The sequence below is a fragment of the Homarus americanus genome, unplaced genomic scaffold (assembly GCF_018991925.1).
Source record: "Homarus americanus isolate GMGI-L3 unplaced genomic scaffold, GMGI_Hamer_2.0 scaffold19244, whole genome shotgun sequence".
Taxonomy (NCBI): Eukaryota; Metazoa; Arthropoda; class Malacostraca; order Decapoda; family Nephropidae; genus Homarus; species Homarus americanus.
In genome coordinates, this window is record NW_024742923.1 from 170,986 (window position 1) to 243,074 (window position 72,089).

Here is a 72,089-nt window from a genome sequence, read left to right on the forward strand (position 1 = left end):
TTATCGTGGGTTTCATAGGAGTGAGTCAGGCATAAGAACATGCTATACACCCCTCTCTCTCTCTCTCTCTCTCTCTGTATCTCATTCATTCTTTCTTTTTTATTTTCTCTGTATCATTCTTTCTCTTTTATATTCTCTTTATATAATTATCTCTCTTTCTAAGGAGAGAGAGAGAGAGAGAAAGAGAGAGAGAGAGAGAGAGAGAGAGAGAGAGAGAGAGAGAGAGAGAGAGAGAGACAAAGAGACAGGAACAGAAACAACGAAAGAAAAAAGGCAACCACAGAGAGAGAGAGAGAGAGAGAGAGAGAGAGAGAGAGAGAGAGAGAACCCCCAGAAATTATGCCTCGTAGCTGTTAACATGAGATTCGCTTTAAGGTAAAGGTAAGGCCACGTCCTTAAGCTAACAACACTCAGCCAAAGCAAGAGATGGCCAAGTTAAATCCGGCCACTCATATGCTAAAAGTGGTCATGTACAGCACAAAAGGGGCCATGTTAAATTTACCTGCTCATAAACTAACAAATGAGAACTAAGGTTAATTTTGCCATTCGGTGAGTTAAAAATGGCCATCTAGATATAGCCCCCTAAATGGCCCAAGTTAATTATGGCCATATAATGAATAAACAATGGCCACATCAACAATATTAACCCACGCAACTTACCATGGCCATTCGATAAAGAGTCAATAGCCACATACAACAAAATTAACCCCACCGAACTAAAATTTAGGCTATTTTATTCCCGTGGTGGCCGAGGGTAATTTTTTTTTCAAGGGCCAAAATTTGTTGCGGATGGAAGAATGGCCGCGCATGTGGCCTTTTAATTCCGTGGCCAACCTGACAAAGAGGAAATTTAAAGTCAATATTCAGCTTTTTGGCAGAGAACGTGACGACGCGAAGTGATGAAGGAGAAGGATCCTCGTTCTCAAAGGCCCCAGCTAGGAATGAGGGAGGGGAAGGGGTGGGGGCTTGGGGAGGTGGGGGAAGTTGAGGAGCTCATGACGATAGGGAGAGGGGAGGGTTTGGGTGGTGGTGGGGGGGTGTGAGAAGGAGGTTATGACGATGGTGGTGGGGGGTGGGAGCCTGCATGGTAGGGGAGGGAGGCGGAGGGAAGGAGCAGAGGAGAGGGAAGGAGGAGGAGGTGATTAGGCAATGCGGATTTGAATTGCTGAAAGAGATTAGATTTAAATGGACAGTTAATCATGTATTTTAAGGCGTCAATAGTTAATTTTTTCGTTATCTATGGACACTTTGCGTCATTATTTCTATTACCTTACAAATTCTTCTTTCCCTTTACTCTTCACTAATAAATGATGTGTATGTGAGAGAGAGAGAGAGCAGAGAGAGAGAGAGAGAGAGAGAGAGAGAGAGAGAGAGAGAGAGAGAGAGTGTCCCGCTATTACGTCGAAACGAACATAATAAAACAAATTACTGCCTGAGAAACCCACTCTATATTTGCGTGTGAAAATAGGCCCTGGCAGTATCCAATTATTTTCGGTGGGAGATAGAATACTCGCATCCACGATTTCACCGCCCAATTTTCTCCAAATTTTGTTACCAATTTCCAACACTCCCCTCCGTTTCCTCCCTGTTTCTTCCCCCACCCCCTTTTTTTTTGTCTCTCCAAATTTCGACCCAATTTATTCCAAGATTTCAAACCAATTTCACGACAATTTCTTTCCTATTCCCTGCCAATTTTTTCTTAATATCTTTTCAACATTTCTTCGGATTTCTTCCCCAATTACTACCCAGTGTTCTTCTCAAATATTACTGTTCAGATATTATTTTTTCTTCCAATTTATTACCTCAATTTTTTTTTATTAAATTCCTTTCCTATTTTTATTCATATTTCTCTCTATAATTGATTATGCAATTTATTCTCTATTTCCTTCATAATTTTCCTCCCAATTTCGTATCAAATAAAAAGATTAAACACACACACACACACACACACACACACACACACACATACACACACACACACACACACACACACACACAGAGCTCAAATAATATCCATAAAACAAAATATACATATATGAATAAATATATCCATGTACAGGCGATAAAAATAAAATAAATTATATATATATATTTAACACGTAACCAGCATTCCGTTTGTCCTGTGTTAAAAAAATATTGCACCACAAATACTGATATATGTGTGCGTGTGTGTGTGTGTGTGTGTGTGTGTGTGTGTGTGTGTGTGTGTGTGTGTGTGTCTGTGTGTACGTTGTCTTTTTAATATTTCACTTTTCCTCTCGTCTCTCTTCTGCCCCTTTCTCTCCTTTTGTGAGCTCTATTTCTTCCTCTCCCTCTCCCTCCACCATCCACCCCCACTCACCCCTCCACCTCCCACTCACCCTTACCTCGGTTCCCAGATGTAAATAAATAAATGTAAAAAAAAAATAATAATAGATAATAATAATAATAATAATAATAATAATAATAATAATAATAATAATAATAATAATTCATCCTGATGATTAATATTTTCCTTTGAATTTCACAATAAAATAAATTATACAGACAAACACTAGACATAGACCTCACAGACATATTCAGACATAGCAGATGACTCACAGACAGACAGACAAACAGACAGTGTGTGTGTGCATGTGTGTGTGTGTGTGTATGGAGAGAGAGAGAGAGAGAGAGAGAGAGAGAGAGAGAGAGAGAGAGAGAGAGAGGTGTCAGGTTTCAGTAATATATGACTAGGTGGAATTGTAAGTGAAATGTGGGTTGCGCTGACCGTAGAGTTTCTCGTTATTATTATTATTATTATTAATATTATTATTATTATTATTATTATTATTATTATTATTATTATTATTAATATTAATATTATTATTATTATTAATATTGTTAATATTACTAATATTATTATCATTATTATTATTATTATTATCACTATTATCATTATTATTATCACCTATACTTATCTACATAGTCTAATTAACTAACCTCAATAACTTCCTTTAAAAATGCTAACCTAACCTAACCTAACATTTAAAGATGCGTTATTCGGATGGGGATAATTAGAAAGATGGGAAGCTGAGGGGGAAGGATAGTGGGAGGGGAGAGGAGTTGGGGAGGGGAGCGTGTAGGGGAAGAGGCTACTGAGATGGTTGGGGATGGAGGAGGGGAAGGTGAAGGGGAGGGACAGTGGGAGGGAGGGGGAGGAAGGATTCTTAAGGAAAGCGGTTGGGGTGTGAAGGAGTGCCAGTTATCAAAGTCCCAGTTATGTGAGTGCCAAGAATCACCAATTAACAGAGTGCCAAATATCAGAGTGCCAGTTATAACAGAGTGCCAGTAACCCAATAAGAGAACAATCGTGCCGTTTACCAACACACTTCAGCATCATAGTGTAAGAAACAGGTTAATAGAGACGCACATATTACGTACCAGCTGGCCTTCTGCTGCCTATTAGAGCTAACGACCACACTTAGTCGGCACGGACTACCCCTCTAATGACCCGCCATCGGTGTTTAACGACGCTTAACGAGACTATAATGAGCAGTTGGTGACGTGAGACATGGTGGTAGTAGGGTGACTCTTGTGGGTTATGACCTACTACTACTACTACTACTACTACTACTATTATACTACTAATACTACTAGTATTACTACTACTACTACTACTACTGCTACTACTAACAATAATAATAATAAATAATAACAGCAGCAAAAAAAAAAACAGCATCAATGGTCTCAAGTGTCAACACACCAAGAACATGAATTGAGAAAGAAGAACGCGATGCAAGGAGGTGTTGAAGCATGAAGTTAGACTGGGGAGGAAAGACCGTGTATGTTGATGGAAGGAGGGAGGGGTGGAGGGAAGGAGGGGAGTGAGGGAAGGAGGGGAAAGGTGGAGAGGGTGAAAGGAAGGAGGAGGAAGAAAGGATGAAGGGGAGTGAGGGAAGGAGGAAGGAAATGATGGAGAGGGTGAGGGAGGGAAGGAGGAAGGGATGGAGGGAGTGAGGGAAGGAGGAAGAAAGGGGTGGAGAGGGTGAAGGAAGGAAGAAGAAAGGGAAGGAGGGTGGGAAGGAGGGGGGAAAGGATGAATTGAGGGGGGAGAGGATGTTAGATGATGGAATGAAAAGGTAGGCTGAGGAACTTACATGGAAGGAAGGAAGGAAGGAAGAAAGGAAGGAAGGAAGGAAGAAAGGAAAGAAGGAAGGAAGGAAGAAATAGCTGGATGGATGGATGAAGGGAAATAGGACAGAAGGGAATGTGGATAGACGTGGATCAATAACAGCTAAGTAGACTTATAACAGTGATTTAACTCTACAAAAATGACAAGACTAAAAAAAAAGCAAAATAAATCGCACTTTTTTTGTTACATTTCACTTAAAAGCTTAACAAATACGTAACTTTATTTTGACTGGTGTTGTAGTGACGATGTAACAGCTTTTAGCAAACGATTTTCTCAAGCTTTTAATGCAGCTTAGTATATTGCAGAGGAGTATTTTACCTCTTAGTGTAGTAAAGCTGTTAAGTGAGCAGTTAGTGAGCTTTATGTCTTTCATACCCTGTTATCTTGGGTCATACTACCGTGTACTACTATTACTATCACATAACTATCACCATTAACACCACTACCATCATCCGTATTTCCATCACTATCACCACAACCACAATACACCACCATCCACCACCATTACCTCCACCTTCGTTATCATTACCAACATCATCACTATCACCACTACCATCATCACTTTTATCACCATAACTATCACTACTACCACAACCACCATCACTATCACCACTACCATCATCACTTTTATCACCATAACTATCACTACCACCACCACCACCACCATTACTATCACCACTACCATCATCACTTTTATCACCATAACTATCACCACCACCACCACCCTCTCCACCACTATCCCCCAACCACCAATATTACCATCTAAACTTAATGGGTTTCACTTTGGTCAGGCAGTTACATATTTCACCTGAATTCCTTGATGCGCTGCTGTCACACACACACACACACACACACACACACACACACACACACACACACACACACACACACACACACACACACACACACCGTACATATTACACATTATTAGACAACAACACTTTCATTTGCAGTAAAGACTTAAAAAAACACCATTGCTTCTTAATTCTTTCCCTAGCTTACTCCCCCGCGCATTATCCCGTCGTGTCTGATAGGTAAAAACAAAACACGTTAAATGCGTTTTAGTGCAAATATATCAAATGGTCTCTATTGAGGGTTTTTTTAATTTTCGTTGATAAATGTTATACAGGATTAGATTAATTTGGAATGTAGGTAGGTCGGCATAACACACGAAAATGGTGCAATAGAATTGGTGGTAGTCTTCATTGACATCGAACAGAGATTGGGATTGGGATGGAGTTAGGTTAGTTGAAGTTAATGCCTATGTTTGTGACTTTATACACACAAGGTCATCGAAGGCATTGACCAGACTTCAGGTGATTACATGTCAAAATCTATTTATTCTTTTATAGTGACGATGTAAACCGATTTATTTTAGGTAATTATATAAAAAAGAAACAAATCTGGTTATTCCTTTACGATTACTTTATATCTACACACCTTTACCACACACTATATATATATAAACTAACCCCCCCAAAAAAAACCATTAAATTATTCACACAGAAATTGGGTAGAAAATCCCCCTCCAAAAAAAAAAAAAAAAATCAGCTGAGAATTCTTTTTTATTTTTTTCCTTTCATCGTAGATCAGAATTTCTAAACAGGCTGAGAAGAAGAAGTTACTTTACTCAGCCAAATGTTTGTCTCAGATGTGTCCAGATGATTTAAGTCAAACCAAGAACACGCCACAAGAAACTCTTTGATAAAATTATTAGAATTAGGTTGTGAAAAATTTGCATAAAATTTCTGAATTTTCTCAGAGCTCTGGCTAAGGTTGTGTGTGTATCTGTAGAGTAGGTGGGGGGTGGGGGTGGAGATGGGGGTATTATGGGGGTGGGTGGGGGTATGGGGGGTGGGGGAATTGAATTTAGGGGTATGGAGGGTAAGTGTGAGAAGGGATGTGTGGTATAGATGTCTGGACGTGGAGGGGGGGGTGCAAATTATGTGAGTCTATATGTATATATATGTGGGGGCGGTGATGTGTGTTTGTGAGACTGTCTGTCTGTCTGTCTGTCTGTCTGTGTCTCAGTCAGTCTGTATACTCCAGCCATATATCCAAAACTAAACCAGATAGAGACCAAGAACTTTACACATATATTACACTAGCAGAATCGCGCTCATCCGCTAGGCCACGGTAGGACGCCGCCCTCCGGGAGGCTCCACATTGTCTCACTGTTCAGTCCCCAAAACTTCTTCTTCCACCAATAGTTCATTAACGGTGTATGTAAGTTCCACCATGTTTTTCACTACAGCGGTACAAAGTATATATTTTTTTAGCATTAAACTGTTATTATTTTATTGTCTAATCATCACTACATATGACACCACCCATCTTCACTACATATAACATCATCCATCATCACTACATATACATAACACCATCCATCATCACTACATATAACACCATCCATCATCATCACTACATATAACACCATCCATCATCACTACATATAACACTATCCATCATCATCACTACATATAACACCATCCATCATCATCACTACATATAACACCATCCATCATCATCACTACATATAACACCATCCATCATCACTACATATAACACCATCCATCATCACTATATATAAAACAACACCCATCATCACCATATAACACTATCCATCATCATCACTACATATAACACCATCCATCATCATCACTACATATAACACCATCCATCATCATCACCATATAACACCATCCGTCATCACCACTTTCTTACCATCCATCATCACTACATATAACACCATCCATCATCACTACATATAACACCATCCATCATCTATATATAACAACACCATCATCTACATATAACTATCCATCATCATTTGCCATATAACACCATCCATCGTATCACTACATATAACACCATCCATCATCATCACTACATATAACCATCCATCATCACTACAGATCGGTAAATTAGTTTCCGAGATTCTCGTGCGGACACAAACACACACACACACACATACACACACACACACACACACACACAGACATACTTCTTTGTTTTATATATAGACAGATGGGTCCCGAGGGTCTACAACTTCTTATTACTTTAGACCACTGACCCAGGGTAGTCTGTCTGTGAGTGTCTGAGTCTGTCTGTGAGTGTCTGAGTCTGTCTGTTCCATCCATAGCTCTAAAACGGAAGGAGATAAACACGTGGAATTTTGCACCTCTCACGGAAAGCTTTAAACGTGTCTGTGGATCACTCTGTTTGCTACTAATAGAGGTGTTATGACTGGTGTTCCTGATGTATTAGTGGACGTGCATTAGAAAACTGAACCATCTCTCTCTCTCTCTCTCTCTGGAAGAAACTGTCAGGGTCTTAGTGCGGTGGTATGTCCAGAAATCGTCGTTATAGAAAAGACTCCTAACAATACAAACAGGATTCGCAAACGGTATTATCTACACACACACACACACACACACACACACACACACACACACACACACACACTGGTACATCTTGTTCTAATCTGTCTATTTTATTAGGCTATCTATCTCCTGTCTATTATAAGACTTACTCTTTTTTCTATACCGGGAGTCAAGTTATAATGAATAAAGAAACGTATTTTGAAAAACTGGGCGACGGTAGATTTGTTATTGAGCTGATGAGGAACCCCAATGCTTTACCTTTTGTTCACGTGAAGGTGGAGCAGTCAGGCGACACACTCCCCTTTATGGTAGACTCTGGGGCAGAAAATTCCTTTATCCGTCTATAGGATGTTCAGAAACTCCAACTGTCGGATAAAATTAACATAAAAATACTGAAAACTATGAGGGATACTCTCGGGAATATTATACCACTTTATGGGAGAATTTGTCTGAGGTTAAGGTTCCCTCAGGATGTGTCACTAATCGTAAACTTTGTCGTCCACTCGGGAACCGATGATATTCTGGGTATAGATTTTTTGTCGGCCTACGGTGCCGTTGGCTAATTCACGATTACCCAAGATCTATTATTCCTCTCAGAGACAAGGAAAGAGGAACTTGAGGACACTAAACCAATTTTGATGCAGTGTACAATTTTTGGGAAAGACGCACCAATACTTTTGGATTCCGGAGCCAACGCCAACATACTAAATACCAGAATTCTAAACAAGGAGGAGCTGGCCCACGTGAAGCACATAACCTAAGAAGTAAATTTCAGGACGTAGGCCGGGAACTACCTGGAGAAGATAGCTATACTCCTCTCTCACAATGTCGACTTCTGCGGGAGGGAGTTATGGGCTGAGAAAAGTCTTATTCTCTCTGATTGCAGGGGTAACCTCATTTTTGGCGTCTCTTTTATGCGTGATAATAATGTATTGCTCGATTATCGGACGAACAGCTGCCGGGTGACTCCTTACCCGACCAGGATCAGGAGACGAAGGTGATCGATATGCCAGGGACAGAAGGTGAAGTGGTAGTGAGGAAGGAGTACTTGTACTACAAAGTTACTTGGCAAAATTTTTTTCTTGTTTTTAAAGTGATCTCTCTCTCTAGTTTTCTCCATTTCTTCAAACATCAGCATTTTATTTTTATTCAATTTTTCTTATTCTAATTTCGCAAGATGCTGGATGACCACGACCCATCGTCCAGGAAACTGGAAGTGTGTGTGTGTGTGTGTGTGTGTGTGTGAGTCTACGGCAAATTCCTGTTTTCATTTCTTTCTTTTTACGGGGAATAGCCCACCCGGGCACAGGTCGAACGACCCACAAGCTTTTTAAAGTGAGACAGATTGCATAAGTATGGAAACACAGAAGAAGGCAGAGCATTCCACAGTTTGGCTGTGTGAGGAAAGAAGGCTGTACTATAACGGGTTATTCTAGTGTGACCGACAAGACGAGTGTTACGAGCCCACGGCCTTGCCGGCGGTACACAGGATGCCAAATCCACCGAACATTGCCCATTAAAGAGAGTGAAGCAACATTGAGGCGAAGAGAAAGGAAAGAAAGATTGTCAACTAAAGGAAGAGAGTTAATAAGACTGTTATTCCACAGTGTTTACACTCTACAATTTGTTTTTCAATAATTGCATTTTATTCAATGTTTTAACTATTGCCTCGGTTTCGGATGTCTCACTTCTTATTCCCAATTCCTTTAGGAGTACCTCAATATAATATTTTTTACAAACTCTTACCATATTATTGTTGGCTTTGTCAATAAGAACAAACTCATATTTTTCATGCTGATGTAAAGTTCCCTTAGAGTCTCCTGGTCTTTACGTACCGGTTTGGTCTGTCTCCATCCTTTAGTGTTTTTTAACCTTTTGGATTCGTAAGTCCATCTTCTGCATCACCTTAACGATCCAGTCGTAGCATGTAGAATATACTCAGTTCTTCTAATCTGCCCCACTCCGCCGTACATTCCCGTCCTGTAATACAAATATTCTGTCGTACGTGACTCCATTTTACTCCCTTGGCTTCTCGATAGTTTGGTCCTTTTTCAATCATTTTCTTAGTCTAGAATTTTTTACCAAATTTAAATCACCCATTAAAACATGTTTGTGATGACTATTAATAAATTTTGTGCGATTGCAATCACAGTCATGATTATTAATCATCCACTCAGGCACATGTGTGTGTGTTTATATTATAACGTTTCCGGCCGCCGCATTGCTCCTCTCATCATAATCCTGAAGCATCGGTTTGCGTCATCGTCGAGGATACTTGTTGAGCCTCCCACTGCCCGTCAAGTCACCTCTCTCCCTCCATCTGTACCCAGCAGCGATCGAGCCACCAAGGCACCAAGAAAGGAGCGGACGTCACGGGACCAGTGGGCAGGAGCTCCATCCTGCTCCCTCGCTACTTCACCTTCTGTCCCCCCGGCAGGTTGATCATCTTTTTCTCCTGATTCTGATCGGGTAAGGAATCACCCTGCAGGTCTTCGTCCGATAATCGAGCAGTACATTACTGCACCATCCTCGTCATCGCCACCGACTGCCACCGGCAGTCCTCCGCCCACCTCGCGCAGTCCGCCACTACGGTACAACAAAATTCAGCCCATAAGAGACCGCACTGATAGATATAAGAACAGCACCATCCCATCTATTGTTAAAATAATAAACAGCTCCTGATTTATGTACTGTACAGCCCTGTAAATGTATTGAATGTATATTATTATGTCTAGATCACATGTAAGTTTGTGTATTTTCAGCCACCGGCTGCAACTCTGTAAATAAACCGTTTATTATTATTATTATTTACACACAGTTCTGAAAGACGGGTCGTGGTCATTCAGCCTCTTACCAAATTAATAGAAAAAAATAAAATGCTGATGTTTGAGGTATTGGAGAACCTTATAGAGAGAGAGAGAGAGAGAAAGAGAGAGAGAGAGAGAGAGAGAGAGATCATGCACATGGAGTAGAAGAGTAGAAGGTCATCTGAAGTCAATATGGAACAGAGGTCAAGTGAGAAGAACGACCATATTGACAATTTAGGTCAAGAGGGTGTGGCAGCAGGAGGTGTGACATGTTAAATTATTAATAAATGATCCAGATTAGGGGGAGATTAAGATTAGGGTCGGGGGAGGAATTAAGGGTAATGGGGTGGGGGGGATGGTGGGGGTGGTTGGGTAAGGGTTGGTCAATATATCAACATTGAGGTCAGTGTTTGTTCCCTTCTGTGACCTGATTATTGAAATAAATAAAATTAAATAAAAAAAAGTAAAATAATTTGGTGTATTTTAATTATGAGTATTGATTCATTTCGTTATTTAGCGGCAATAAAAAGTATTTAATTTCCGTACTATTGTTATCGCCACGTTATATAGGGTTAGGTTAGGTTAGCTTAGGGTAGGTTAGATTAGGTTAGGTTAGGTTAGGTTAAGTAGAATGTTAACCATCAATTCTGTTATTTAGATAATTTATAGAGAGACCTTAAAGAAAATGAGGTGAAGGTCTTGATTATAATTATACCTCAGATGTTACGCTTCCATCAGTCAGAGGCTTTACTCCCGCCTGTCTGCCAGTAAGTTAATCCCCGATAATCGAGTATAGATCGTTCTGGGTGTCTTGAGAGAGAGAGAGAGAGAGAGAGAGAGGGGACCTAGATAGATAGATAGATAGATAGAGAGATGAAGATTTATTTAGTAAAATTGCTGTACAAAATTACGTTGATTTAGTAATGTATATAAACAATGCATCTAGAAAGTTCAGGTATACATTTTTGTTTTAGGTTAGGTTATATTAGGCTAGGTTAGGTTAGGTTAGGTTAGGTTAGGTTATATTAGGCTAGGTTAGGTTAGGTTAGGTTTGGTTAGGTTAGCTTAGTTTAGGTTTGGTAAAGTTAAGTTAGACTGTTAGGTTAGGTTAGATTAGTTTACGTTAGGCTAGGTTTGGTTAGCATATATTAGGCCAGGTTAGGTTAGGTTAGGTTTGGCTAGGTTAGGTTTGGTTAGGTTAGGTTAGGTTAGGCATTATTATGAAAGCGTTCAGTCAACCATATCGTTATTCTATTATTCTCTTCAACACGGTAACACATACAGAAAAAACAAATAAAAACACATTTAAAAAAAATCTATTATCTCCGCCATTGTTATTCTCAAGAGCTGACTGAAAGGAAGATGATAATAGTTATTTTTCAAGTAATATTGACAACACTGGAGGGAGTTTCATTTCCTGTAAACATTATCATCAACAATAGCACTTGTCAGGGCTCAGTGGCATGTCCTGTATGTTGCTGTCATTGAGGAGGGCAGAAGTGAGGGTGTTCGGGGATATATCGAGTGCTGGAGTTTTAGTGACACACATATATAATGTATAGATGTGTTCTTGGCTGATAAGTACACATTGCAGGAGAGAGAGAGAGAGATTCGGTATAATTGTCTGTTATTAATAATGCATGTGTCTGTTTCTCTCTTTCTGTGTGTGTGTGTATGTTTGTATGTATGTATGTATGTATGTATGCATGTATGTATGTATGTATGTATGTATGTATGTATGTATGTATGTATGTATGTATGTATGTATGTATGCATGTATGTATGTATGTATGTATGTATGTATGCATGCATGTATGTATGTATGTATGTTTGTACGGTATCGACACACACACACACACACACACACACACACACACACAGGCTGTAACAGAATATGAACAGCCCTTCATTATATTCCGTGTTATAAAAAAAGTCTAATTTCAGTGTTCGCCAACTGTTGAACGAGTCGTTATATGAAACTGGCCATTTGAACCTTCCTCTCAACACTGATTTTATGAAACGATTTTTTTTTACTGTAAATCACTCGTTTAAATGGTTACATGGAGTTAATTGTTGCCATATACTGTTAAACTATATTGATGTGTGTGTGTGTGCGTGTATGTGTGCGTGTGTGTGTGTGTGTGTGCGTGCGTGCGTGCGTGTGTGTGCGTGTGTGTGTGTGTGTGTGTGTGTGTGTGTGTGTGTGTGTGTGTGTGTGTGTGTGTGTGTGTGTGTGTGTGTGTGTACAGTATTATAAAGACGTTCATTGGCTTTAAGAATACCAGCTAGCGGAATATTTACACAATAATAATAACGTGAAAAAAGCAATTAACGTTTTTACCTGCATTATTAAGAAAGGTCAAGCCCTCACGCAACACCTGGAGGGGCGACAGAGGCGACTTTACCCTACACCAAGCATCGTGATTCACCTTTATGGGGGTTTCGTGTCGTCACAGTCTGAAACGTCTTATAGCCGTGACGTCACAACTCTTTATTTACTAAGTTCTTGTCGCTGATTGGTTTAGAGCCACGATGACGTTTGATAGTTAATGGCGTAGATATATATTATTTTTTATTATTATTTATGTACTCTACTGAGGCTCAAGTTATACACACACACACACACACACACACACACACACACACACACACACACACACACACACACACACACACACACACCACAAACACACACACCACAAACACATACAAATTGAATTTTTGTCCCAGCGGTTGAGTAAAATTGGTGAGAATAAACGGAGTCTTCGAATAATCTACGAGCGTGAAATTAAAAAAAAAATGAAAACAAAAATGTGCGGATAAAATACACAACTCGCAAAAAAATATATAAAAAACAAACATCACAGATAAATAAAACAAAAATACATCATACACAAAAACATATGACAAAAACAGAGAAAAAGTTACAATACCCACGAAATATAACATAAAAAAACATAAAAAAAAGTAAAGAAAAAAGACAACTAAAAAATATAAAAGAAAAAAAATCAGACACCAGACATGTGAGGTTGGCTGGAATCTGAGGTGTATATATACTTGTTTTTATGTGCGGAAAAAAAATAATGTGTGTGTGTGTATGTTTCTATGTACATAAATATGTGGATGTACGTGTTTTTGCATGAATATATATATTTAAACATGTAGAGTTATTTATAAAAGCCATATACATTGATAATTTTTTATGCACATACATACAGTACAACAAATTAACAAATGGAAAAATAAAAAGGAAATTTATTAAAGTTTTAGCATAATAACTATGTAAATTTTTTTTGCTTTTAACACAAACAAAATTTTTGATGACACAGTCATACGGGTTATAGGGACAGTAAGTTAAATGTGGGGGGAGAATACCGTAGAGTTTATGTCGCGTCTCTGAGTGAGGGAGATTAAGTTAAATATGGCGGGATAATACCGTAGAGTTTATGTCGCTTCTCGTCTGTGTGTGTGTGTGTGTGTGAGAGAGAGAGAGAGAGAGAGAGAGAGAGCACATAAACGTAAGAAAAAAGATACTGAGAGAGAGACAGAGAGACAGACAACAACGAAGCGAGGGAGGGTCGTGAATGTAGACCTGAGAGGAGATACTAAGAGACACTGAGAGAGAATGAGAGAGACAATGGGTGTGGCTGTGTGCGTGTTGGTGTTAAGGGAGTCAGAGCAGCGTGACCCTCCACCAAGCACGTACATGGTAGAAGGAGGAGGAGGAACAGGAAGAAGAAGAAGAGAAGGAGGAGGATGAGGAGGAGAGATAGCACGAAGAGGAGAGTGAGAGTGAAGAAGAAGAAGAAGAACAAGGAGACAACCTAGCATCCTGGAGTGTGTGTGTGCGTGTGTGTGCTTAATATTTGCATACGTGAGGAAGTCAAGAGCATTAGGTACTACTACCACTACTACTACTACTACCACTACTACTACCACAACTACTACTACTACCACTACACGACTACTACTCCTACCACTACTACTACTACTACTACTATTGTTAATGCTGCTACTACTACTACTACTACATACACACACACTTTCAAAATTTATATACGTACCAACACACACACACACACACACACACACACACACACACACACAACACACACACACACACACACACACACACACACACACACACACACACACACACACACACACACACACACACACACACACACACAAACACACACACAGAAAGCAAACTCCATTTCCCAATGTATTCTGGTCCTTTCAGCTTGCTCTGCCTCGCCATGAATTGCAATGCAGGAGAGGATTTTTCTTGGCGTGATGTTTTCTGCAACCCTTGACAAGAAATATATAGGGAGACCACCTCTCTCTCTCTCTCTCCCTCCCTTACCTCTCTCTCTCTCTCTCTCACCTCTCTCTCCCTCCCTTACCTCTCTCTCTCTCTCTCTCTCCCTCTCCCTCCCTTACCCCTCTCTCTCTATCTCTCTCTCTCTCTCTCTCTCTCTCTCTCTCTCTCTCTCTCTGTATATACAGTATATATATATATATATATATATATATATATATATATATATATATATATATATATATATATATATATATATATATATATATATATATATATGATTTTATAATATATCATACACTATCATACATCAGCATAATCGTGTCAGTATACTATCCTCATACACTATTATATGAAACACATAAACTATCATACACTGTCACACACACACACACACACACACACACACACACACACACTGTCACACACATACACTATCATACACTCCACCAATACACTACATCATACACATTCCTGGAGTGCGTCAGGGAATCGCTTTATGATGCAAATTGTTCATCAGTTCACGCTAACGAGCATTTAGCAGTCTGCACTAGTTCGGTAATCACCACAATTTACACTCTATTGAAAATCCACTTTGATGGGGGTTGAATCAGGGGTATTTTTGAGTGTGGCAAGGGTGATAGTGGCGTGTATGAACGTGGTAAGGGTGATAGTGGCGTGTATGAACGTGGTAAGGGTGATAGTGGCATGTATGAACGTGGTAAGGGTGATAGTGACGTGTATGAACGTGGTAAGGGTGATAGTGGCGTGTATGAACGTGGTAAGGGTGATAGTGGCGTGTATGAACGTGGTAAGGGTGATAGTGGCATGTATGAACGTGGTAAGGGTGATAGTGGCGTGTATGAACGTGGTAAGGGTGATAGTGGCGTGTATGAACGTGGTAAGGGTGATAGTGGCGTGTATGAACGTGGCAAGGGTGATAGTGACGTGTATGAGTTTATGTTGTGTATATTACAGTGTTGTGTTCAAATACTCTCAAAGTTTGTATGGATGAAGGGTGTATATTGAGATATAAAGTGTGTATGAGTGAAGGTGTATGACAAGATAGGTGAGAGCTATACAGGTGTGTGACGAGATAGGTGAGAGCTATACAGGTGTGTGACGAGATACGTGAGAGCTATACAGGTGTGTGACGAGATAGGTGAGAGCTATACAGGTGTGTGACAGGTGAGAGCTATACAGGTGTGTGACGATAGGTGAGAGCTATAGTGTGTAACGAGATAGGTGAGAGCTATACAGGTGTGTGACGAGACAGGTGAGAGCTATACAGGTGTGTGGCGATACAGGTGGGAGCTATACAGGTGTGTGGCGATACAGGTGAGAGCTATACAGGTGTGTGACGACAGGTGTGTAAAGGGTCGTTCTACAGGAGGGAATAATCTTGTTATGCTATCATTGTGTGTAAAGGAGAGTCGTGTAAACAGCTTGATTGGCTGTCTGATATGCTGCGTCTGTCCAGAGAGAGAGATCCCTTGCCAAACCCTATCTCGATCCAGAGTGTAAGTGAGTACCGAACTATACCGATGAGGATATGAAGGCGGTAGAGTGCAGTACCGATAAACACGAGTCTACTGTATTTGTATTATAGTAAACTGCTTATAAGACTTTTTTTACCTGTAGCTGTAGTTTGTGGTGGCTATCAACTCAACCACTCCCAAAAAATCCGCTTTCAAACTTTGCCTGTGATCAAATATTCACCTGAAAAATAAGAGTAGAAAAAAAGTTTGTTAAAAGTTTTTTCTTTCTTGTATTCTGAGATAGACTATGAATACGCTGGGGAACAAAATACGGATATAAGTTAAGATAAGATATGAAATAAGGTGAATTAAGCTTAAATACGTTGGAAAATAAGGTGGAATTTATATAATCAGGTAAAAAATACGTCGGGGAAATCAGTGGAATGGGTTGAATAATAAGGTGAAATAGGTATAATGAGGAAACATAAGTAGATAAATAACTTAATATATTGGAGAGAGAGAGAGAGAGAGAGAGAGAGAGAGAAAGAGAGAGAGTTGTGTAGTTTTGTGAATATTTATTTTTTCTGTTATGTCTTCCTATTTTTTCCTGTAGGGTATTAAATTATTTCTTTCCCCCACTCTCAATCTCTATCTTTTTCACGTGTTTAATCTATTTTTTCATGTCTCTCTCTCTCTCTCTCTTTCTCTCTCACCGCATCTTTACTTCATAAACGGACTGGGAAAAAAATACTCTTTTGTTTCAGTATATTCTACCTTAAAGCATCGAGGTCCATTCAACTTCTTAACAAAAGTACATAAAAAAGAGTTCATCTTTTATTTTATTTAGACATTCATAAAAAAAGTTGCCGGACGGGAAGGGTAAGTCATTTGTTTTCAGATGGAGTTTCCTTGGGTACATTTCCTCTTATTTCCCTCTTACCTCTTCTCCTCTTTATCCCTTTCCCTCTCATTTGTCCCCCCTTTCCTTCTTTCTTTTCTTCACTTTCCTCATGTTTAGTTCTCAACCCCTCCCTCCCTCACCTCTCTCTCTCTCTCTCTCTTCTCTCTCCTTTATCTCTCTCTTTTCACCCCTCCCCACCCCACCTCCCCTCTCTCTACCTTTCCCTCCCCTCACCCCATCCTGTCCTCACCCCACCCTCATCCCTCTCTTTCTCTCTCTCTACCTTTCTCTCCCCTCACCCCATCCTCTCCACACCCCATCCTCTCCCCCGGGCTTGCATATTCATGTTTAAAAGCTTTATAATGACCGAAAAAAAAGAAAAAAAAGAAAAAAGAAAAAAAGGTATTTAGCTACGTGACCCATGAAAATTTATCAAATGCCATACAGGATAATCACTATGAATAATAATAATAATAGGACTACTACTATTACTACTACTACTACTACTACTACTATTATTATTATTATTATTACCCATCCTCCCCTCCTCTTCCTTCCAACCTTCCTCTCCCTTTCCCCTCTTCTCTCCAACCCTCCCTCCCTTCCTCTTCATCATTACATCCTCCCTCATCTTTCTTCCCTCTCACCTGTACAAAAAAAAAAGGAAAATATATCAATTTCACGTAAAACAACAACTCCATTATACCTCAGTTATATCTAGAAACGTCATGAAAAATATACCACTGAGGCCAAAAGCATACTCGGGTAAACCATTAGAGTCATAAAGAACTCTTGCATGTAGAGATAGCAAGTGACGAGAGACAAATAAATTACTATACTGGAATAAATTACTTAGAAGCCTTGAGAGATATGATGTATAATTATTCTGTATACTAATTATATATATTAGAACATATTATAAAGTTTATCTGAAAATATGAATTGAATAAACTTTGAAAAATATGAGTAGGATGTTAGAGTGATATTGAAAACGATGATAATAATAATAATAATAATAATAATAATAACGAAATAACAATACTGATACTACTACTACCAATAATAATAATAATAATAATAATAATAATAATAATAATAATAATAATAATAATAATAATAATAATAATAATACGACTACCACCAACACCATTACATAAAAACAACAACAAACAACAACAACATCGACATCAATAAGCACAATAATAACCCCAAAAAATAAATAATAAAAATGATTATCAAACTACCACCTGGTCCATTAGATTAATTAACCCCTTTTCCTATTCCAATTAATATAAAAAATAGGACAAATATTTGAAGCCATTAACTGAAGTAATGAATTGCTACAAAGCTTTTTTTACGTCCAGTTCAAAATTAATTAACATTCTGTAGTTAGAAAATAATTTACGCTCCCTATATCGTAAATGATATATATCACACATTCACTACATAACCTATATTAAAAGTTATAACAGCTGTATCCCTATGATTAAAAAAAAAGGTGATATTGTTATTGGTGTTATTTTATTCGATTTAAAAAAGGGATTATAACATTAGAATAGAATTTCATGGGTTTTAGTAGTGTTATATTTAAAGACATATTGGTTATATTTGGTAGGTGTTTTAAAGACATATTGGTTATATTTGGTAGGTGTTTTAAAGACATATTGGTTATATTTGGTAAGTGTTTTAAAGATATATTGTAGATGAGTTATATAAGTATGATAGATTTGTAGTTAAGATGATATTAAATTCCTGGCTATTGTTTTTTTAATTTTTTGTTAAGGCTTTTGTTACATAGATTCATCGCAACATACAGACATACGTTTAACTGAAGAGATAACATTAGCTTAATGATCAAATTACTCGTTTAACATAACAGCCCACTCGTTTAATAGACCAATTAACACATAATAGTACCTCCCTATCAGATACAAACTCATTAACTCAGATGATGGCAATCAGAACAAAAAATAAATAAATAAATAAGGAATTCCAATATTATCAGTAGCGAATTCAACACCAAACAATTTCTTCTTTTGAAATATAATATAAAATAAGATTCCAATGGTACCTGGTATTTAGATATCTATTAATGAAGTAATTATCACCAGCATAGGAGTAATTAATGAGGAAGTTATTTTTAATGTTTGTTGACGAGTGAGGTTCGTATGTATACAGGTGTGTGAGTGTTAATTGCTATCTGGTGTGGCAGGTGTGAGTTGTTTGGTAGATCACGTGAATATTATAACCACCCAATAGCTTATATGACATGACGATTGAGCATCCTAACGCTACCAGTGGAGTTAGGCTAGGGTAGATTGGGTTAGGTTAGGTTAGGTAAGTTTAATTTGGTTAATGTACGGTAGGGAAGGTAAGGATTGGTTAAGTTAGGTTAGATTAGATGAGGTTAGGTTAGGTTAAGTTAGTTAGGTTAGGTTAGGTTAGGTAAGTTTAATTTGGTTAATGTACGGTAGGGAAGGTAAGGATTGGTTAAGTTAGGTTAGATTAGATGAGGTTAGGTTAAGTTAGTTAGGTTAAGATAGGTTAAGCTAAGGACAAGTAAGAAGAAAGATGTTTAAGTTTTATTAATAATATACAGTACACACACAGACCCCACATCGGAAGACACATTGTAAACATTCTTTGTCATAAAAACAGTTCTCAATACCTATCTTTTTTTGCTAAATAAACATCAACTCTACAAAAATTATTCACTAAGTTCAAAACATTTTTCTAAAGTTTATATTCAGTTAAAGTTTTCTAAAGTAATATGCTTATGTTAATATTTTGGGGAATAAATTTTCTTCAAGTGATATTTTTTTTCAGGTCCAAATTGATCTTTCGTTAGTATTTTCTTTTTAAGTAAAAATTTCTTGCATATCTTGTCATTTTCAAATATATTTTTCAGGTGTTTTGTTAATATATATCTATCTTACTTTACTTTATCACATATATTTACCACTATCTGTTTACCCTTGCAATTTTCAGACATATGTTTCTTAACATTTATTAATTTTCATATTGCTGCCACCAATATTGTTTTTTTATAACATTTCTATTTTCAATTAAATATATTTTATTTATTAATTCACTAAAGTTATTTGCTTTTATTTTACAGTTCTTATTTTTATCATTATTCACTAATTTTCTAAGTTTGAATTATTTTACATACTTTTTCATCAGTAATCCTCAAAGTCTTTCTCTTAGATGTTCCTTCACTGATTTTTTAAAGTATTATACATTATTATTTCTAGTCAAAACTCTAAGGTTATTTCCAACCTATTTTCATTTACTAATTTCTCTCCATCCCATTCCAGTGTTTTCATTCAATAATCTTCAAAGTAATATTTTTTTTAGAGTAAATTTGATTTGTTTTTTCAGTTTTATTAAGGTTTCTGCCTGGTAACATTATCTTAAATTATTCTAAATAATCTCAAAAATATTTCTATTTTATTTTTCTCTATTTTCCTTTTCTTTTATTGTCTATTATTATGTTATTTCGGAATTATCACCAATTTTCTCCGGTTACACTGTTTATTCTCTTGTGTATAATTGTATGTTTATTTATAGTTTTCTGTGCTGTAATACCCACATTGTTTATAAGAGAGAGTATCACAGTTACAACATATATTTAAGCCAAGATGAACTCCTGCCTTCACAAAACACAAATGAACGACACTAAAATGAATAATATTTAGCCATAAACAAAAGTAATGAACTATGGCTGTTAACATCACAATCACCAGGAATAAATAATGTCTGTTAACACCACAATCACCTGACAAAAAAAGTATGTTAAAACCGCAATCACCAGGAGTAAATAACAGTAAATAATGTCTGTTAACATCGCAATCACCTGAATAAAAATGTCTGCTAACTCCACAATCACCTTAGCAGGAATCCATCTTAACTTTTCATTCTTCGTTACGCGCTAAAAATAGGATTTATTCATCATATTTATGTATGTATATTACTTTTTTTTTACCTAAGGCAGTGATTCTTAAACAATGGGGGGGCGCTGTGATTTTTAGCCGGGGGCGCTGTGATTTTTTTAGCCGGGGCGCTGTGATTTTTAACCGGGGCGCTGTGATTTTAACCGGGGCGCTGTGATTTTTTAACTGGGGCGCTGTGATTTTTAGCCAGGGGCGCTGTGATTTTTTAACCGGGGGGCTGTGATTTTTAGCCGGGGACGCTGTGATTTTTAACCGGGGGCGCTGTGATTCTTTTTAAGAGGGAGCGCTGTGATAAAATTCATGGGGGTGCTATGATATTTTCAGAGGGCGCTGTGATTTTTATGGGGTGCTGTGATAATTTTCAGGGGGATGCTGTGATTTTTCAGGGGTGCTGTTATAATTTTAAGGTGGGTGCTACAATATATCAGGGGGGGGGAGGGGTGCTATGATATTTCAGGGGGTGCTGTAATATTTCTAAGGGGTGACGCTGTAGTATTTCAGGGGGTGCTGTGATATCTAAAGGGGCACTATGATATTTCAGGTGGGTGGTACGATATTTCAAGGGGGTGCTGTGATATTTCTAAGGGGCTATGATATATCTAATTAAGGGGGGGGATGGTGAGAGGTCATAGGTCAACACATAGGGAGGCCACGGATTAATATAGACCTAAGAAACACTGCCTTAAGCTATATTATATTGAAATAACCAAACACATAATATAATATATATCAACCATTATCAGAAGACTAGATGCTGGTTATACTTCCATTGGCTATATTAGTGTGGAAATATAAGAAAATATACCCAAATACACTCAAATATACCCTAACAACCAGTATACCATTATGTGTTTTATTTAACCAATATAACCAATTAATATACCAATCTAATGTATTATCATATAGTTTACACATATTTTGATATATATTATTGGGATATTGTATTAAATAATATTACCAAATATAAAATACTATAGCAATGAGTTATATGTTTTTTTTTTTTACGTGTCTTTTCGGAGGTTAATATTATGTAAATTATATAGCCACATGTAGTATAATAGGTTCACATCCTGTACAAAACTTCCATATTTTTACATACTGTTTTTTTTAAAGATAAATTACCCTAACAATATGGCCAATTATAGCAAAATATTTTAGCAGCTCTTATAGGCCATATTATGTGGATAATAAACCTTCGAGTCACATTTAGCAACTCTCTTATAGCCATATTATATTTCTGTATAGTATAACCCAATTGGGGAATATATTTTTGCCATAATTAGGAGTTTTTTCTCTTTCGCCATATTGTTTTTGATAATATCGCCAAATATGAGATATTACTCTAGTTCAGGAGCCCTTGTGGTTATATTACTTCCATAACTTAACCAAACATGGGAAATATTCTAACCACATTGCAACTCTTCTTAAACTATAATACTTTTGGATAATATAGCCAGATAGGAGATAACATTATAACTACATTCAGGAGCATTGTCGACTTGCCTATATCCTCCCCAATATAGCCAAACAATGGGATAAAATCTATAACCAAATTATATACAGTACAGCTCTCCACTGGCTATAAACCCCACGTTGGCTATTATTCTCAAGCCGCATATAGGAGGTGTATCTTTTGGCTATATTACTCGGTTTAATATAGCCAAATAGAGATATATATAGGCTAGTTACATTCCCCGGGCACTGAGAGGAGAGGGCTACGAACTCCTAACAATATAATTATGAAATAGGGATAATATTTATATAAGCTCAGAGGTCATGATTTGTTTACACTTAGGGCTACTGTGGTTTGAGGATGTCAAGGACCATCTGTAGAGAGAGAGAGAGAGAGAGGAGAATTTTTCTCTCTATTTTTTCTCATGTCTAATCTACAATATACAGGTCACACTCTCTCTCTCTTTCAATCTATATTTCATTCTCTCTCTCCTTCCTTGCTGCACAGAATATACTACGGCCTTATCTCTGGCAACGGAAGGAAGAGGAAGAAGTGAGAAGGAGGAGAAGGAAGGAAGAGAAGAAACAGAAAAGACTGTGAGAGTGGTAGTAGTGGTGGTAGTAGTTGTAGGTGGTGGTGGTGGTGGTAGTGGTGGAGGTAGCCCCGCTAGTTGTCGTCTGCATCGCTGCCGGCGTCTCACCTATCAGAGATAAAAATTAATTAACGAACAGGTAATAAGGTGAACGACCCCTCGATTGACGTTCAGGGTAGTTCAGAACGACCTTTAAAACGACTCAGTCTAGTGAATTACTATTACTACTACTACTACTACTACTACTACTACTACTACTACTACTACTACTATTAGTGCTACTACCACTACTACTACTCTACTACTACTACTACTACTACTACTATTACTGCTACTACCACTACTACTACTCTACTACTACCACTATTTTTATTATTACTATTATTATTATTATTATTATTATTATTATTATTATTATTATTATTATTATTATTATTATTCCTATCATTACTTTTATTATCATTAAAAAAGTCTCAGCTGGAAAAACTAGACTCCTGACAGAAAACGGAAAAGTAAACAATACAACGAAAAAATAAAAATAAAAGAAAAATAGAATCATGTATAAAATAATATGTGAAGATATTTTTCCTTGGTCTCAGTTATATTCACCTATTCTGTGTTACTCTCTCTCTCTCTCTCTCTCTTTCTCTCTCTCTCTCTCCACTCTCTCTCTCTCCCTCCCTCACTTCCTTCCCTTTCCTGCCTCCACTTTATCCCCTCATCCAGTCTTCTCCTTCCCACTCTTTCCCTTCTATATTCTCCTTGGCATTTCCATTCCTCCTCTTCCCTCTCCTCCTCTTCTTCTTCCTTTCATGTCCCTCCATCTCCCTTCTTCCTCACTTGGCCTTCCCCTTCTCCCCCTTCCCCTCTTCCTTCCTTCTCCCCATCCCTTCCTATTTCCCCTCTTCCCTACCCCTCCCCCCCCTCAGAATATAACTACGAGAAGGGTGATGGGAATACTGAACAAACGGAAATATGAGAAATCACCAACACAAAAATATAAGACTTAACACAGGTAAATTAGCTAGCAGGTGAGGTGATTACCAGGTAAACACATAATTAGCTACGAGAGAGAGAGAGAGAGAGAGAGAGAGAGGGGGGGTGGGGGGGAGACACTGCTAACACCTATAGCTAACGTTCACACTATAATCACCCACACTCCAGGTAACTCATAAACAGGTAAATAATAATTATCCTTAATCACCTACTACGATGGAGAAAACTAATTAATGAGTCCGGCTCAGGTGATCTATTGTGTAATTAGTAAACACAGGTGTACTGATGGTAACTATAAAGGATCTATATAATGAGATATAGGTGAAGGGACAGAGTAGAGGAGAGTAAAAGTGATCTTAGGATTTATAGAAAACGACCATGAATACTTAATCACCTAAAGGGGTAACTAAAAGGAAAATCAGATATGGTCGTTTCACAAGTAGTTTAAGGATAATTTATTTAATATATTTCTTTCACTTAAACTCATTTCTATCTATCTATACATACATACATACATACATACATACATACATACATACATACATAAGCATTAACACAGTCGCCTTTTGTCTAGTCATTCATTAACTCACATCGCTACTTCCCATACATCGGACCCTCTCACTTGTACCTCTTCCTCCATCTTCTTTCCTTCTCTCTCTCTCTCTCTCCCTCTTCTGAATTACTTGCTCTCTTTTTTTATCTCTCTTTCTCTTCCCATTCTCTCAATATTGTCAGACCGTCTCAAGAGATATCTGGTCATTTGCTCGTGGGAATATTTTTATGGGGAACTGGTTGGCTGTTAATATGGTGCAAGGGGAAGAGGAATTGTTATCATAGAAACTGGTGTGTCAGGTGTGTCAAGTGATTAGTGTGTCATATGGTGAAGTGTCAAGTGATTAGTGTGTCATATGAAGTGTCAAGTGATTAGTGTGTCATATGAAGTGTCAAGTGATTAGTGTGTCATATGGTGAAGTGTCAAGTGATTAGTATTATATGGTGAAGTGTCAAGTGATTAGTGTGTCATATGAAGTGTCAAGTGATTGGTGTATCGTATGAAGTGTCAAGTGATTAGTATTATATGGTGAAGTGTCAAGTCATTAGTTTCATAAGGTGAAGTGTTATGCGATTAGTGTGTCATATGGTGAAGTGTGAAGTGATTAGTGTATCGTATGAAGTGTCAAGTCATTAATGTGTCATATGGTGAAGTGTGAAGTGTCAATTATACAAGAATTACTCACTGGAAGCTTTAAAAAGTATATGTAAAATAAAATAGACGTGCTCATGTGCAAAATATATCCATCAGTTAGGTTAGAAAAGGCGGATATTGAAGTTACTAAACCAAACCCTAAAATTAAAATAGATTATTTCCCTTTCTCTGTGAACTGTTTTCACCTCCAGGCCGATTCACCTGATGTTTACCAAGCAGGATAATTACGGCCACTGCTCAAGACAGGTACACAGGAGGAAAAAAAATAAATATCCCTTGATTCTCCCACACACAAAAGTTTCCATGTATTCCAAGCCAAAGATCTGTGGCCTTGGCGTAGACACAAAAAATTTTCTTTAGACTTATTTCTATGCCACAAAGCAACCATGTGTCTCTGTGCGTCTATCCGGTGAATAGACTCTCTGTTTCTTCGTCACATACAGCAAAAGAGGATGATTGTACCTCTTTCAGTAGTTACTAGGTGTGGGGATGGTTAATAACTAGAGGAAATTGTCTTTAAGTAGGGTTAAAACTTCTTGATCATACGCCTGGCAGTACTGTTTAGCTGTCACACCAGAGCGGATGAGGATGGTAGCTCGGTGATGCCTGAGTAAATCTCCCCAAACTGTCGTACGGTTCTGAAACCAAGTTGGGTATGACACTAAGACGGAGCTCAGATGTACCCTGACTGTAAGACGCTTAAGAGGTCAATAACAGACGAGTGTATATATCAGACTTACTCAACCAGAATAGAAATATCGGTAGGTGGAAGGAGTTTATAGAATTGGTTCAGTAAGTAATAATAACGATATCACAACTTTTTCCTTAAAATATTTCTTTCAAATTTTTCTCGTTTTTTCCTCCACCCTTCAATCACCTGTAGTGGGGAGGGCATGAAGGAAGAGGGAAATAACGGGGTGAAAATATGGCGAACAAATTATCATATGGCAGTAAAATCTCTTCATGTTTTGGAGGCGAATAATCATATACCGTAAATTTAGCGACGTCAATTCTCCTGTACCGACCATCGTGCTAGGACGCTCTTAAGAGATATAAGAGAGTGAATCCAGTCTTGTCAACACAGTATTGGCATCATAGGGTTGAGATTGAATTCCATATCAGGGGTTTGGATACCTTATGTTTTAATTTGGAGTGATATTGGATTCGAAGTCTAGTGTTTGTGTTCCTCTTGTTATTGTTCTTCTATAAGGAGACATATTACCTTATCAAGACTGTGTTAAAGAGTTAATATGTGATCATGGAATTGTTGGAAGGACCTGCAAGTGTTCAGAATGTTAGGTTAGGTTAGGTTAGGTTAGGTTAGGTTACGTTAGGTTACGTTAGGTTAGGTTACGTTAGGTTACGTTAGGTTCTGTATATTCCTGATAACCGTTTAGTCCACTATAACCTAAAGATCAAATATTTCCCTTATGACAATATTTACGAACTTTTTTTTACACCTATACTGCCTCAAAGTATACTCTAAAATATAACGTATACACTCCCTTAGGTCATATAACAGCCGAAGTATAACCAAAGTTGAGAACCCGAACCTAACCTAACATAACCTAAGCCAAATTTGAGAAACCTAACCTAACCTAACCTAACCAAACCTAACCTAACCTAACCTAACCTAACCTAACCAAACCTAACCTGACATTGTAGTTAGGTAAAGAAAATAAGCTCTCACACTCCAAGCTACAATTATCCCCTCAAAGAAAACTGTTTTAAGGGTAGACTCCATCAATTCCTTCAACCAGTATTATTTTTTCTCTTCTTTTTTCTCATCTGGATCAAGACTGAGTTTGATTGAGGGTTCCAATATTTTATTTTTACTTCGGGTTATATTACTTCTCGTTAATTACTGTACCTGGGTTTTAGATAATTACAGGTAGTGTTTTGTTAAAGGGAGGATTAATTAAAGATTGTGTGTGTGTGTGTGTGTGTGAGTGTGTGTGTGTGTGTGTGTGTGTGTGTGTGTGTGTGTGTGTGTGTGTGTGTGTGTGTGAGTGTGTGTGTGTGTGTGTGTGTGTGTGTGTGTGTGTGTGTGTGTCTAAAATCCTAAACATCCTCGTCATGCTAAATTTAAACCCCTAAATTTAAAACCTATATAAAAAATCAAGAGTTTTATCTCCCCTACACAACTGAACCCTTTTGTATGTGTTCAAAGTTTGTTCACAGGGTTCAATGTTGTTCATAAATCCACAGTAAACATTTTCCTTCCAATTATACACATATAAGTAACCAAAGGATTAGATTAGGTTAGGTTTGGTTAGGTTAGGTTAGGTTATCTGAAGGTTTGGTTAGGTTAGGTTATCTCAAGAGACACGTAAAGGTTTGGTGGGGTTAGATTTGGTTACGTAGAGTTAAGTCAGGTTTAGGTTAGGTTGTGTTAGGTTTGGTTAGGTTAGGTTTAGCTTACAGTAGGTTACGTTAGGTCAGGTTTCAGTCAGATAAGAAACATATCAGAGCTGCATTAAGTTAAGTTATAACGTGTGAAAGAAGTTAAGGTTTCAGACAAGCTTAACTAGATTGGTTCACAGTGGGTCAGGAGTAAGTCAGATCAGCTTAAGCTTTGTCAGGGGAAAAAATAGATAAACTTAAGCTTCGTCAGAGTTAAAAAATAAATAGATTCTTAATTTCATGTTTGTGAGTGATAGGTATATGTGTACTGTATGTGAGTGCCATGTATGTATGCATGTATGTATGTATGTATGTATGTATGTATGTATGTATGTATGTATGTATGTATGTATGTATGCATGTATGTGAATGCCAGGTATAAATGAGTGCCAAGTATGTATGTAGGTGAGTGTCAAGTAATTGTATGAGTGCCAATGCTCAGATGTAAGGAGTGACAAGTAACTGTATGAGTGCTAATGTCAGATGTATGAGTGACAAGTAACTGTATGAGTGCTGAAATGTCAGGGATGTATGGAGTGGGACAAGTAACTGTATGAGTGCCAATGTCAGATGTATGAGGACAAGTAACTGTATGAGTGCCAAGTAGATGTATGAGTGACAAGTAATTGTATGAGTGCCAATGTCAGATGTATGAGTGCCAGGTAAGATGTATGAGTGCCAAGTATGAGTGCCAAAAGCAAAATGGGCCATCAGATAGAGAGTTGTGATAGCCAGCAATAGCCTCCCAGCGACTCACAGGGAAATAATACCTGGTCGTCCGGTGTCTTTGGTGCTAACACGTTCTGCCCTAGTGACGTCTGCTCTGACTAAATGCCAACAGGCTCTTTGGTGGCGGCGCGACACTCAGGGGGAGAGAGAGAGAGAGAGAGAGAGAGAGAGAGAGAGGGAGAGAGAGAGAGAGAGAGAGAGAGAGAGAGAGAGAGAGGAGAGAGAGAGAGAGAGAGAGAGAGAGAGAGAGAGAGAGAGTTGCAGTTGATGTCTCTTGTTGTTGGTCTATTGTTTTCCCTCCCCTCTTCTGCCCCCTCCTCTCCATCCCCCTCCTCTTCCATCCCCCTCCCATACTCCCCCTCATCCTCTTTCTTTCCTCCCCATCCAATCTCACTTCCCTCCATCTAAATTTCACCCATACTCCGCTATTCAACGCGTGGTCTTTGAAGGATATTCTCTGAAGGGTGGAAAGCTTAGAGCCATAGTATCTAGTGAGCCTCCCTCCCACCCTCTTACCTGCCTGCCTCCTTCCCTCCCACCTACCTCTTTCCCATCCACCTTCCCTCCTACCTGCCTGCCTCATTCCCTCCCACCCACCTTCCTTCCTACCTGCCTGCCTCCCTCCTACCCTCCTTCTTTACCACTCATCTATCCTCCTTCCCTTCTAAACCCACTTACTCTATCTCCTTCCCATCTTCCTTCCCTCCCCTCTCTCACCTACCAGTCCCTTCTCTCCTTCCCTCCCTTCCACCCAATAACCACCCTCTTTTTTGCCCCCCCTTCCATCCACCTTCTTCCCACCCACCTACCCTTCCTCTCACCATCCTACACCCCCCCTTCCTTCCCTCCCACCTACTTACCCCTTGTTTTTTGCCCCACACCCCCACACCCACCCTACCCACCCACCATACTCACTCCTCAGCACGTGAACTTTGATGGACACCCGCTGAGCATTGGAGGGCTTGCAGGCATAAGGTCCACTGTCCCACCTGCTGGCATTTTTGACCAAGAGGGAGGACCTTGTTGTGTCTCCTGCGTGTTCCGTCTCTACAGTAATGGCCCGGCTCGGCTGTCCGTAGTTCACCAGCTGTAGAGGAGACCAAGAGAGGGGTCAGGAGGTGGTGTAGTTTGTTGACGTATTCTTACTGTAAATTAATCTAGTTTAATTTAATTTAACTTGAGTATAATATAACTTAACCAAATACAGCCTAATTTAACTTAACCTAACCTAACCTAATTTAATCAAACTTTAAATTAACCTAACCTAACCTAACCTAGACAGGATCACTTAACTAGACAACTACATCTAGAGGGCTCACCTAGATAGCTTCACCTAGAAAGACTTCCCTAATTAAGAGTCCCTCACCAAGACACTCACCTTATCTCGGTGGTACCAGAGGATGAACTCAGGTGGGGTAGGACTGAAGTGTACCATACAGGTGAGGTTAAGGGTACTCCCACGGTCTAAGTACACCTCCCCGCCCCCCACCAGCTCCACCGACGGTACTGCGGGGGTACAGTTTATGTTGAGTATAATACATGTTACTATTTATGTTTCACAGTATACAGTTCATATACAGGTGCACTACACAGGTATACAGGTACAATATATAGGTATACAAGTACATATGTATACAGGTGCACTACACAGGTATACAGGTAGAGGTATACAGGTGCACTACACAGGTATACAGGTAAAATACACAGGTATACACACGACAGCACATGCATTGTAAAGGGGATAAAAACCACATATTTATACGACATTGAAAATACATAAATTCTTTGATCATTACAGAAAAATGCACTCATAAAATACAGCCATACAATACTGTAACCAGAAGCTTTAGTTAATGATTAATACCAGATAAATTTAAGATAATGTAAAATGATATACTTAAATACTTATGAATATGAATACATGTATATATAACTCCAGGAATATATGAAAGTATAATTATATGTATACCAAAAATGCATATATGTTCACGGGTATACATAATCACACATAACACACACACACACACACACCTCATACCCCCCCCCCACACACACACATATACAAATATACATACAAAACACACACACACACACACACACACACAACCACCACAAAATAATTAACTAACAACACACAGACACATTAACACGTATAAATATCACGTTTTAGACCACATACAAAAATATTACATACACTAACATTACATAATCCAAATTACTACAGAAATTACTACAGATTAATTTAAAAATCATATATTGAATTTCTACCGCTATCTGCTAATGGTTTTATGCGACCTGTGTATATGTGTAATATTTGGGTGCAATAACTCTCTGATTTGGACTGTGATTGCGTTATATTGGGCTGTGATTTGCGCTGTTATTGCGTTATATCGGCAGTGATCGCACGGTATCGGCTGTGATTTATGCTGTGGTTGCTTTATATCGGCTGTGATTAGGTTGTATCTGCTGTGGTTGCGTGGTATCGGGTTTAATATGTGCTGTGATTGCGTGACATAGGCTGTGATTTATACTATGATTGATAACGTTATTGCATTAACTTGAACGCTAAAACCGCCATTCCATCATAAATCACCGATAAATACATAATTGCGTTATTTATATCGTGATTGATCTGTTATTGCGACACGTTCTCCAGTTCCGTTATTGTTTAAAGGGAGTATTTGGCCTCGTCTGTACACTGTTTGTACGCGTAGGAGGGAGCCAGGACACACTGTTTGATGTATGGAGGGGACGAGAGAGAGAGAGAGAGAGAGAGGGGGGGGGGGGGGGGGGGAGAGAGAGAGAGAGAGAGAGAGAGAGAGAGACCCACACAGAAAAAGAAGGGAAGATAGAGAGATTAAGGAAAGGAAAACAAACAGAGAGAACAAATGAAAGACGAAGGCAAATGACAGAGAGAAAGAGGAGAATAGAGAATAAACAAGGAGAAAGAAAATAAATGAAGCTAAGAGAAAGAGAGTTTGTAAAAATAGACAAAAGGGGAAAGACCAGGGTGACTGGTAAAGGGAGACTCCTAAAACCTTATACTACCTGGAGACAGACCTCCTGATCATCTTCATTGACCGAGGGCGGTACAGGCAGGGGCAGGAGAGGCAGGGCGGGAGAGGCGGGGTGGGGGTGGGGAGAGGTGGGGGGTGGGGCGGAGGTGGGGGGTGGGGCAGGGTGGGGTGGGGAGGGGGAGGGTGGGGGTGGGGAGGGGGAGGGGAAGGACGAGGTTAGGATGGGTGAAGTGAAGCGTTGAGCAGGTTGGGACGAAGTGGGGCAGAGTCGGGGGCAGGAGCTAAGTCGGGCAGGGTGGGTCGGGTTTAGGTAGATTCGAGACAGGGGTGGAGTTGGGCAGGTGAGGCAGGGGTGGGGCAGGATTAGGTCAGGTGGCATGGGGGCAGGCTAGGTAGGTTGGTGGGATGTGGTGGGGCTAGGTAGGTCGAGGCAGGGGCAGGGGCAGGGCAGGCTAGGTAGGTCGAGGCAGGGTGGGGACGGGTGGGGCGAGGTGGGGTGGGGTGGGGCGGGACGGGGTGGGGTGGGTCAGGGGCGGGAACAAACAAGGAATCAAGATAAAGCTTCGATATCTGAGACGTGAAGTATCTTGAGGTGTCCGAGGGAGAGATGGTGAGGGAAGAGTTGATGAGAAGGTGGGGGGTGAGTGAGGGGAAGAGTTGATGAGGGGAGAAGAAGGGAAGGTGAGGGGTGAGTGGGGGAAGAAGGTTGATGAGGGAGAACAAGGGAAAGGTGAGGGAAGAGTTGATGAGGGGTGAGTGAGGAAGGTGAGGGTAAGTGAGAGTTGATGAGGGGTGAGTGAGGGGTGGAGGAGGTGATGGGATAGTGAAGGGAGGAAGAGGAGAAGAAGAAGAAGAAGAAAGAAGAAAGAACAAGAAGAAGAACAAGAAGAACAAGAACAAGAAAACATACCCCAAAAAATTAATTATACTTTATTACAACACACATAATCAGGACTGCCAATTAAGCACGGTAATTAAAGGTAATCCAAGCTGACTTTAATTACTTCAACATAACTCAAGATAGATTAAGATTATTTCAACGAGCCCAAGTGTAATCCAAGGTAGTCATGGTAGTTAAACATAACCAGATTAACTCTATTCAAGGTAATTTCAAGGTAATTTAAAGTAATCTGATGTAATTATAACCAGGGGCTCAGGTGAGTCATTAGGCCGTGTTTGGTTAATGACTCATTAGTGTATTTAATGACCTGGTATCTGTCCATCTTTCAAGCTTAATGTTGTCTACTGTACCTGTCTGAACACCTGTAACTGCGCCTGTCCTCTTACCTGTAACTGCACCTGTAACTTGACTGTATTAATGTAACTGTACCTGTAAATTAACTGTAGTTATGTACCTGTACCTGCAAGATCGTATATATTGTCAATGAAATACTGACTATAACTATTGAATAAATAAATAAACATACAAATAAATAAACAAATAAACAAACAAATAAACAAACAAATAAATAAACAAATAAACAAGTAAATAAAGAAATAAATCATGAATGTTTTTTTTTCAAGACATCAGGGCACCCATAGTCCACCCAATTGTAAAAGGGTACCTAACTTTACAGATGGCGGGGCGGGTAAGTGGCCGGTGATCAGGTGCAGTGCCACACACATATATTGGGTACACACACAAAAAAAAGGTGTTATTTTCAGTGTTTTTGTTGACGCCGGGTCCCCCATCTGAGCCTCTTGATCTATGGTAGTGATTAATGAGTCACTTATACCTGGCCGACTATCACCAGGTGGGCTATTTGTCCTCCTGGCTGGCTGGCAATTTAACAGCCGTTCGGGTGGGGTAGAGAGGATGGGATGGGATGGAATAAAGAGATATTAAAGAGAGGCCGGCAATGCTCACGATATAATGCAAAGTTGCTGGGAACTGAATAATTCCGCCGGATCGACTTTCTTGTATGGGTTCTTGTGGGCCACAAGTGTAGAGCTCTCTCTCTCTCTCTCTCTCTCTCTCTCTCTTCTTTCACTCTCTCTCTCTCTCTTTAATATCTCTCTCTCTCTCTCCTCCTCTCTTTCTCTCTCTTCTCTCTCTCTCTCTCTCTCTCTCTCTCTCTCTCTCTCTAACAATGTTCCAGCCAGCTATCACACTGACTTGGGGTAAGAAATGTCAACGTCATAATATTTTCACACACAACCACACTCGTCTTGGGGGGGCAGGAACAGAAACAACAACATCTACAACCACGATCAACTACGAAGCTACAACACGACATCATCCACCTCCACCACAACAATAAAACCCACCCCCTCTCACCCACAACACAACTCATCACACAACACTCTCTCATCCACCAACTACTACCCCCAACACAACTCATCCACCACCACAACATTCTCATCCACCACTACCCCCAACACAACTCATCCACCACCACAACACTCTTCATCCACCACTACTCACCACCCCACCCCCAACTTACCCACAACTTTGAGCTTGACGGTGATAGACATGACGGGTTTGGTGGAGATGGAGCACTCGTAGGAACCCGAATCTGAGGGGAAGGCCGACGGAGCACTAGGATCCAGTCTCCTGTAGTAGGATCACGGTGAGCTGAGAACCTTTCGTCATTGGTGAAGGTGAAGGACCCTACAGTGAGGACGTGTAAGTCTCGGTGACGTATCCATGACACCTGTTGGGGAGGAGAGAATTACAGGTGTTGGAGAGAATTACAGGTGTTGGAGAGAATTACACGTGTTGGAGAGAATTACACGTGTTGGAGAGAATTACACGTGTTGGAGAGAATTACACGTTAGAGGAAGAGATGATTACAGGTGTTGTGGGTTTAATGGGGAAATAAAAACAGAGATAAACATATATAGAATAAAAAATGGCCCACACACACACACACACACACACACACACACACACACACACACACACACAAACAACAAACACACACACACACACACAAGAACATAAAAGAAATCCTTAAAATACACAAAATATATATAAAAAAATACTCAGATACTCGAATCCAGATTAACACTCTGCCCCTCTCCTCTATTTCCTCCACCTCTACCCCTTCCTAACCCTCCCTCCTCCTCCCATACCCCTCACCCCTCATCTTCATCTCAAAGTGCTGTTCCTCTCTGTCCAAATTCTCTTAAGATATGATACGACCCCTGAGAAAGTGGTAAGATTTAATACATTTGAAATGACAGAGGCATTGAAGGAGAGTCTTTTGGGCTTATAATCCAGACTTAGGACGGCCAGAAGTGCTCGTATATAAAGTTTATTACGTTACAGAATAGTGATCCATAATTTGGCCTTCCTCTCTCTTGGGTACACGCCAACCTGCTACAAACTGTCCACAATTTTTACCCGTGAGAATTTTTGGACATTTTTTGTTGTGTTTGTGTGTGTGTGTGTGGTTTTTTGTGGTTGTAGTGGTGATTTAACATTTTTGTGTGTGTTTTTGTTTTGTGGTTGTGGTAGTTGTGGTTGTGGATGTGGTGGTGGTTTAACATTTCGTGTGTTTTTGTTTGTTGTTGTTGTTGTTGTTGTTTTGTTTTTGCGGTGGTGGTGATTTGAGAAAGTAGTGATGATGTTAAGGGTAACGATGCAGTTAGTGATTTTGATTATAATAGCAACGATAATAATAATAATAATAATAATAATAATAATAATAATAATAATAATAATGAAAAATAATAATGAAAAATCCATTTTCCTTCCTTCTCTCTTTATCTCATTTTCTTTCATTTCCTTCTCTCTTTCCCTACTTATCTCTTTCATTTCTCCCCACTTATTCACTCCCCCTTTCTCCTTCCAACTCGTCCTCTCCTCCTTCTCCTCCTTTTCTATCTTCATCTCTCTCTCTCTCTCTCTCTCTCTCTCTCTCTCGGTGCCAGAAGCAGCGATGGAGTGATCACAGGCTGTATGATATAGAGGAAGCAATAATGTGTATCAGCACAGTCTCCTATTGCCACACACACACACACAGACACACACACACAGACACACACACACACACACACACACACACACACACACACACACACACAATGAAAAATCTCTCTCTCTCTCTCTCTCTCTCTCTCTCTCTCTCTCTCTCTCTCTCTCACACACACACGAGCGCGCGAGGCAGACCGATAGGTAAACACGTGTATTGAGTGACAATTTGTATATGTCCCGTCAACTATGTGAGAGTTAATGAGAAAATTGAGCTGCCTTATGTACAGTACTTCCGGATGTTAGGTTAGGTTAGGTTAGGTTTGGTTTTCAAATTGTATAAGTCTAGCCCAAACCAAACCTAACCTATCCTAACCTAACCAAGAAACACAGGGGTCAAAGGTCAAGGTCACACCTATCCGTGCTACTCCGATGTTCAGTAAAGTTCTTGATTAATATTTACGTCCAATATTCCTCATTTCTTTAGACACACGTCCATACGGTTCATTATACCTTGACACTCTATACCTGGAAGCCATTTGTCACGGGGAAAATAAACAGAGTTCATTATTCTAAATTACTTCTGCCATTTTTTTTCATATGTATTTGGGTAATTTTATGATTGGTTAGGTGATGCGAGAACCCAGGCCTGTGATTGGTTGGAGGAGGGTTAGGGGAACAGAGTTCTCGTTTAGATTGGTTGAGGTCGTTCGTGATCGTAGCCAATGGTATAGGTGATAATGGGGAGGGGTGGAGGGGGGAGGAGGAGGGTGTTATTATTGTTTTTGTTGTATAAATAATAATTATTCATTATTATATGAAGATAACTTTTTTTCTGTCTCTATTTCTCTCTGTCTCAGTGTCTCTCTCTCACACTCTCTCCTCCTCTTAACCTCACCTCCCTCACCCCCCCCCAACACAGGTTAATAACACACATCAATAGGAATTATTGAACACATTAATTGATTCTCAGGTTCACACAAGACATAGGTTTAGCCCAGGGTTTATGGGTCGTTTGGGGGAGTTAGTGGTGGGGAGAGGTAGGGTGTGGGAGGGAAGGTTGTGAGAGGAGTGGTGGGGAGAGGTAGTGGGGAGAGTAGTGGTGGGAAGGTTGTGGAGGGGGAGGAGGGGAGAGGTAGGTGGTGGGGAGGGGAGAGGGTGGTGGGAGAGGAGGGTGTGGGAGGTAGTGGTGGGGAGGTAGGTGGGGGAGGTAGTGAGTGGTGGGGAGTAGGTGAATGAAAATGATAAAGAGGAATAATAATAATAATAATAATAATAATAATAATAATAATAATAATAATAATAATAATAATAATAAATAATAATAATAAAAAAAAAAAAAGAAAGAAAAGAATAGAAAGAAAACCTCCTAACTTTCCATCTTCCCAACACATTACCTGCACCATAAGGCGTATCGGCCCCAAAGCCATTAACTTATTTTATTCTTCATATATACGCCATTAGAAGCCATTAAAAGCCATTAACAACCATTACCAGCCATTACCGGAGCCCACTGACACGAAATGACAGCCACCATTAGCTCACTTCAGGCAGACTTTCAGCGTGTTTGGGTGAAGACAGCCTGGTGGAGCTCGCCTAGTCTCAAAATCTGCTTAAGTCAATTTGTTTTCACTTTTTATGGCGTTTATAGGCGTTTAGAGGCGTTAATAGGCTTTTAGAGGCGTTGCGTTTATCCATTTTCGTGGGGTTTTCATTGGCTATGAATACGTCATTAAACCAGTTCTTATAGGCCAATGACAGGGATTAGTGGATTAATTTTTGGCTCATCGACTGTGTGTGTGTGTGTGTGTGTGTGTGTGTGTGTGTGTGTGTGTGTGTGTAAATATAAGTATATGTGTGTATTTATGCATGTATGTATGTATGTATGTACAGTATGTATGTATGTATGTATGTATGTATGTATGTATGTATGTATGTAGCAATTCTGGAACTGCCATAACTTAAGTGAGAAGAATCACCTACGATCTTTCACAACACCAGGAAGCTAACACAAGAGTTTACGATCATTTGAGAATCTTTCCTCAATTAACTCGTTCAATAAGCTTCTCGCATCTCCGGTAACGAAAAGAAAAAGAAAAACTCTACTCATGAGCGCCAGTGTGTGTGTGTGTGTGTGTGTGTGTGTGTGTGTGTGTGTTTTCGGTTTAGTGGATATTCATAATTTGTTAGAGGCTTCAGTGGCTGTTAGTACTTTTGTTAAAGGCTTCAGTGAATGTTAATACTTTGGTTTGAGGTTTTAGTGTGGGTTTGTACTTTAATTTGAGGCTTCAGTGAGTGTTTGTACTTTTGTTTGAGGCTTCAGTGAATGTTAATACTTTGGTTTGAGGTTTATGTGGGTTTACTTTTAATTTGAGGCTTCGGTGAGTGTTTGTACTTTTGTTTGAGGCTTCAGTGAGTGTTTGTACTTCTTGGTTTGAAGCTTCAGTGAATGTTAGTGCCTTTGTTTGAGGCTGCAGTGGATATTCATACTTTTGTTTGAGGCTTCAGTGGATATTCGTACCTTTGTTTCAGGCTTCAGTGGCTGCTAACTACTTTCCTACATCCCGAATCAACACCAAAACACCCCAAAAAAAGACTCATCGAAAATTAATTAGCATTGCAAAAGTATTTAAAAGTTCCCAAAAGTCACTGATAAAAGTTATTACCCAAATTTATAAAAAATCACCACCGATCCATTAGGGTGGCACTGATTGGTCCTTATAAACCAATCAGTGCCACCCTTTTGGACCAATCATAGTGCCACCCTTTTGGACCAATCATAGTGCCACCATGAACCAATTTTAGTGCCACCCTTTTGGACCAATCATAGTGCCACCCTTTGGACCAATCATAGTGCCACCCTTTGGACCAATCATAGTGCCACCCTCATGAACCAATTTAGTGCCACTTTTGGACCAATCATAGTGCCACCCTTGGACCAATCATAGTGCCACCATTAAGAACCAATCATAGTGCCACCCTTTTGGACCAACATAGTGCCACCTTTTGACCAATCATAGTGCCACCCTTTTGGACCAATCATAGTGCGACCCTTTTGGACCAATCATAGTTCCACCCTTTTGGACCAATCATAGTGCCACCTTAAGAACCAATCATAGTGCCAAAAAACACAAGCATGATGACCTCGACAGTCTATTATTAAGGGTTCTGTTGACATGAGTTGAGAGCGTCGATCGAGCTATTGTTTAGAGATCATTAAAGAACCTAATTGGACTATTGTTAACTGACTTCACCCTTGTGCCTATGTGGTTCATTCTCTCAATTTATGCTGTTGTAGAGAGGCATAGACAGACAGACAGACAGACAGACAGACAGACAGACAGACAGACATATGCACAGTCCAACAAACAAAATAAGATAGAAAGTTACACACAGAGACAGCAAAATACAGACAGACAGACAGACAGACAAACAGACAAACAGACAGAAAGACAGACAGTATGGGTGTACAGGAAGCGGCAGGATGCGGCTTAATTATTAAAATGGTCGCGTGTCTCAGGTAGGTACTGTGTAGGGAGAGAGAGAGAGAGAGAGAGAGAGAGAGAGAGAGAGAGAGAGAGAGAGAGAGAGAGAGAGAGAGAGAGAGATGAAAAATAAACAGAAACTAAATAAACGAATGCACAAAAGAGGCAGAACACACACACACACACACACACACACACACACACACACACACACACACACACACACACACACACACACACACACACACACACACACACACACACACACACACACACACACACACACACACACACACACACACACACACACACACACACACAACACACACACACACACACACACACACACACACACACCACACACACACACACACACACACACACACACACACACACACACACACACACACCACACACACACACACACACACACACACACACACACACACACACACACAAACACACACACACACACACACAGAACAAGCTCGCGTACATTGACATTTCTTGAATAAAATAATACTCGTCCTGGTTCTCCACTTCAGTAATATTTCATAACAAACACAACTGAGATATTAAGTTACGAGAGGTAATAAAGTAACAGCAAATATTTACACTACAAGATAACGTAGAGATAGTGGTGTGTGTGTGTGTGTGTGTGTGTGTGTGTGTGTGTGTGTGTGTGTGTGTGTGTGTGTGTGTGTGTGTGTGGATGTGTGTGTGTGTGTGTGTGTGTGTGTGTTTGTAAGTATGTGTGTGTGTGTGTGTGTGTGTGTGTGTGTGTGTTTGTAAGTATGTGTGTGTGTGTGTGTGTGTGTGTGTGTGTTTGTAAGTATGTGTGTGTGTTTGTATGTGTGTGTGTGTGTGTGTGTGTGTGTGTGTTTGTAAGTATGTGTGTGTGTGTGTTTGTTTTTACATATCAGGGCAGGGCAGGGCACGTTTTCCTGTTCTTGTTTATACTATAGGCAGTAATCCCAATACTAAACCAACAGAAACTAAGAGAAATCAACAGAAACCAACACATTGAGACCAACAGGAGCTAAGAGGGACTAATAAAAGCTGCCAGAGACCAACAGAAGTTAACAGAGACCAATAAAAGCTAACAGAGGCCAACAGAGAATAAGAAAGACCAACAGAAACCAACAAAACAATAAAAACAACAGACGCCAACAAAAAACAATAAAAACAACAAAAACAACAGAACCTAAAAAACCCAACAAAATCCAACAAAAACCAACAACAAAAAATCCAACATAAAAAAACCCAACAGAAACCCAACATAAACCAACAAAACCCAACAAAAACCCAACAGAAACCACTAGAAACCAATTCGACGATCCCAGAAGCAGCTACACCAAATGCAACACAATAACCAGAGAAGACGAAGAATTTAATGGTGTATTGTGTGGCGCAGGTTAAGACCCCCAGTAGATAACCTGTACTGCTAGAGAACTCAATTACGGCGTTGGTTAAGGTGAGGTGAAGGTGAGAGAGAGAGAGAGAGGAGAGAGAGAGAGAAATAGGGAGGGGAGGGTGCCTAGGTCGTGCATGATGGGGGTGAGCTGAGGACCCACCTACGCCTGCGCTGCACGCCCCGAGGGTAAAGGGACAAGAGGAGGGCGTGTGGAGGGGAGGGGAAGGAGGTGGGAGGGAGGTGGGAAGGAGTGTGGAGGGGTGGGGAGGGAGGAGAGGGAGTAGAAGACTGTGGAGGGGAGTGAGGGAGGAAGGAGGAAGGGAGGGGAGGAAATGTAGGAGTGTGGAGGGGAGGTAGGAGGTGGAGGGAGTGTAGGAGGTGGAGGAGTGTGGAGGAGTGTGGAGAGAGGAGGGAGTTGAGGGAGGTAGGAGTGTGGAGAGAGTGTGGAGGGAGGTGGAGGGAGTGTGAAAGGTGAGGTTCAACGGATATGGTGGTGGTGGTGGTGGGAGAGAGGGAGGTTGGAGGAAGGTGGAGATTTGAGGGAAGTAGAGGTTGAGGGGAGATGGAACTTATTTTTGTAAGAGGGGGAAGGGAGGGAAGGAGGGGGGAGGTGATAGTGGAGAAAGTGCCCTGTACCATGAGCCATTGAGAAGATTAACTGTGACAAAACCAATGACAATGTGCAGAGAGAGAGAGAGAGAGAGAGAGAGAGAGAGAGAGGAAATAGAATACTCAGAAAAAGAGAGAACACACACACACACACACACACACACACACACACACACACACACACACACACACACACACACACACCAAATCAAACATTAAAAAAATTATGAATGCAGGTAGGATATAATTTGTTCCTCACTTAATCTTAATGAAGAAGAGTTTATGAGGTTATCGCTATATGTTCATTATCTACGAGAGAGAGAGAGAGAGAGAGAGGAGAGAGAGAGAGAGAGAGAGTGTGTTTGATAGATGGATACAGAGAAAGAAAAACGGTATAGATAGACAGATACACAGACAGACAGAGAAACACACACACACACACACACACACACACACACACACACACACACACACACACACACAGACTACACAAATTATAATCCTGATCTTTCATCGTCTTGCATTTTTCTTCTCTTTTTCGCCTCAAGTGATCGTTTATAGGATTAACTCTTTTTATCCTGCGTAATTATCTTGTCATTCGTTATGTGTTTTTATTCTCTCTCTTTTCTTTGCTTATTGTGTCTTTCTGTTTCTGTTTTCTTTTTTTTTGCTTTTATCTTTGTTTTATACTCTCTCTCTCTCTCTCTCTCTCTCTCTCTCTCTCTCTCTCTCTCTCTCTCTCTCTCTTTATATTTCTTTGTTCAGTTTGTATAAGAGTCAGTCATTTAACCAATCAGTACAGTATGTTGTCAATCAGTACAATATATAATGGCTCACCCAATCAGTACAATATAATTATAATAGCTTAACTAATCAGGGCCTTATGTTCCATTCAGTAAAAAAAAAAAGAACAATGGAATTAGCCAATCAGTGTCGTATATTTCTAATCATCAGAAAATATAATGCCAACCAATCAACTTCTGATTGGTGGTGATCAATTAAGAAGAAGAAGAAGAAGAAGAAGAAGAAGAAGAAGAAGAAGAAGTCCACAAGAAAAGCAAATGATCCAATACGAACAACAACAAAAACAAACAACAAAACACACAAACACAACAACAACCCCCCACCCTTCGACGAAAACAAAATTAAAAACAATTGATATCCACATAAGGGAATATTGGACGACAACACAAGGCGTAAATAAAGATCTTCAGTTGCCATGGTAACACTGTCAACAAAAGAATTCTGTCACGTTTTATTTTTTTATTTATTTTTTTGTTTTTTTTATACAAGAGTTCACAATACAAGGACTTTACTTTGTTATTGTTTTTTTTATTGTTTTTTTTTCCTTTGATTTAATTATGTCATTAAGAGAGACGTGTGTGTTTGTGTGTGTGTGTATTCAATCGTCCTTTGCTTCTTAGTTTTTTCTTGTTTTTTCTTTTATTTTTCTTCTGTTTGAGAGACAGATTCTGGTTTATTTATACTCTGTCTGTTTATGTATGTATGTATGTATGTATGTATGTATGTATGTATGTATGTTGCGTTCTTCCTCATGTCAATAATATTATTACCCTACCATACCTCCCCTCCCCATACACACACACACAATGTACAGTACACACACACACACACACACAGTCGTACAGTACACACACACACACACACAGTCGTACAGTACACACACAGTCGTACAGTACACACACACAGTCGTTCATTGCACACCACCTCTGATTCCTTGTCAATACGGAAGAGAAATCCAATGTTAACCTTTATGATTTCAATAACAATTACATTCGTGTCCGATTATAACCTTTAACATGTATGTATGTATGTATGTATGTAAGTATGTAATGGTATTTTTTCACCTTTTTAATACTAAAGTAATGGAAAAAAGTCTATTTGAATTCCATTACAATGATATTCCGTTCTGATTTCCGTTTTGACCATCAATTCACTATCAAATATATGTATAATATCTATGTGTAGTAAAAAATAAATATATGTTTTAATGGTTATGCAATTCGATTTCAATTATATTTACGTCTGAGTTTAACAATTTGGTTAGGTTAGGTTAGGTTGAGTGGGGCAATAAAAAGGAAATTTACCCCCCAAAAAAATTATCATCCAATTATCAGAAAAAAATATTGGGTATAAATATAAAATAGAATTTTTTTTTAATAGTAAAGAGATATGGAAGTCAATTTGTATTCGTTTCTAATTATATTTGTCCCATTTTAATAATTTTGACTTCTATTTAAATATAAAACATAAAATTAGTTTATTGTTTAATTGTTTATTTGTTTATATTTGCCAAAGGTCTGTATAATTGGTCTGTTCTTCACTGCCTATTCAATGATACGTTTCAATATACCTACAACAATATAGGCCTATTACTCTATTATTTGTATTCAGTGACAATTATACTCCTGTAACAATTTCAATTTTGGCTTCCATTTTATTGTAGGGTTAAAACACAAACAAACAAACACACAGACAGTGGTCATAAGCGAATCGAGTCTCTCCTGCAACACAAATAGTAATTATTATTTTAATTTATTTTTTGTTCCCTCGATGACATTTTTGGGGAGGACGGGTCAGAGGAAAAACAAATAAGCAAACAAACAAACAAACAAATAAATAATCAATAACAAAAGCACGTATGTGATTTTCTTTTGGGTATTTTCGAAAGTTAACCAAAAAAAAAAAAAAAGGAGTGTGATTTTCGTTTGGTGATTTTGGAAAGTTAAAAAAAAAATTCTTTGGGTAATATTCATACGTGATTGTCTTAATTGTTTTTCTTAAAAGGTCAACAAAAGAACGTAATAGCCACACGACAGGTGAAGTGGTGACGCGAATTAATGAGTTTTTTTGGTCAACCTGTGAAGTGGTGACGCGAACTAATGAGTTTTTCTGTCAACCTGTGAAGTGGTGACGCGAATTAATGAGGTTTTCTGTCAACCTGTGAAGTGGTGACGCGAATTAATGAGTTTTTCTGTCAACCTGTGAAGTGGTGACGCGAATTAATGAGTTTTTTTGGTCAACCTGTTGAAGTGGTACGCGAATTAATGAGGTCAACCTGTGAAGTGGTGACGCGAATTAATGAGTTTTTTTGGTCAACCTGTGAAGTGGTGACGCGAACTAATGAGTTTTTTTGTCAACCTGTGAAGTGGTGACGCGAATTAATGAGGTTTTCTGTCAACCTGTGAAGTGGTGACGCGAATTAATGAGTTTTTCTGTCAACCTGTGAAGTGGTGACGCGAATTAATGAGTTTTTTTGGTCAACCTGTCCTCAAAACACCACAACATCTGAAGGGTTAGATTAGGTTAAGTTAAGTTAGGTTAGGTTAGGTTTGCTTTAGGTTGTAGTAAATTAGATTAAGTTAGGATTACGTTAGGTTAGGTTAGGTTACAGTGGCTTACTCTCTAGGTAAAACAAGATGGGGTAATCGTTAGGTTAGATTAGGTTAGGTTATGTTGGGTTAGGTTAGGTTAGGTTAGGTTAGGTTAGATTAGGTTAGGTTATGTTGGGTTAGGTTAGGTTAGGTTATGTTGGGTTAGGTTAAAATGGCTTAAAATCAAGGTAAAATACGTTGGGGGGGGGGTGCCAATCATCAGGTGGTCTTCTCATAACGATCGTATCTCCAACTTTCCTCATAAATGGAGATGAAACAACTTATCCAACTTCCTTGACTTTGACCCTAAGTAACGTCTCAAAAATGGCGTCGAAATGATACTGAGACTCTAACCTTAACTAATTACATTGTCCTGAATATCCAATTAAGGGAGCACCACAATAATGTTGAAAATTGAGAGAAAATGGAGATGGATTCGAACCAGTAGACTCGATATCTCAAAGCGGCAGCATTTATACTCTCTTGGCCCCCCCAATCTCCCTCACACCCCCCCTTCTCTCTCCCAGCCTTCCCTCACACTCTCATCCACTCCCCTCTCTCCCTCACACTCTCCCATCCACTCCCTCTCTCCCTCTGCCCTCACATCCCTCCCCTCTCTCCCTCCACACTCTCCATCGCTCCCTCTCTCCCTCACCTCTCCTCCTCCCTCTCTCCCTCACACTCTCACATCCCTCCCTCTCTCCCTCCACACTCTCATCCACTCCCTCTCTCCCCTCACCTCTCCCATCCTCCCTCTCTCCCCTCACACTCTCCCACATCCCTCCCTCTCTCCCCTCACACTCTCCACATCCTCCCTCTCTCCCTCCACACCTCCATCCCTCCTCTCTCCCTCCACTCTCATCCACTCCTCTCTCCCTCACACTCTCATCCACTCCCTCTCTCCCCTCACTGCCCTACTCACCCCACTCTCCCCAACCCACCTCCACCCCCACCCCCACCCCCATCAAATACGCTTTATCATTAATACCAGTGATGGGGAGGGAGAACGATATTCGACAGGTAACAAAAGACTCACCTGCCCGAAGCGTTCAATATAATTACTTTTCCTTAAGAACAATAAACAAAATTGAAAAAACGACTTAAAGAGACAGAGATAATTTTGCAATGTTTTAATATATATGAAAGAGAAAGATATAGACTAATAACACACACACACACACACACACACACACACACACACACACACACACACACCATGACAGAAATTAAACTAGCCAGTGATTTTCTCTTTATTTTTTCATCCATTTATTGCATTAATTTTTTTTTTCGGATTATTTTATTACGAAAGGTTAAAACAGTTTAGCTGATTGTAAAAATAAAAAACAAAATATATGTAATTGTTTTGTTTTTGTTTTTTTACATATGAATTACACAGATAGTCAACATAACAAAACCACTGATCCAGAATATGTGTGTGTGTGTGTGTGTGTATATGTATGTGTGTGTGTGTGTGTGTGTGTGTCTGTGTCTGTGTGTGTGTGTGTGTGTGTGTGTGTGTGTGTGTGTGTGTGTGTCTGTGTGTGTGTGTGTGTGTGTCTGTGTGTGTGTGTGTGTGTGTGTGTGTGTGTGTGTGTGTGTGTGTGTGTGTGTGTGTGTGTGTGTGTGTGTGTGTGTGTATGTGTGTGTGTGTGGCGTAATTTGAGATTATCCATACACATCATCGAACCCATCAGATTATGGTATGTGCATTTTACCTTGACATGTATGTATGTATGTATGTATGTATGTATGTATGTATGTATGTATGTATGTATGTCTCTCTACCTCCTTCTCAATCTCTCCATTTTACAAATTTTTCCTTTAATTTTCTCTATTTCTGCTCAGTCTGCCTGTCTGTCTGTTTGTCTCTGTCTCTCTTTCACACAATCTATCTATCTCTCTCTTTCTATCTTCCTCTCTCTCTCACACTCTCTCTCTCCCTCTCCCTCTCTCCCTCTCTCTCTCTCTCTCTTACTCTCAGTGCTCCAATCCCTAATTATATAATGATGATAATTACTCATCTCGGTCGAGGTAATTCTCTCTCATTAAGGGAAGTTACCTTAATGAGAGAGAGAGAGAGAGAGAGAGAGAGAGAGAGAGAGAGAGAGAGAGAGAGAGAATAGAATATATAGATGGATAGACAGACAGACAGACAATTGATTTGATGGAAAGAAAAAGATCAAAACGCACTTAACACTTACACAAGACACTTATAAAAGACAATTACACTAATACTTACACCAGAAACTTACACTTATACTTACACTGACACCACACACTTACACTTACACTAGATACTTACACCAGACATTTACACTTACAACAGACTTAACACTTACATTTACAGTAAACACTTTCACACCAGATACTTACACTTACACCAAACATATCTACACCACACACTCATACACTTGACATTTACACTTACACCAGACACTTACACCTGACACCCTCTACGAATTTCATCTTCCTCGCGTCAAGTTGATATGCCTGTCCCTCTTCTCTGGCAATATCGTTCCTAGGAGCTGGGATCCCCCTCCCCCCCTCCTGTCCGTGAGAAGTCGTAAATCTTGACTGATATCTACGAAAAAGAATTTCATCTTTTCATGTGTCACGGCTAAGTAGATTTACTGTGTCTCTCTCTCTGTAGCTCTCTCTCTCTCTCCTCTGCTTAGCTCTCCCTCTCTCTCTGTGGCTCTCTCTCTCTCTCTCTCTCTCTGTAGCTCTTTCTCTCTCTCAGCTCTCCTCTCTCTCTCTATAGCTCTCTCTCTCCTACTCTGTAGCTCTGTCTCTCTCTCTCTGCTCTCTCTCTCCCTCTCTCTCTCTCTCTCGCTCTCTCTCTCTCTCTCTCTCTCTCTCTCTCTCTCCAGACAATATCGCAATGAAGGGAGTGCGATTCCTTCACGTTTGGTAATTGTTGCGATATCTTGTTCAGGGGTAAACTTGTAGCCGCATGATATCGTTCCACCAGCTATCGTAATCGTTGCGATATCTTGTAAAGCAAAAAAAAAAATCATCTTAACTACGATATCTTACCCCACAGAAGACATTAATCGTAAATATACAAAAGAACGATATCTTCTGTTGATAATGGTAGGGAACGTAAGATACGATATCTCCAGACATCGTAAGACTTGCTACTTCTTACGAGGCTACGAAAAAAAAAAACAACTCTGTCATACGTATCGAAAATTTCCCGTTTTTTATGATAACTGATGACGGCGATAGTGCACGTGTGCCACATGTATGGAGCTGGCAGGTGTGTGAGGTGCTGGTTATGGCAATGTTGACTTATATATGTGAGGGAGTGGAGGGTTGACGCTGAGTGGTGGAGAAGATAGGTGTATGCGGTGGTGCCGATATTTGGTCGTCGTGGAAGAGTGTTTATATTTGGGAGATGTGGCACCACTGTATGTTTACTACGGGAAGAAGAGATGGTAATGATAAAAACAACAATAATAATAACATCAATAATAACAACGACAACAACAACAAAACAATGATAAATAAGAAAAATATGACAAAAACAAAAGGTCAAGACACAGAAAGCCAAAATGACAGCCTTAAGTCTAATAAATGTATTTTGTCGTTTCTTAAATTAGTCTTGAAGGAAATGATCTTGAAAAATCGTCCGAAAAAGAGAAACAAATTTTTCTTTTCATCTACAAATTGAGGTTGAATAGTTCCCAGCGTTTAGATGTGCGTAAGTATGAGCGTATATATATTGTGTGTGTGTGTGTGTGTGTGTCTATTTGTGCGTAGACATACATACACAGTAGCCTACATACAAACATACATGCTGCTTACTGTGGCCACCAAACTTCTCCTGTCTTTTCTGTGGCCACCAAATTCCCCCTGTCTATTGTGGCCACCAAATTCCCCCTATCTACTGTCGCCACCAAATTACGACTGTCTACTGCAGCCACTAACTTCTCCTGTCTACTGTGGCCACTAAACTCCTTCTCTCTTCTCTGTGGCCACCAAACTTCTCCTGTCTACTGTGGCCACCAAACTTCTCCTGTCTACTGTGGCCACCAAACTTCTCCTGTCTACTGTAGCCACTAACTTCTCCTGTCTACTGTGGCCACCAAACTTCTCCTGTCTACTGTAGCCACTAACTTCTCCTGTCTACTGTGGCCACTAAACTCCTTCTCTCTTCTCTGTGGCCACTAACGCCTGTCTACAGTGCGGAGTCTAGCCTCAAGAATTGGTTATCGAATTTTCTTCTCGTGTAAACAGGCACACACACACGCACACACACACACACACACACACACACACACACACACACACACACACACACACACACACACACACACACCCCTTCCCTAATGTGTTTGTTTACCTGTATGTGTTTGTTTTTGCGATATTTTTACCTTTAAGTTATTGTCGATTTGGGATAAGATGTGTGTGTGTGTGTGTGTGTGTCAAATGCATTAAAACAAAAACACTTTTAGCAAGTTCCAACAGCGAGAGAGAGAGAGAGATTAAGCAAATGACCAGGAACACGGTTCACTGTCAGTGTGGAGTTGGTACCTGAGGAGAGATAAGGGAGGAAATGGGGAGACAGTCTGAGAGAGAGAGAGAGAAAGGACCATTTCAGACAACAAACTCCCTTTAATATTCCAAACCGGGAAACTTCTCCAAAACTTCCCAAAAATTATTGAACTTTTTTCCCCTGTCATTACGTAACGGGAGAAACATTGTCAGTATAGAAACGTCCGAACAGAAGTATAGAAATTAACCCGATAATTAGATATATATAATAAAGAAATAATTAGATATAGAATAATTAAAGCCATAATTATATAGACATGTTGAGACAATTATTCACATTAACTACCTTGAGTATTGTAGATCTATCTATCTATCTATCTATCTAATTTATCTATCTATCTATCTATCTATCTGTCTGTCTGTCTGTCTGTCTGTCTCTCCCTACTACAATATGACACCACTCGCTCACAGCTGTACGCAAAAAATAGGGCCAATTAAAATAGGTTCGACCCATATCATTGCCCCGTATATTTGTAAATTGGGTCATCTGTTTCAGTACTGGACGACTATCAGATACCACCGTCCTGTGTGTGTGTGTGTGTGTGTGTGTGTGTGTCTATATTTTCTACCTGTCTGCCTGTTTGTCTTTCTGTCTATTTGTTTGTCTGCTTGTCAGTCTCTCTCTCTCTTTCTCTTCTTCCTTCCTCCCACTATTCCCACAACAACAACAACAACAATCACAACAACAACAACAACAACAATCACAACAACAACAACAACAACAACAACAATCACAACAACAACAACAACAACAATCACAACAACAACAACAATCACAACAACAACAATCAAAACAACAACAACAACAACAACAACAACAACAACAACAACAATCACAACAACAACAACAACAACAATCACAACAACAACAATCACAACAACAACAACAACAACAACAACACCATCACCAACAACATAATTTCTTTGTTTCATCGAGGCTGTCCAACCATCTCGTGACAACCACAGACTAAACAAATAAAAGCAAGGACATTATTTCTCTGTCATCATGATTAACAAAGAATTCTATCACGTAATAAAATTAAAAACAAATAATAATAATAATAATAATCAAAGATGTCTATTATTTACTTAATCTCTCGTGTCTATTTATCTATTTACTCATTATTCTTTATGTTTTATTATTGATGTGTCTGTCTGTCTATCTCTTCAATTATACTATGCTAACTGAACCAAAGTCTAACCTAACCTAACCTAACCAACTTAAACTAACGCAAACCAAACCTCACTCCACCTAACCTAACCTAACCTAACCAACTTAAACTAACGCAAACCAAACCTCACTCCACATAACCTAACCTAACCTAACCAACTTAAACTAACGCTAACCTAACCTAACCTAACCAAAACTAACGCAAACCAAACCTCACTTCACATAACCTAACCTAACCTAACCTACGCTCTTGGCTATCTTGAGCGTCTTGGTGTTTCCTTTATATGATATAGGAGACGCCTTCAGGTGCCACCATAGTAAGGGTGGATAAACGAGCGGTGCCCTACAGGATAATGAGTCTACTTAACCCCTTCAGGTAAAGACATGAGACTCTACTTTCTCTCTGTCTGTCTTTCTATAATTAGATCCATTAATTGCGTGAGTTATAGTCTGTCTGTCTGTCTGTCTGTCTGTCTGTCTGTAACTGGATAGAATCAATGTCTGGGTTATTATCTGTCTCTCTTGTCTGTCTGTTAACCTGTCTGTCTGTATGTACTGCAGCATATCCTACTTGAGGCAGCACCTTTATGGTACTGTCACTACATGGAAAATCACTGCTGTACCTGTACTTTATAACCTTAATATTTACCTGTACTGTATGTCAACACCTGGGGGTACTGTACCTGTACTTCACTACATAAACTCTATACCTGTACCTGTACTGTATGTCAACACCTGGGGAATTACTGTACCTGTACTTCACTACATAAATCTGTACCTGCACTGTATGTCAACACCTGGGGAATTACTGTACCTGTACTTCACTACATAAATCTGTACCTGTACCGTATGTCAACACCTGGGGAATTACTGTACCTGTACTTCACTACATAAATCTATACCTGTACCGTATGTCAACACCTGGGGAATTACTGTACCTGTACTTCACTACATAAATCTGTACTGATATTTCTAAATAAACTCTCACGGTAAGAAAAAGAGTTACTCGATGCACCAGATCTTGTAAAACTCTTTGCAATCCCGGCCAAGTTGACTGATGCGCTTCAGTCCACTCGCTGCCGACCAGAATATTGAAAGCGAATTCAATGGCTTTCCAGTAATCCAGACCGATTTATCCTGTAGCCTGTTGGAACAAGCTTCTGTCTGCTGGAACAATGGTCTCTCTGCTGGAATGGTTATTTGTATGATGGAAAACTCATCTGTATGTCCTCTGGAACAATCCTCTGAATGCTGGAACAATCATGATCTTTGTTCGAATAGCTATTGGATCAGATGGAACAGTCAGCTCTTTGTTGGTGCAGTTACTGGCACAGATAGAGGAGTCATATTTACATTCTGCTGGAGCCGTCGTCCTTCGCTGCTCTCCTTGCAGTTCAAGTTCAAACAAAAATCTCGACTGCTCTTTCAAGGAATCACCAGAAATGATCAACAATAAAACTTGTCCATCGGTTCTACTGGAAGAGCAATCCAAAGTGTGTCTCCTGGAACAGTTGTCCATCTCCTGGAACAGTCGTCCTTCTGCTGGAACAACACTGTGTCTCCTGCAACAGTCGGCCATCTCCTGGAACAGTCGTCCTTCTGCTGGCACAACACTGTGTCTCCTGCAACAGTCGGCCATCTCCTGGAACAGTCGTCCTTCTGCTGGAACAACACTGTGTCTCCTGCAACAGTCGGCCATCTCCTGGAACAGTCGTCCTTCTGCTGGAACAACACTGTGTCTCCTGCAACAGTCGGCCATCTCCTGGAACAGTCGTCCTTCTGCTGGAACAACACTGTGTCTCCTGGAACAGTCGGCCATCTCCTGGTACAGTCGTCCTCGTGTCGTAATCTCCTCACAGCCCCAGAAGATCAAACAGGCGACCTTCCACACAGCCTCACCCAGGAAGCCAGTTAGAGACAGTTTGCCCCGGGGACGGTAAGGGCCTGTGTATACACTGACCTGCCAACACTCCCGGGACCTCCTGATGACTTCCAGGGGCCGCGGTCATGGGCGCTCTCTCTCTCTCTCTCTCTCTCTCTATCTGTCTCTTTATCTCTCTCTTTATCTATCTCTTTATCCATCTCTCTGTGTCTGTCTCTTTATCTCTCTCCCGTGTCTCTCTTTATTTCTCTCCCTCTATCTCTCTTCCTCATACAGAAAACCAACAGAGTTTTATCTCATAATTTTTTTCAAGTGTTATTAAAATAGTGTAATCACTTAACCTTCTTACACGCTTAACGACCTTAGTTGTTGAGGCTCAGTAATAACATCATAACAACAACAAGAATTTCCTCTATCTCTCTCTTTATCTGCTTATCTCCATCTTTTTATCTCGTTCTCACCTTTCATTCCTCTCTTTATCTATCTCTCACGTTACCGCTATATCTCTGTGTATTTCTCTATCTCAGTAATTAAATGGATCTAGGGAGGCTTCCAGCGCTGAAGTCATGCTCTCTCTCTCTCTCTCTTTCTCTCTCACTTCTCTCAGTAGTTCATTCCACGTCTGTCTCTCCCTCTTTCTTTCTCACACCAAAAAATAATCATAATTTTAATTACAACAAAATTATTAAGATTTCACAAGGCGCTAAAAACTGATTGGTGGGTTTAACACGGGCGTTGACTGATGATTGGCGGGCTTACTAGATAACTCTCCGCTGATTGGCAGTCTTTAACAGGATGCTGGCTACTGATTGGTGCATTTAATCAAGGCGCTTCCTGCTAATTGTCGGATTTAACGGAACACTGATTGTTGATTGGTGAGTTTCACGGGGCTGGGGGGTGGGGTTGGAGGAGGTGGTAGTTGCTGATTGGCAGGTTTCCAGGGTCGCTGGTTGCTGATTGGCAAGTTTAACGGCCGGATGACGAGGGTAATGACGGGAAAATGAGGCCTTCCTCTCTGAGATACGACACAGTTTTAACTTGGCCGCGAGTTCCGGTAAACTTCCCCGCTAATGACTGAAGATTGGATTCTCAAAAGTTCCTACCTTACCTTCTCTCTTAACCGGAGTCGTGGGAACACCTTCAGATGGTCCGTTTAAGTTACGACTTTCAAGATGGCGTCAAAATCACCACTGAGACTCGACGTAAGTGGGTGGGGGGTTCTCTCTTCTCTCACCAAGATACACGGAGAGATATTTACGTAAAGTGTCTCTGAAAGGTAGGTGTGTGTGTGTGTGTGTGTGTGTGTGTGTGTGTGTGTGTGTGTGTGTGTGTGTGTGTGTGTGTGTGTGTGTGTGTGTGTGTGTCTGTGTGTGTGTGTGTGTGTGTGTATAACTCAACTATATACACAAACAAGCCCAGATAGACTAACCACAAACACACATACACACACACGCACAGACAAACAAACACCAATCCACACGCACACATAAACATCTACACACACCGACACATACACTAACACTCCGTCATTCCCAGATCTCGGGTACTAACACACGGTCGTGACGCGATTAAGGGCAATCACCAGTCGAGTTGCTTGTTGACCTAACCTTAGCGGAACTCCCCAAACTCCATTATCAGGTCAGGTCACTCAGACTGGGTCAACAACCTGACCAAACACTCTAATGACCCCCCCCACCCCCCCTCCCCTTCTCTCTCAGGTACGACTTTATGGTGATTACAGGTGTGTGTGTGTGTGTATGATTGTCGCTTCTAATTATACACTGACGACCCCCTTCTCTTAATTACCCCATCTACGACCCCCTTCTTTACCTTCATCTACGACCCCACCTCTTAATTAATCACCTCCGACCCTCTCGCTCTCAATTACCTCACTTACGACCCATCTCTCAATTAACTACCAACAGCCCCATCTCCTTCCTTCCTTCCTTCCTTCTCCTCCTACATCTTCTTCAACCTTAATTAACCCCCTATCCTAAACCCTCTTCTCCCTTTCCTCCTCCCCTTCCTTCCTTCCTTCCTCCTCCCCCAACCGAAATTAACCCCCTACCCTGCAACCCCTCCTCCCCCCACTCCCATTCCCTCCCATCCCCCTTCCTCTTCCCTCTGTACCAGTTGTGGGTAATCAATGGGTATTTACTTCAAGCTGTAATTAATAGGTGGTTGATTGCTTACCTGAGTAATTTCCAGGGGAGTAATTAAGGTCAGGGGTCATTCGTCAGAGGGAGGTCAACACTTTGGGTACACACACAGGTGAAGAGTAATAGTGGGGTGACGAGTTAGTGGAGGGTAAAAGGTGTTAATGAATGGTTACCTTTGGAAAGAAAAACATTGGGGATTATTTATTTTTTTTTTTTTAGTCATAGTCGGGGAAAAAATAGGGAAATTCTGTCTATTGGATGGGAGAAATAGGGGAGTTTTGAAGAATTATGGGGAATTTACTGGAATTTTGATTAATATATGGGGAAATCAGGGAATACTGACATACAGTCTATAGGAAAAATAGGGGAATTCTAGCTAAATAGTGGAAAATAGGGAGATTCAGACTAAAAGATGGAAAAATAGGAAACTCTTACACAAAATAACAAAAAAAAACATGGATTTAGAAGAGAAAATTTGACATTAAGACCAAAATACAAAATTATCAAAATTAGAATTCAGAATATTACAAAAGAGTATAGACTGAGAGACAGACAGACAGACAGACAGACATGTAGACAATCAAACATACATACAAACAGATCTCAGGACATACAAACAAACATTAAAACAAAAACAAAAACAGACAAGATCTCCCACTATATATTCCCTCTACCACGTTCACAGGCGGAGGTTAAAAATCACGAAAAAAAGAAAAGAATAAATGACGATGGAAAAGATACGAAATATATCCCCCATTTTTTTTATCCAGGTGTGAAATATATCCCATGTATGTGTCTTCATCTTCTGATAATCCCAGTGATACATAGTTCTGATACATGATAGACATAGAACGCTGTATAATGACTCATTCCACTGTGATAGGAAACTGTGACACATATACATATACATAATGTAGATGTTGTATGATGTATTGCTATGTATATTGGATTATATGTGAAACCTCCATATAACGGACTCCTCTCTCCATATAACGGACTCCTCCCTCCATATAACGGACTCCTCCCTCCATATAAAGGACTCCTCCCTCCATATAACGGACCCTCAATTTAAAACTCCCAACCTTTTCCTTCCTCTCCCCTTTCTCCATTCTCTCTCCTCCCTCCCCCTCTTCCCTTCTCTTCATCCTCCCCTCCCCCTCAAGCCCTCTCCCCCCCCCCTTCCACCACGCATCACTGAGCACCATAAAACACATCCACACGAGGGAGGATTCTAGCCAGTGATCTCTGGAGACCCACAATCCACTGCGGGTATTCTAAACTGCAAGACCCAACCAGTCGTAAGCTGAACAACTTCACTTTTTTCCCTCTTGTAACTCTTAAGGTAAAGGAAAGCTCAAGTCTCAGTGAATATTGGCCACCATTTTGTCTACATGTCTGTCTGTCTGTCTGTTTGTTTGGATGTTTGTTTGCCTGTCTGTGTGTCTATCTGTCTGTGTTAGGGAGAAAAAATAACTTACGAGCATTTGTGGTTATGGACCCATAGCTAAGGGAGGAAGGGAGAGGTGAGGGAGAGGTGAGGGAGGAAGGGAGAATTGTTACCAGATTAGTGGGATATTTGTGGAGTAACGGCGGGGGGTTGATGCAAGGTTACCAGATCAGATGGATTTATGACAGGATTAAAGCAGTGTTACCAAGTTAAGCAGGATATATGTAACGGAGGGATTAATGCAATGTTACCAGCTAAAGGAGGATTTACGGGACTGACGCAACTGTTACCAAATCTGGAACTTGTGGTGCAGTGTTAACAGAGCCTGGGGAAAAATCCCTATTGGAGGGAAAAAAAGGAAAGAATATTTTCCTTTCTTTCATTGACCTTTTACTCTCTATTGTAAGCGAGGGAGTGTGTGTGTGTGTGTGTGTGTGTGTGTGTGTGTGTGTGTGTGTGTGTGTGTGTGAGAATGCATGTATTTAAACGTGTGTCTGTATCAACAAGGTATTTATTTACACAGAAAAACATCATTAGAGACACAACTAAGATGAATGAATAGAAACAATGAGAGAGAGAGAGAGAGAGAGAGAGAGAGAGAGAGAGAGAGAGAGAGAGAGAGAGAGAGAGAGAGAGAGAGGAGGCAAACAGACAGACATACAGACTCAACTTACTAAACCACGCACAACAGCCTCACATGGCCACCACACTCTCACCTTCACCCCAACCTCAACCCCCCTCCTCACCTCAACCACCTCCTCCCCTCTCACCCTCCAACCTCCTCCCACCCCCTCCCCCGTGCTTACTCGACTCTGGACCCGAGACTCCGGGGTTTACAGGGGATGTGTGCCGGGGTGCCTACTGCCGCTACCACTTGATGGGGCGAATCCGGGGCAAAGTGTGGCCCCGGATCTGGTGACGGGGATGCCTCTGGAATGGATAAGGGTTCCTCCACGTCATTCCTCCTCGGGTCGATCCTCACTTTACTGTCCACCACGGTATCTGAGGGAGAGAGAAGTGAGAGGTGAGAGAAACGAGTGGTGAGGGGTGATTGGTGAGAGGTGAGGGGTGAGAGAAGTGAGTGGTGAGGGGTGAGAGGTGAGAGGTGAGAGAGAGGTGAGTGAGACGAGAGGTGAGTGCAGAGAGGTGAGAAGTGAGAGGTGAGAGAAGTGAGTGAGGGGTGAGAGGTAAGTGGTGAGAGGTGAGAAGTGAGGGTGAGGGGTGAGGAGGTGAGTGGTGAGGAGGTGAGGGGTGAGAGGTGAGTGGTGAGAGGTGAGGAGGTGAGAGAAGTGGAGTGGTGAGGGGTGAGGGGTGAGAGGTGAGGAAGTAGAGATGAGAAGTTAGGAGGAGAGGGGTGAGAGTCTAGGGTGAGATATAAGGGTGAGGGAGTGAGAGAGAGAGAGAGAAAAGAGAGATTAAAGAAAGTTAGTAAATCTCTAGTTACTATTTTCTTTTCCTCGTTTTCTTTCTTTCTTTCTTAGTCTCTATCTCATTTTTTTTTCATTTTAATAATTTCATTCTCTTTTAAATACAGGGTGACAATTAATTCATGGCCACAGAGTTTTTAATGATCAATTGTTTTATTCTAATAATAATAATAATAATAATAATAATAATAATAATAATAATAATAATAACAATAATAACAATAATAATAATAATAATAATAATAATAATAATAATAATAATAATAACAATAATAAACAATGACGTCAGAGCCTTTCTTCACTGCTGGTCCACCAAAGTCTCCAACAAACTCTTAATATTCCACATATATATATTTTAATTACAAGTCGTTCCAATACTCCGGCTAACCAATACAACTTCACTAATTACCAAGATCAGGAAGATATATATAATCGATATAAAGCCTCTAATTACAAAAAAAAATATATATTCTTCCGATTTTTTGTTTTGATATACGGTATATTAGTAATTTGGGAAGGATTGGTTGGCTGTGAGTGATTATGCCGAAGAAAAAGTATTGGAATTAGTTATATAAGGAGCGTCTGTCTGTCTGTCTGTCTCTGTTCCTATGATGATACGAATGATTTGGTCGCTTGTACTTTTGAAAATTCGGTTCTTATTCGCTAAGTATTTATATATTTGGTTTTTTTTTCAGTTGTTTTTCTATAGCTAAAGTACTAGATTAGAAACTTTAATTCATTTATTCTATGAAACACGTACAACGAGGCCCCAAAGTTTTCAAATTTAAGAGAACAAACTTTTCAACCCTGGGAATTCGCGACTGTTCCAACAATATGACCAACTCAGCCCACCTTTCTACCTTCCTATTCTTCCTTTGTAAACACTTCGCTATATAAAACGAAAAAACATATATTTTCATTTCTTATTAAGACATTTTACGACACAAATAACGAGAGCAGATATTTCTTTTTTTTTTTGCATTTAGAAAAAGAAAGTTTCCTGCTTGTGAATTCACGACGGCACTACCTGGAAGTTTATCTGACTCATTTAAAGACGAAATCTTCATGTAAACTGTAGGCATCTTAAACACAAATGAAGATAAACAAAAGCACATTCCATCTAACTTTGGAATATCTTATATGTACAGCATGGATAAAGTTTTGTTTATTTAGAAAGAACAAAGTTTGTACCCGTGGGAGTTCACGACTGTTCCAACAACAATATGCTTGGCTCCTCCTTTACCCGGGCGAGTAAACACTTGACTCACTTGGCTATACTCGACCCTCACGCTCAAGTCTTTAATTTCACCACAGTATTACCCTGACGTTACCCTCCTCCTCTCTTGTGCTCTGACGAAAAAGTAATTGGGATAAAAGTTGGGAAAAACACAACTCATCACTGGCGTTCGAGTACGATGAAATTGGACATTCAAGCGTATCTTCGCGTTCGAGTGTGAGAGAGTTTAACGTTCGAATTCACCCTTACGATAGAGGAAAAGAGAGTTTAGTTTTCGAAATTATCAACACCGTTCGAGTATGAAGACTTGCAAGCGTTCGAACTCATGATGTGGCTGAAACCATAATAATAAAGGGTCTTTGTTTTTGTTTTTTGGCGGGAAATTAACAACCCATTTAATTTGGCGGGAAACACGCAACAAATAGTTTTAGCGGGAAACGCGAAATAGTATTAAATTTAGAGGAAATTGCGAAACATCTTGTCGATTTGGGGGGAAACAGAACTAAGGTTGAATTGACGCGGGATGTAAATAATAGCTAATGAATTTTACCGAGAATCAGCTGATATATTTTGGTAGGAAGTATAAAATAGTTGATGGATTGTTGGCAGGAATAAATAAACACCAGGTAATGGGTTATGGCGGGAAATTAATCACAGCTGATGGAATTTGGCGGCAACTAATATACCAGATGATAAATTTTGGCGGGAAATAAACATATAATAAATTTTGGCGGGAAATAAACACATCAGATAACAGATTTGGGCGGGAAATAAATACAGGTTAATGGATTGGGAAGACAAGTAAACAAGGAACAGCAACAATAATGCCATCCATTGTGTGTGTGGGGGGGGAGGGAGGGAGGGGAGGGGAGGGGGGGAGGGGGACGCACGTACCTGGCCTCCAGCAGGTAATTACTGCCATAATTGATGATCCAAAACTTTCCTCTTCCAACCCTGAGACGCCGACCAGTCTGAAAGGTTCCTACGTTAAGTTCTCGCCCCCCATCGTCCTCCTCCTCCCCGCCCTACTACTTTCCACCCTCCCTTCCTTTCCTATCTTCCTCCCTCTTCCTCTCCTTTTCTTTCTCCTCCTCCCCCCTCCCTCCTACAATCCTTCTCCTTCTCCCTCCTCATCCACCCCCCCTTCTCCTCCTCCTCCCCTCCTTAACTAGTGACGTGAGAATGCATCTGACTGGCACACTTGTTACGACAAAGTACCAGATTCTCAGAGGCCATTACGGTAATTTTTCTTCTTATCTAGCGAAGGAAGAAGGTCTTTAGCTGCCCTGAGCTAGATTCGGAGCAATTACGGTAATTTTTCTTATCTAGCGAAGGAAGAAGGTCTCTAGCTGCCCCCTCCCCTGAGCTAGATTCCCCGGAGCAATTACGGTAATTTTTCTTCTTATCTAGCGAAGGAAGAAGGTCTCTAGCTGCCCCCTCCTGAGCCAGGCTAGATTCTCGGGAGCAATTACGGTAATTTTTCTTCTTATCTACACAAGCGGCGAGAACGTATCTAACCAGGTTCACTTAACTTACGACAAAATTCTCGATTCACAAAGACTGTTAAGGTAAAATTAACTTAAGTAGAAAAGTGAGAACGTATCTAACTGCCCCACTTAACTTACGACATTAAGTTAGATTCTTAAAAGAACTTGTTACTTAACTTTTTTTCTTGTTAATAGTAAAATTGAGAACGTACCTAACTGACCCATTTAAGTTCCGAAATTGCGATAGATTCCCCCCCCCCAAATTAAAAATGGCTACAACTGGAGATGTTAAGAAAGTATTGAACAGACTTGAAGCCACAACCAAAACACAAAAGATGGCTACCCAGAACTTCTGAAGCAGGTAACTGGAGATGTGAGGACGCATCGTAATGACCTTCTTTTCAGCTGGCGAAGCAATTGCAACTTAGAATCTACCGTAAGAAGCTGTGCAACGTTCTCGCAACATTTCCTGCTTGGGGAGAGAGGGTAGGGGGAGAGAGAGAGGGGAGGGGAGAAAGAAAAAGAAAGAAGCAATGAAAGCCTTAAGTATTCTGACCCCTTGTAACAAAAAGTCCCTCGCGTACATTTATCTCTTCAGGTGATTCAGGAGAAGGCCAGGTATAAATTAGGCGCTTGCTCCCACCCTCTCTCTCTCTCTCTCTCTCCTCGCTACACTACCTCGTTTCTTTTTCTCTCTCTCGTTCTCTTTTCTTTCCCTTCTCCTCCTCACTAATCTGTCTTCCCCTCATTACCTTTCTTCCCTCTTCCCCTCATTACCTTTCTTCCCTCTTTCTCTCCCTTTCTTCCCTCTTTCTCTCCAACCTTATTCCTCTCACCTCTCCCCCATTGACTCATTTCACTTCCATCCTCACTACCTTCCTCTCTTCCCTCCTCTCCCCTCTCATTAATTCCCTCTCCACTTCTTACTCCTCTCTCCTCCTCACTCTCTCACCTCCCTCTCATTCACTCCCATCCCTCTTCGTTCCTTCCCCTTCCCACTCACTCTTTCACTTCCTCTCTTTCCTTCTCCTCGCCCTCTTACCCTTTTCCCTTCCCCTCCTCGTCCCCTCTCCCTTCCCACTCATTCTTTCCCTTTTCCACTCACTCATTCTTTCACCTCCCTTCCTTCCCCCTCCTTGCCCTCCCCCTTCCCCTCCTCACCCCTCTCTCCCCTTTCCTCCTCGCCTCTCTCCTCCTTCCCTTCACAAAACATAGGAGAGACTCGGAGCACCACAAGCAGCTGGGTGAAAATTATGGTGTGTTTTTCAGCAATACATTACAAAATCATCCACTTGGTAATAGTGCCATTACCTTGATTAATGGTGAGGAGGGCCACCGGTGCCAGTATTATTTAACCTGACCTAACCTAACCTAACCTAACTTAACCTAACCTAATCAACCTAGTCTAGCCTAACCTAACATAACAAACCTACTTCACGTAATCTAACCTAACCTAACGCAACCTTAGGTAAAGTCAGGTTGAGTTAGATTATAATAGGTTGACCTAGTTTAAGCAAAGTTAAATTAAATTAAGTGATTAAATTACACTAAATAAGACGAGGTTAGGTTAGGTGAGGTTAGGTTAGGTTAGGTTACCGTGTCATCAATCAGGGCCGACGACCACACTTACACAGCTAACCATTAATTACAGGTGTGGGTAATACTACTGGACCCCACCTTTGACTGGGGAGGAAATTAAAGACTCACGGCCTCTTGAAGGTGAGGAAGCCGGCCTGGCGATACCACGACCACGAAGGAATGGCTGTGTAATGAACTTAGTGTGTGTGTGTGTGTGTGTGTGTGTGTGTGTGAGAGAGATAGTACGTGTGTATGAGAGAGAGGGATAGTATGTGTATGTGTGTGTACTTGTGTGTGTGTGTGTGTGTGTGTGTGTGTGTGTGTGTGTGTGTGTGTGTGTGTGTGTGTGTGTGTAGAAAGAGAGAGTTGGCAGCGGCAGAGATAACTTTATGTGGTGTTGCCCTCGCACCGGTGGAAAGTTGGTGGCCTACTCACGCACAGTACATGACTCTGTGTGTGTGTGTGTGTGTGTGTGTGTGTGTGTGTGTGTGTGTGTGTGACCTTTACTATACAACCAAAAATACACCAAATCTATACAACAAATAATACAATCATACACACTTACTTTGACCCATCGATTGGAATGTATATATGTATGTCTGTATGTATGTATGTATGTATGTATGTATGTATGGTATGTATGTTCTGTATGTCTGTATGTATGTCTGTATAGAGTATATGTATGTTTGTATGTATGTATGCTATATCGTGTCTTAAGGAATTAAAAGATAGATATATATATATATATATATATATAGAGAGAGAGAGAGAGAGAGAGAGAGAGAGAGAGAGAGAGAGAGAGAGAGAGAGAGAGACTAAATGCTCTTATTGTTATCACCTTCTCTTTGTTTGTCTCCTCTTATTGTTTCTGTTATCGTCCTCCCTATCCACCCTGTACTTACACACACACACACACACACACACACACACACACACACACACACACAACAACAACATTTCTGTACCCTCTGAGTGCTGAGCCAACCAAGTCTGTATTGATCTTTCCTACTAACCCTCACCTGCTGAGAGAAACACCTCACCTCCTGAGATAAGTTCCTCACCCCAGAGATAAGTTCCTCACCCCTGAGATAAGTTCCTCCCCTGATAGAAAGTTCTTTATCCCCCAAGAAGCCATTCAACCACTCAGTCATCCACTCAGCTACTCATTCAATCAATCAACCACTCAGTCATTCAGTCAACCACTCAGTCAACCAATCAACCACTCAGTCAGTAAATGAACTATCTAGTCAACCAGCCAACCACTCAGTCATCCAATCAACCACTCAGTCAACCAATCAACCACTCAGTCATCCACTCAACCACTCATTTCATCCAATCAACCAGTGAGCCACTCAGTCAACCAGTCAACCACTAGGTCAACCAATCAACCAATCAGTCACCGTGCACCCACTCAGTAATCCACTCAACCACTCAATCAACCAATCAACTACTTTGCCAACCACTCATTCATCCAATCAACCAGTCAACCACTCAGTCAACTACTCAACCACTTACACAACCAATCAACCACTTACACAACCAATCACCAACTCAGTCAACCTCACAGTCAACCAAACTCAAATTAGCTCTCCTTTAGTTGGCGATCAAAGCAGAATTGCGCCCCATAAATCAGCGAATGAGAAGTCTGAGTCCTGGCACTCCAGATTGGGGGAGAACCGTGAGTAGAACCGCGTGTAGAACTGGGGGTAGAACCGTGTAGAATCGGGGTAGAATTGGAGTAGAACCGTGTGTAGAACTGGGGGGTAGAACCGTGTAGAATCGGGGTAGAACTGGAATAGAACCGTGTAGAACTTTGTGTAGAACCGGAAGAGAGTTGAGGAAGAATCATTGTATGAACCATGGGAGGAGGACTGAGGAGAACGGGTTAGAAAAGAAGTAGAACCGTGAGAAAAAGGATAAAAAACAGCGATTGAACTTCATTAGCAGCAGAATAGAACCATCAGTACCTTAAGAACCACCTGGCTCCTCTCACTTAATGATCCACCATATACAGAGACCAGGTAAGAACCGATTAAGGTGGTCTCGTCGTTAAAGAGGACGAGCAAAAGTCGGTTCGCCAGTACCGTCGCTACCTTATAAGTTCATGAGTTACGTCCATTCACGTTACGGCAAAAGTGGGTTTTCAAAAGGTTCAATTCTCAAAAGGTTCAATTTTCAAAAGGTTCATTTATCAAAAGGTTTAATTATCAAAAGGTTCAATTCTTAAAGGTTCAATTTTTAAAGGTTCAATTTTAAAGGTTTCAATTCTTAAAAGGTTCAATTATCAAAAGGTTCAATTCTCAAAAAGGTCTATTTAACAAAGGGTTTAATTATCAAAAGGTTCAATTCTTAAAAGGTTTAAACTCTTAAAAGGTTTCAATTCTTAAAAAGGTTCAATTCTTAAAAGGTTCAATTCTCAATAAAACTCAATTTAACTACGATACAAAGAAGAATTTTCAAAATTCTACGTTTTAATTTCTCATATATCAACCCCTCTAAAAAAAAATAATAAATAAATAAAAATAAAATAAATAAATAAATAAATAAGCTCACTTTAAACCCTGGAGCAATGTTTTAATATTACACAAAATAAAACAACTATAAAACGCTCCACTCGTGAATATTAAACCTTGAAGAAATAATTTAATCTCATTTTAAACCCTGGAAGTGTGTTTTAATTTTACACAATATAAAACAACTATAAAACGCTCCACACATGCATATAAAACCTAAGGAAATGGTTTAATCTTACGTATACAACCACCCCCCCCCAAAAAAAAACGTTTCAATTACGCATATATCAAGCCATGAAAACACGTCTTAAGTGAACGTTTTCATTATTTTTTTTATATTTTTTTTTATATAATTCAACATTTTACAGTCTCTTACGAACCAATTTTCCACTGGTTGGCTTTACTGTCAGCTTTACTAATGGCGGTCTTGAAGCAATGGGTCATCTTATATTCATTCATTTTTTATCTTTCTTTTTTTTATCTTTCTTTCATTTTTTTCTTTCTTTCTTTTCTTCTTTCTTTACTTTAATGGTGTTTTGGAGGAATGGGTCATCTTGTATTCATTCATTCATTCATTCTCCTTTCTTTAAATGGTTTCTTGAACGAACGAGTCATATTATATTCATTCATTCATTGATCTTCTTTCTTTTCTTTCTTTTTCTTTCTTTCTTTCTTTTCTTCTTTTCTATCTTTCTCTTTGTCTCTTTGGGCTACGAAGGAATTTTTCTGTTCTTTTCAAATTCACTTCGTTACCTTTGATATTATTACGTTATCGCTTCTTATCTTTTGTTCGTGTCCTGTCTCTAGATATTTGGGTTATCAGCAAATTTATTATTTTCTCTCTGTAAACTTATATTATCGTATGTTTTATGCCGGGTTTTGTTATCATATATATGTTGTATAAATCTTTGTTATCTTTAACTTAATTGATGTTATCTTATCAGGCACACACACACACACACACACACACACACACACACACACACACACAACAACACGGGCGTTAACGGTACAGTAATGAACGAGACTTCAACGTACACTAATAAACATGAACGTAAAAACCCGTTCATGTAGCGTTTATCCCCGTTATAATAAGGTAATTGGACTACATCGTGCAGAGAGAGAGAGAGAGAGAGAGAGAGAGAGAGAGATACAATCTAATCTAGTTCTGTGACCTGACCCCGCCTGATCTAACATTGACCTCTCCAACAGTACTTCCTCCCTCTTGACACCTGGATAAAAAAAAAGTTAATTGATTTTAAGTTACCTTGAGAAACTCGATCTGGCCGCCGCACAAGAAGTATTAATGGACCTAAGACGACCAAGTTAGGTAAATAGAGCGTAGTAAGTATTGAAGATTAGACACAACTTTTTTTTCACCTGAGGATTAAACACCACTAACGCTCCTTGGGGTGGGTTAGGTTTGGTTAGGTTAGGTTAGGTTAGGTTATGTTAGGTTAGATTGACATTTAAGTTAGATTAGATTAGATTAAGTTAGGTTAGGTAATTTTTTTTTCTCAGTTGAACTTGTCAAAAACATAACAAAATCTGATTAAATCTGTTTAATATAAAATACAAAGAGCACAAAATCTATCTAGGTCTATTTAGTTGAATTTACTCCTCAAGAAAATTTGCGAGAAAAAACGAGTCATGATTTACCAAAACATCAATAAACGACGCCTTAAAATCTGAGGGATCTATAGCCCAAAACCTGAGGAACTATAAACCAAAATCTGAGGAACTATAAACCAAAATCTGAGAGGATTACATTCCAAAATCTTTAACATTTCTATCATATTTTAACCACTGGGGGAAAAAATGGAATTCTCTGTACCTTACAAATTCCCCAAATTTAAATCAGTTACAAATCGGGAAAATCTGGAGGGAAAAATCTGGAGTATGAGGCCAGGTGGTGTGTTAGGTTAGGTTAGGTATGGTAAGCTACAGGCTGATTATACCAGACACGATGGAGAGAGAGAGAGAGAGAAGAGAGAGTAAGAAATCGTGAAGAAAGGTGAGAATGAAAGAGAAAGTAAAGAATAGAAGAAAATATTAAAGAAAAGAGAATGAGAGAGAGAATAAGAAAATGAGAGAATTAAGGGAAAAGAGAAAGTAGGAAAATGTAAAAATAAAATAAACAGAGTGAAATGAATAAGGAGAAAATAAATTATATAAAGATGAAAGAAATGGTAGAAATAATGATAAAAAACAAAAACAAAATATTTTGAAAAAAAAAGAAAAGAAATAAGTTAAAGACTCCTCCTCATCCTCCTTCTTTCCTCCTCTCCTTCCTTCTTTTTCCTCCTCCTCCTCTTTCTTCTCCCTCCTTACCCCTTCTTCGTTTTCTTTCTCCCCTCACCTCCCTCCTTCTTCCCTCTCCCCTTCCCCCTCCTTCTTCCACCCTTTCCTCCTCTTCTTCTTCCTCTCTCTCCTCACCCTCCCTTCCTCTCCTCACCCTCCCTTCCTCTCTCCTCACCCTCCCTTTCCTCCTCCTCCCCCTCCTCTTCTTCCTCTCTCCTCACCCTCCTCCTCCTCACCCTCCCTTCCTCCTCCTCCTCCTCCCCCCTCCTCTTCCTCTCCTCACCCTCCCTCTCCTCTCTCTCACCCCTCCCTTCTCTCTCCTCACCCTCCCTTCCTCCTCCTCCCTCCTCTTTCTTCCCTCTCTCCTCACCCTCCCTTCCTCTCTCCCTCACCTCCCTTCCTCCTCCTCCCCCTCCTCTTCTTCCTCTTGTCCCATAATAAAATTTTAGGCTATTCAGTTAAGATAATTGCCATAATTACATTAATAATGAGGCAGCCGTATTAGGTATTAAGGAGGACTGTCTGACTGTTAACTGTGGCTGACTGGGAGGTTGAGGACTGTCTGACTGTTAACTGTGGCTGACTGGGAGGTTGAGGGACTGACTGACTGGGAGGTTGAGGGACTGACTGACTGGAAGGTTAAGGGACTGTCTGACTGTTAACTGTGGCTGACTGGGAGGTTGAGGATTGTCTGACTGTTAACTGAGGCTGACTGGGAGGTTGAGGACTGTCTGACTGTTAACTGCGGCTGACTGGGAGGTTGAGGATTGTCTGACTGTTAACTGAGGCTGACTGGGAGGTTGAGCGGCTTGGCTAATTGGTGTTATTAGTACTAACTGTTAACAATCATGACAGGAGCATGTATACAGTACGTGAGGATATGTGTACAGTATACTATAAACACACACACACACACACACACACACACACACACACACACACACACACACACACACATCCCACCCACGCCAACACACACACACACATACCACACACACACACACACACACACACACACACACACACACACACACACACACACACACATCCCACCCATGCCCACACACACACACACACACACACACACACATCCACCCATGCCTACACACACACATACACACACACACACACACACACACACATCCCACCCACGCCTACACACACACAGACACACACACACACACATCCCACCCACGCCCACACACACACACACACACACACACACACACACACACACATCCCACCCACGCCTACACACACACACACACACACACACACACACACACATCCCACCCACGCATCCCACCCACGCCTACACACACACACACACACACACATCCCACCCACGCCTACACACACACACACACACACACATCCCACCCACGCCTACACACACACACACACACACACACACACACACAGACACACACTCCCCACACACACTCACACACTCACACACACACACACACAGACACACTCACACCCCACACACACACAAACACACACACACACACACACACACACACACACACACACAATGTAATAAATCAGTGTATTCACTCCCAGTAAACACTGCTCCCTACACTGTCACTATGTTGAAATGAACTGTATTTTGAGCTGATCCCCATCTAAGTTACTATATGTCTTATTTGTGTCACTTATGTCACTTGTATATTATTTGTAATTCGTAACCCATTCCCCAAATATGTAACTGTATATTTTCAGCCTTCTGGCTGCCAAGCTCTTTCAATAAACCGTTAATTATTATTATTATTATTATTTATTATCACACCCATGCCTACACACACACATACACACACACACACACACACACACACACACACACACACACATCACCCATACCTACACACACACATACACACATACACACACACACACACACACATCCCACCATGCCTACACACACACACACACACACATCCCACCCATGCCACACACACACACACACACAGACACACATCCACCACGCCTACACACACACACACACACACATCCCACCCACGCCTACACCTCTTCCCCTCCCAACCACCACCACCTACACACCCTTAAAACACACACGCACTCATACACGAACGCCCACAGTGCCGATAATATTTAACTAGCATCACCAGAGGTCTGTAATTGGCACTCAGTGTAATGGGACCATTTTTAACACCACTGTTCATTTTTCACTCTTGTACGGCTGGCTCTGGCTGGCTCGATAACTTACCAGCCCTTCCCATTAATTGTCACGATTACTTTAATTTGTCGGGTCAGGATTTTGTTGTCGTCCCGATAAAGAAATTGTGCACAGAATCGGTTTTGTTATTATTTTGGGTTGTAGTGGAGCTTATGTGTGTATGTATGTATGTTGCGTGTATACATAGTCTCTCTCTCTCTCTCTCTCTCTCTCTCTCTCTCTCTCTCTCTCTCTCTCTCATATGCTTATCAGTTCATTAATAATTCAGGTACTGTATTCTCTCTAGTCTCTGGTTGGTGTGAGAGGCAAGTACACACCTGAAGTATAAACATAAAGTACACACCTGAAGTATAAACATAAAGTACACACCTCAAGTACACACCTGGAGTATACCCCTGGAGTATACGCTTGAATTATACACCACTGAAGTATACACATGAATTATATACCACTAAAATATTAATGTGAAATATACATCACTGGAGCACAGTATACACCTGAAGTATACACCTCTTTAATGGTGTTCTAAGCCTCAGTTTTTTAATGAAAGAGAGATTAGGGAATTTTAATTGCAGGGTTTGAAGCTGTGATGTTAAATACGTACAGTGTGTGTGTGAGGGGGTATTATTATTATTATTATTATTATTATTATTATTATTATTATTATTAATGTTGTTGTTGTTGTTGTTGTTGCTGTTACTAAACTGTGTGTACGACAGTTTGGGTTACACTGGCAGTATTCAGTCGTCTCCCGTTTGAGCCAATAGCGACCCTCGTATAGGTTAAACAGTACTGGCGGACGTACGACGAAATTTTAGTAATCCCGTAAATACAATTTGGACAAACAGAAATGCTGGTTAAAATGTCGTTGGAAAAATAGATGATGAACCAACAAACACGGAGCTACTTTTTATGCCTGTACAGTAATACAGGCATATAAGTGTTTGTTTACTCGGCGTGTTTGTTTGTTTGTCCTTGTAAACACTTGCTCTACCTGGGACTGCCATCGTCAAATGAGACAGGTAAGGTGAGTCAAGATATAGTAGGGAGCACCTGATGATTAGCCACCCCAGCTTATTTCACCTGATGATTATATACTCTACTGCTAACCTAACCTAACCTAACCTAACCTAAACAAAATTTTATTAACCTAAAGCTAACCAAACCTAGCCTAGTCTATTTAACCTAACCTAACCTAACGAGAGAGAGAGAGAGAGAGAGAGAGACCAAGAACAGACAGACAGACAAAGAGAGAGAGAGACCCGGCACTCGTGTTAGGACTACCATAAAAACAGTGGCAACATGACGGCCTGGACCAAGTCGATCGGCCCGGACCAATAGCGCGGCGTGAACCATGGGAGACGAGCGGACTTTTTGAGCAGGTGACAGTACGTGTATATATATATATTGTGAGTGTGGCTGTGAGGGAGGGGAGAGCAGGGGAGGGAGAGAGAGGGACGGGGAGGGAGAGGGTTGTTTGAATACTTGGGAAAATCGTTGCAGGAGGAGGTGGTGAGAAGGAACGAAGGAGGAAGGGAGAGAATGATACTATGTTTGGAAGGGAAGGAAGGGAGAGAGAAGGGGAAGGTAGGGGGAGTAAGTTTGGAGAGAAGTGATGGAAGGATGGCAGGAGGGAGGGAGATAGGAGAGAAAGGAGAGATAGAGGAAGGAGGGGGAAGGAGGGAGGCAGGAAGGAGGGAAGGAGGGAGGGAAAGAGGGAGGGAAGGAGGGAGGGTGGCAGGACAGTAAGAAAGGAAGGAAGGAAGGAAGGAAGGAAGGAAGGAAGGAAGGAAAGAAGGAAGGATGAAGGAGAGAGGGGCATGCTTATTGATAATAAATATTGTATAAAGTTATACAAGGTAAGGTTATTTCTGTCTGACTGATTCACACACACACACACACACACACACACACACACACACACACACACACACACACACACACATATACACACACACACACACACACACACACACACACATATATATACACACACACACACACACACACACACATACACACACACACACACACACACACACACACACACACACACACACACATATATACACACACACACACATACATATACACACACACACACACACACACACACACTAACCTCAACACAATTCTTCACTCTCTCTTATCCTCTCCTTCCTCCTCCTCTTCCTCCTCTTCTTCCTCCTCCTCCTCGCCACCTCCTCATACCTTTTATGTTTCAGCTTCGGGAAAATACCTCACTGAGATTATGCCCGCCGGCCACCAGGATATAAAAAAAAAAAATAAAACTCCTTTTCTAAATATTTTGTGAGGACCGCCCGCGTGACCAGCCGTCCAGAAGCGGCTCCTTGATGTATAGCCCGGAGAGATATTGTTCGTATCAGAGAATGAACGCCAGTACGGGAGGAAAGACTGGCGAAGGTTAGTTTGATTGTTTAAGTAATATTGTGGAAAGGAGAGTAGTAGTAGTAGTAGTAGTAGTAGTAGTAGTATAGCTCTGCGGCTTAACTAATTAAACTCAGTTAGGGTGGCTACATTTTGATTAGGATATTTAATTTTAAGGTCATAAAATGGCGGCGAAAGTATAGCTATTGGAGGAGGCTGGAGGCTACGTTTAAAAAAGTAGTAGTAGTAGTAGTAGTAAAATCAATAGTAGCAGCAGTAGTAGCAGTAGCAGTACTAGTATGTTAGGTTAGGTTAGAGCAGTAATAGCAGGGGAGGGAAGACGGCCAACATAACGCCCCCATAAACACATATGGTCCCAACAAATCACCTTCATGTACTCCCCATTATATCAAGCCGAGGCCCTGATGAAGCCTGTTTACCTCCTGGGTCACGCTATCTTACACTTCCGAGAGAGAGAGAGAGAGAGAGAGAGAGAGAGAGAGAGAGAGAGAGAGAGAGAGAGAGAGAGAGAGAGAGAGAGAGAGAGAGAGCAGAGAGAGATATATAAAAACAATCTAAACGTAATTATGAATGTGCCCACATGCAATAAAAGGAGACAGGAAAAGAGACACAGGAAGAGAGAGAGAGAGAGAGAGGAGAGAGAGAGAGAGAGAGAGAGAGAGAGAGAGAGAGAGGTAGAGAGAGAGAGAGAGATAGGAGAGGGAGGAGGAGAGAGAGACTTCAAATATAGGGGTAGAAACATGGAGTAGATAAGGACTCATAGATTTATCATTTCTCCCCTTAAAACTTGATTATTCGGGGTGGGGGGGATCGAACGAGGGTACTTCATTGATGATAGAATCGCTCAGCAACCACCACTACTACGACTACTACTACTACTTGTCTTATTAGTACTACCACCATCACTACTACTACTACCACCATCTCCATCTCTACCACCATCACCTTTATCGCCACCACCACCTCCACCACCACCTCTACCACCACAACCGCCACCATAACCTAAATCACCACCACCACCTCAATCACCACAACCACCACCACCACCACTACCACCTCTATCACCACCACCACCACTACTAGCCCAACTACCACCATCATTATCACCACTAGACCTACTACCACCACTACTAGCACCACCACCATCAGCTCTTCGTCACAGCCACATCATTGTCGTAACTCAACACAAGAAATAGCAAGAAAATTTAGGAGGTCATATTTCACTTAAGTGGTCCTTCATGTGGGTTCGACCCCCTGGCCTCGAGGAATGGCTGATTAGACTCGGACCACTTTGCCACACTCGAATAGTTTTACTTTCAAGTCTCTCTCTCTCTCTCTCTCTCTCTCTCTCTCTCTCTCTCTCTCTCTCTCTCTCACCACAGCCCGGGCAGGTAACAACACCCTCCCGTAGTTAGTACATAACATCAAACTACCTCATTTGACCTTCAGGTGTGTAAATAATGTGTAGAATAAAATAGTCAGTATCATATTTATTAAAAACTGATATAT

The 72,089-nt window shown here is 40.4% G+C and overlaps 1 protein-coding gene and 1 long non-coding RNA gene across 2 annotated transcripts in view; both read right to left on the reverse strand.

Annotated features, from left to right (window-relative positions):
* Positions 1 to 22,694: 22,694 nt before the first annotated feature.
* Positions 22,695 to 36,715, reverse strand: LOC121877087 (zwei Ig domain protein zig-8-like). Its single transcript, XM_042382729.1, is given in 6 exon segments — positions 22,695 to 23,149; positions 29,292 to 29,463; positions 29,755 to 29,882; positions 33,838 to 33,915; positions 33,918 to 34,047; positions 36,707 to 36,715. Coding segments are annotated over 6 exon segments (696 nt in total). The 3' UTR covers positions 22,695 to 22,970.
* A 19,526-nt stretch (positions 36,716 to 56,241) lies between these two features.
* Positions 56,242 to 72,089, reverse strand: part of LOC121877083 — a 57,351-nt gene continuing 41,503 nt past the window's right edge. The window contains exon 3 of the long non-coding RNA XR_006090880.1: positions 56,242 to 56,430. This is a non-coding gene — a long non-coding RNA (uncharacterized LOC121877083). The remainder of the gene's footprint in view (positions 56,431 to 72,089) is intronic.